The sequence below is a fragment of the Balaenoptera musculus genome, chromosome 4 (assembly GCF_009873245.2).
Source record: "Balaenoptera musculus isolate JJ_BM4_2016_0621 chromosome 4, mBalMus1.pri.v3, whole genome shotgun sequence".
In the NCBI taxonomy this organism is placed as follows: domain Eukaryota; kingdom Metazoa; phylum Chordata; class Mammalia; order Artiodactyla; family Balaenopteridae; genus Balaenoptera; species Balaenoptera musculus.
This window is the reverse complement of record NC_045788.1, coordinates 26,890,690-26,957,179: the sequence shown is the minus strand read 5'-3', so window position 1 is coordinate 26,957,179 and position 66,490 is coordinate 26,890,690. Positions and strand designations below refer to the sequence as shown.

General features: G+C 37.1%; 1 protein-coding gene across 1 annotated transcript; it reads left to right on the top strand.

The window, feature by feature from the left end:
* The first annotated feature begins 34,140 nt into the window (after positions 1–34,140).
* LOC118894548 (phospholipid scramblase 2-like) lies at positions 34,141–63,711 on the top strand. The gene is given in 8 exon segments (XM_036850853.1): positions 34,141–34,183; positions 35,919–36,184; positions 37,087–37,129; positions 54,337–54,557; positions 57,283–57,316; positions 57,319–57,443; positions 61,006–61,167; positions 63,652–63,711. Coding segments are annotated over 8 exon segments (954 nt in total).
* The last annotated feature ends 2,779 nt before the right edge of the window (positions 63,712–66,490 follow it).

The following is a 66,490-nucleotide window of genomic DNA, read 5'->3' as shown; positions in this document are numbered from 1 at the left end:
TGGGATGGCAGGAAGCTGCAGAAAAGGTGATGTCCAGACCACCTTTAATTAGCCTAAATAATTCACCAGATGCCAGATTCCTATGATGAGGTGTAACCGAGGCACTCACATTCCGTTTATAGTTGGTACAGACAGCATGCCAGGTAAAGCGAGGTACTTGCACAGCTGGACCCTAGTGGCATTAGTTATGCCAGTTAGAGAAGGGAGGGTTTTCCAAGCCCACTGTCAGGTACCACAGCCAACCCAAAATGAGGCTAAGAGACTGACATTATCCCTGTGACAGCTACATCTTGCTTTCACTTTCCCCCTCCTCCTCCCAATCTCCCCTACTCCTACTCCTTCTTCGCATAGGACTCAAGATCTCTGGTTAAGCAAAGCAAAACTGCAATTTATCTGAACAGCTCCTTCCTTCTTCAACTGTGCAAAGAAGATTTGAGCAGAAACCCACACACTATCAGCAGAATCCATTTAAGTTCAAATACTAGAAAAATGTGCTCTCATTAAATATTTACAAAGAAAAGACTCATCATACATGGAAAATTAGAAATTTAAGTGAGAAAAATACCAGGACTTGCAACAGATGTCTTCATTTGTAATCTCAATGAGATTTGAGGAAATGTTGCATATTTATTTCTGGAACAGGCAGTAGAGAAAAAGGAACATTCTGATGAGGCAGAATTTTAATAAAGTCGAAAAGTATGATAACCACACTTTAAAGTATGATGGTGGCACTGGTATAGTAGATTGATTTAGGTAGAAAGATAACACAATAAAAGAGATTTTTAAAAATTCTTCCAGAAGTCAGATAAACACAAAGTATAGAGAGGAAAAGGTGATTCCTGAGGAACAGATACATTCACTTCATGTTATGCAGAACAGAAATTCCACAAGCAGAAATTAGATGGGGTCAAGAGAATACTTTATTTCCAAACAGGCTGCCATCGCTAGGTGAATGGATTTATCACATACCAGACAAAATTAATGAAAATGACCCATTTCTTTGTTACTTTTGAAGAATAATTTCACCATATACAGAATTCTGGGTGGTTGGTTTTTTTCTCTCACTCTAAATATTTCACTCCACTCTCCTCTTGCTTGCATGGTTTCCAAACAGAAGTCAGGTATTATCTTTGTTCTTCTATAGGTATGGTGCTTTTTCCTCTGTCTCCTTTCACAATTTTTTTTTTTATCTTTGATTTTATGTAGCTTGAAAATAATATGCTAGTGTAGGGTTTGTTTTTCATTTTTTTCCTGCCTCACGTTTGCTAAGCCTTCTGAACCTGTGGGTAGGTGCCTGACAGTATGAGGAAATTCTCCGTCATTATTGTTTCAAACATTTCTTCTGTTTGTTCCTCTCTTTCTCTTCCTTCTGGTATTCACATTACATTTATGTTACACGTTTGAATTTGCCCCATAGTCCCTGAGTATTCTGTTCTGTTTTCTTTCAGTTTTTGTTCTATTTGCTTTTCAGTTTTGGAGGTTTCTATTGAGACATCCTCCTCAGAGATTCTTTCTTCAGTTGTGTCTAGCCTACTAATCAGCTCATCAAAGGCATTCTCCATTCCTGTCACAGTGTTTTTTATCTATAGCATTTCCTTTTGGTTCTTTCTTAGGATTTCCATCACTTTGTTACATTACCCATCTATTTTTGCATGCTGTCTATTTCATCCCTTAGAGACCTTAGCATATTAATCATGGTTGTTTCAAATTCCCAGTCTGGTAATTCCAACACCCCTTCCATGTCTATTTCTGATGCCTGTCTCTTCAAATTGGGTTTTTTGACTTTTGGTATTCCCTGTAATTTTTTCCTGAGAGCTGGGCATGATATATGGGATAAAAGGAATGCTGTAAATAGGGCTTTTCATAATGTAGCGGTGAGATGTAGGGGAGTGGGAAGTGTTCTATACTCTGCTGATTACATCTCAGTCTATTACTGAGCTTTCCCCTCTGGACTGGGAACCAAACAAGTGTTTTTTCAGTATTTTTTTCTCCCCTCTTTGATGGAACAGGATGGCTAGAGTGGGCTGGAGCTGGGTATTTCCCTTCTATCACATGTAAGGCTAGAGCTGACTGGAGCTGGGTATCTCCTTTCCACCAGGTCATTTAGGCTGTGGTTAAGTACTTTTTCCTGAGGGCAGACCTTGTTAAGAACAGAGTGCTCTGTTGTGTTTCAGAATGATACCTTTTCTCCTCCCCCTGCAGGAAGCACCAGGGGATTTTATCTTTTTAATTTACTGCGAGAACCTGATTGGGCTCCTGAGGGAGAATCTCACAAAATTGTGTCCCCCATCTCCCCACACCCACCAATGACAGGGTCCTTGTAGAGTTTCTGACTCACTGACTTGTGCACACTGAGTGTCAGTACGTCAGTACATTTTCCTTTTCTGGCACTGGTTCCTGTGGTGGTTTCCACCCCTGAGCCTTAGCTCCAGTAAGCCATGACTCCGTGTTCACCTTTCTCTCCAATCTTGGGGGCAGCAGTTGGCCTCGTGTCCTCACTTCTGTTACAGATCCTAGAAGAGCTGTTAACTTTTCAGTCAGTTCAGCTTTTTACTTGTTAGGATGGAGAGGCGACTTCCAAGCTCCTTACCTGTGGAACTAGAGTCAGCAGTTCTCTTCATTTTTAATGTCAAAATTGTTGCTACATCAAAATTCTTCTCTAATTTTCTTTCAGTCTGTATTTCTTCTTTTCATGCCATAAATAAAATGGTAATTTTATTATGAATATGAGCACATTTTACCCTATACTATAGCTATGTATCTTCTGTTTATAATTTATTTTCTTTACTACAGTGTGTACTCCTTCTGGGCAGACTCTGCCTCAAAATCATTTTTGTACCTATCCCCAATGATGCCAAAACACTGTGACTTGCATATAGTTAATTTCAATAAATATTTCTCTTCTTGTGGTGGAACAAATGAAAATTTTAAACAGATACATGTAACATCTCAGACTTGACTGAAAATCATCAAAATTTTGAAATTGAGAGATATCAACATTTCATGTAACAGGAGAACAGGAGTTTATTTAATGACAAACCCAAGAAACCTCCAAAAAAACTACAGTTTTTAAAGATGAACTGACATAAATATAATGTGCACAACAAGATTGGTAGCTATGGCACTGGATGTGTCTATAATCATCATCCTGGGTGTTATAAATACTATAATAATACTATAATAAGAGTATCCAAGCTCTTAGAACACTGGCACCTGAGAAAATACAATTAAAAGGATGAAGAGTGTGGAAACCATGTTCTTTGAAGAATGACTAATGGTATACAGCCTCAAGGAGGGAAAATGTGGGTACTGAACTATGGAAGTGGGATAAGTTTATTCTTTTTTTTTTTTTTGACATCTTTATTGGAGTATAATTGCTTTACAATGGTGTGTTAGTTTCAGCTGTATAACAAAGTGAATCAGCTATACATAGATATATATCCCCATATCTCCTCCCTCTTCCGTCTCCCTCCCACCCTCCCAATCCCACGCCTCTAGGATAAGTTTATTCTTAACTGCTCTGTAATGCCCCAGATTTCTCAGCTATAAAACTGATACAATAATTGTATAATCCTCATAGAGTTGTTGTGAGAGTTAAGTCACTACATTTTAAGCTCTTAAAATAGTTCCTGGCACTTTGTAAACACTATAAAAATGTTAGCTACTATTACCATTATTATTCCTCCAAAGTGTTGAACAAGGACCAATGATATACATAGACAGATTTTTCTTTGTATAAGAAAGTGCTTCATCATAATTAGAATTTTCCAACCTCTCAAAATAGTGAAACAGTTCAACTTTCAACTTAAATGCTTCTAGGTCAGAAACTTAGAGTATTTTAGTCTTGGGAAGAAGTCAGACTGCACAGCCTCCCAGACTCTATGTAGGGATTACAGTGAGCTGAATGCAGCTGTAACCACAAGTGACAAGTGCCTTGGAAAGTCACTAGTGAGCACTCTGCATGTGTTTGCAAGATGGTCTGGAGCATTCCATGTTCCCCTCCCGGCGCTGAGCTGCAATTACTTATGCTTTCAGTCAGCGATGTCTTCATATTGGTAAGTATGTTTTCATGGTGAGATTTATGACCATATGAACAGAACACTAAAGTTAGGATTCTTTAGACATAACAAACAATGAGAGTATGGGTTTAAGAGAAAGCCAGAAGGAAGAAGTCAGGCATTGACAAGGTGTCTACTTCATGTCTCTAAAATACACTCTAAAGTACACCTTTTTTATAGAGGCTAAGCAAAGGCATTAGTTGGAGAATATGCCATTGAAAGCATAATGTCCCTAATCTTCCTGGAGTGTCTGATCATCCAGGAGATAGCCAACTAGAGTACCTAACAGTGTTTTATTTCTACCTAGAAAATCCACAGTCATGTAGAGGACACGCTATGTGCTGTTGTACATCATTTGTGTGTGTGTGTGTGTGTGTGCGTGTGTGTATTGGGGTTACTAAGAAGAACTATGAACAGAATATGTTCTTTTTCCATATTACTTACTCTGTAGTTAAAAAGGATGACATGAGAGACACCAGGATTCAATTCAGCACTAAGAAAATGAGCCCTAATTCTTCATAAAGGAAATAGTTCATGTCATAAGCTCAGTAATTACACTGAAGTCATTAATTCCACTTACGTTACCCTAAAGTCTACTGTCTCAAACCATTCAGTTATTTGCACATGGAAAGATGTCAAATAAGTTCTCTCCCATCCTACACTTGGCAAACACCATAATGAAAATAATAATCAAGTAATATTTAATATGCGCATTACACATATGATAAAAATGCCATCTTAAATCAGTGGTGAGAAGTCAACTACTTTTAAGATGACATTAGGATAATCAGAAAATATTTGAAAAAAGAAAGAAAAAGTTAAAATCCTTGTATGTGTCACATAGAAAAGTAAATATCAGATGAAAAACAAAATGCAAAAAACAAAACTTTATAAAAAGAGTAGAAAAACCAAAAGAGATTACTTTTTTGTAATCACTCTTTTGATGAAGGTGTCCCAACAAAAAACTCACGAAAATTTTTAATTTTATATTTAGAATCTTATATTGTTGACACGAAATGCCCTAAATTAAAAGCAAAAAGTTTAAAGAAAATATTGGTATCAATGAGCTATTTAAATTTCCCAGAAATATATAAAAGTTAAATACAAGTCAAAATAAATAAACAGGAAATATATGATAACAATCATTAAGTATCCAGTGTATTTACAAATAAACATTCAATCTCACTAGCAATCAGAATCATAAAGACTGTGAATTTTGGTTCTTGAAAGAAAATCCTGTACATATTATTTCAAGCAGAAGATGTAAAAGAAGTTGTCTTCTTTTACATGTGTCAGCAATGGTTGTTTTATATACTTTTAAAGTATCTTAACTGTCTGCTTTTCCAAAATTATAATGACTTCTGAAAACTTGAAATTTTCAAACAACATTAAAAGCCTTATTAACTTACAATACATTTACAATTTCAAACCTCTAAAGATGTAGCTATTTTAGAAGGCTAAACTTCTCATATTGAAAAACAAACAAGAAACAAAAATACTACCTTGCACACATTTTTTAAATTACCGAGTTTAAAATGGTAATATACGTTACATATAGTTATTATAGACATACAACTTATGCGTCCCTGCCACTAGACTGCACTATTTTCAGTCAAGAACAGAGTCCCTTTCAATTTTTATTCCCTAGTGCAAAGCACGGTACCTGATATGTTAGAAGAAGCCTGATAAATATCAATATTTGCCAAATGAAAGTCAATCTGACTCAGAATGAAAGCCTCTGACTCAGAATATATGTGCCAAATTTCCATTATACTTACTCCCTATAAATATAAATGGAATAAATAGCACAGATAGATTTGTTTGGATTATGTAATAGTGGATATATATATTTTGTAATCCTCATCTGATTGTGAATACCTATGAATAAATTCTGGTATTATGATAGAGCTACACCTATTAGTAGTTACATATGTATTATCTCAAGTTGTCTTCAGAATTCAATTTAATACAGAAAGGCAATCTGGAAAATTTCTAGACTGTTATCCCAGCTTAACTACAGTTAGTATGTTTGCTATCAACTGATTTCTAAAGCACAATAACAACAAAATATAAATTAATAAGTAAATAAATGTAAGAAATGTGTTCATGTTTGTTTTCTACAATGGCCAGTTTTAATGAACTCAATAAACAAATTAAGAAAACCCAGAGGGTACAGGAAGTAACTAAACAGAAACAGATTACAATTAAAAAGCAAGCTGATTTCACATATAAATTTCCCAAATCTTTTAGGTTTCTAACTGGTGGAAATGAAAAGCATCTCCCAATTGTAAATATGATATTTTCAACCATAAACAAAGATTGCAGACAGTATAATTCAAATTATAGATAAGGAATGTGGCTGCTTAGTGCATTGTGTTCATCTTTCCAAGGTGATAAATTCACCTCCTACTTTGTCTAGTCAGCTGTACTTCTTCTCACTAATATAAACTGTTCGTTTAATTTGGCAAACCTTATTCTACAAACATGGCACTGAGAAATGAAAAAGGGTGAGAAAGAAAGAATCTCTCAGCAATAAATCCAAGCACATTTTCTACCCCTGGTAGATAATAATGATGATAATACTTAACAGATACTGAGCATTTAGTATGTATTAGACATGTACTAAGACTATGTATTAACTTATTTGACTCTAATATTTTTATAATATTATCTCCACTTTAGAGATGAGACAGATGAGGAAAGTGTGCAGAGTGGTAGAGCTAGCACACAGCATCTTTGTAGACTTTACAATTGAGACAGCACTGAGTCAGTTAAGCTCACACCTCATACTACTTGTACATGAACAACCAGTGAATGTTAAGAAGTTTGAAATGTTGTCATGGCCCACTGACCAAGTGGTTCAGTAAATGTAGCTTGCAATACATACATCTATACATATATGTGCATGAGTGTGTACTCATGTATGTATGGGATCTTCAACTTAGAAAGTTTTTTTTTTTTTTGAGAATGAGGGTGGAGAAGCACTGATGATGCCATCTAGTTGCTGGGGCAATTACAGAGATTAAGGCATCCACTGAATGATCTGCTCTTATCCTTTCTTCTCCTTTCTTGTGTGACGTGCCCCATGTGACTAAAGAAAAGGCAAAGCAGCTGTGCTGAGATGGTGGACATTTATCTCATATTGAAATTACTTTCCCTGACTGATTTTATGAAAGGGGGTTTCTTTTATATTTTGTTGCACATGAGCTTATCAAATAAACACATCCTAAAACCCAATTAAATCAAGAATTTTATATGTTGGAATCATGGCTACTTTCCTCAGTAAAACAAGGGAAAAGTTGAACTGGTAAGTCTCATAAATGGATATATTTGATGTCATTTGAGCCAAGAAGGAACATACAATGTTTAAGAATGTTGGCCCTGGAAGGTGTACTGCCTGGCTTCAATTCTATCAGCTGTGGTCACATTCCTTAACTCTCTATAAACATCCATTACCTGTCAAATCATGATAAAATTCAACTAAAACAGGGCTTCCCTGGTGGTGCAGTGGTTAAGAATCTGCCTGCCAATGCAGGGGACATGGGTTCGATCCCTGGTCCGGGAAGATCCCACATGCTGTGGAGCAACTAAGCCCGTGCGCCACAACTACTGAGCCTGCACTCTAGAGCCCGCGAGCCACAACTACTGAAGCCCACGCGCCTAGAGCCCGTGCTCCGCAACAAGAGAAGCCACTGCAATGAGAAGCCTGCACACCGCAATGAAGAGTAGCCACCGTTCACTGCAACTAGAGAAAGCCCGCATGCAGCAACGAAGACCCAACACAGCCAAAAATAAATAAAATTAAATTTAAAAAAAATTAAAAAAACATTTAACTAAAACACAGAGAATTAAATTTTTATAATCAATATAGCACTCAAATCAAGTGATTTGATTTGCAGTAAGTGCTTAACTGCTATTTTATTTATAAAAATATGCAAACTCTTTCCTTTACAGCATTTCTAATCTCTTAACCTTTGTAAGGGCTCTGACTATTCACTAACCGACTACGTCTGGGGACTTATAAGAGTAAGACATAGGTAAAAAACTATGAAGTTCATATTATTTCTATTTGTGTCTGCTATTAGAATTCCACAGTTATCCTGAAATAATTAAAGTCTAAACCCTGAAAGAGAATCTGTGAATTCATTTACTTTGATATCTAGTTGATACCTAAGATTCAATATCATATATTTACAACTCACTTTTTTAATAAAATAATATAATTGCATTGCATTTTTTTCACTTTGGAGCTCACAGATGACATCTTTCATATATGGATTTAAATTAACATTTACATCAAGGAACTCTTTAGAAATACTGCCAATGAAATATGAAGTTTATTGGGAAACCAATTTTAAATACTTTTTCAAAAGTCCACTAGTTTCCCTGTATCTATTCTGTCTTTGTATGTAGTCTGCATACCAAAAAATGATTATCAAAGTACAACTGCCTACAAATTTCAAATATTTAACATATCTGTAATTGTAATTAATCCTGATTACATACATCACATGATGCACATATATTCATACAAATATGAACATATATCCACAATATTCAGTATAATCGAAAAACAATAGGAGAATTCAAAAAAAAAAACCCAGGAGGAGCTTCAAGATGGCAGAAGAGTAAGACGTGGAGATCACCTTACTCCCCACAGATACATCAGAAATACATCTACATGTGGAACAACTCCTACAGAACACCTACTGAATGCTGGCAGAAGACCTCAGACCTCCCAAAAGGCAAGAAACTCCCCACGTACCTGGGTAGGGCAAAAGAAAAAACAGACAAAAGAATAGGGATGGGACCTGCACCAGTGGGAGGGAGCTGTGAAGGAGGAAAGGTTTCCACACACTAGGAAGCCCCTTCGTGGGCAGAGACTGCGGGTGGCGGAGGGGGGAAGCTTCGGAGCCCCGGAGGAGAGTGCAGCCACAGGGGTGCGGAGGGCAAAGCGGAGAGATTCTCGCACAGAGGCTCGGCGCCGAGCAGCACTCACCAGCCCGAGAGGCTTGTCTGCTCACCCGCCAGGGCAGGCGGGGGCTGGGAGCTGAGGCTCGGGCTTCGGTCGGATCGCAGGGAGAGGACTGGGGTTGGCTGCATGAACACAGCCTGAAGGGGCTATTGCCCCACAGTTAGCTGGGAGGGAGTCCGGGAAAATGTGTGAAACTGCCAAAGAGGCAAGAGACTTTTTCTTGCCTCTTTGTTTCCTGGTGCGCGAGGAGAGGGGATTCAGAGCACCACTTAAAGGAGCTCCAGAGACAGGCGCGAGCCGCGGCTATCAGCGCGGACTCCAGAGACGGGCATGAGACACTAAGGCTGCTGCTGCCGCCACCGAGAAGCCTGTGTGCGAGCACAGGTCACTCTCCACACCGCCCCTCCTGGGAGCCGGTGCAGCCCGCCACTGCCAGGCTCCCATGATCCGGGGACAACTTCCCCGGGAGAACGCACGGCGCACCTCAGGCTGCTGCAACGTCACGCTGGCCTCTGCCGCCGCAGGCTCGCCCCACCTCCTCCGTACCCCTCCCGCCCCCGGCCTGAGTGAGCCAGAGCCCCCGAAGCAGCTGCTCCTTTAACCCTGTCCTGTCTGAGCGAAGAACAGACGCCTCAGGTGACCTACACGCAGAGGTGTCGCCAAATTCAAAGCTGAATCCCAGCAGCTGTGCAAACAAAGAAAAGAAAGGAAAATTTCTCCCAGCAGCCTCAGGAGCAGCGGATTAAATCTCCACAGTCAACTGGATGTACCCTGCATCTGTGGAACACCTGAATAGACAACGAATTATCCAAAATTGAGGAGGTGGACTTTGGGAGCAATGATATATATATGTATTTTTTCCCTTTTTCTCTTTTTGTGAGTGTGTATGCTTATGCTTCTGTGTGTGATTTTTGTCTGTATAGCTTTGCTTTTACCATTTCTCCTAGAGTTCTGTCTGTCCGTTTTTTTTTTCTTTTTTTCTTTTTTTAGCAGAGTTTTCAGTGCTTGTTATCATTGGTGGATTTGTTTTTTGTTTTGGTTGTTCTCTTCTTTCTTTCTTTCCTTTTTTTTGAGCACCACCAAACCAACTTTACAACAAATGCTAAAGGAACTTCTCTAGGCAAGAAACACAAGAGAAGGAAAAGACCTACGATAACAAACCGAAAACAATTAAGAAAATGATAATAGGAATATACATATCGATAATTACCTTAAACGTAAATGGATTAAATGCTCCAACCAAAAGACATACACTGGCTGAATGGATACAAAAACAAGACCTGTATATATGCTGTCTACAAGAGACCAACTTCAGACCTAGGGACACATACAGACTGAAAGTGAGGGGATGGAAAAAGATATTCCATGCAAATGGAAATCAAAAGAAAGCTGGAGGAGCAATTCTCGTATCAGATAAAATAGACTTTAAAACAAAGACTATTACAACAGACAAGGAAGGACACTACATAATGATCAAGGGATCAATCCAAGAAGAAGATATAACAATTGTAAATATTTATGCACCCAACAAAAAATATTTATGCACCTCAATACATAAGGCAAATTCTAACAGCCATAAAAGGGGAAACTGACTGTAACACAAACATAGTAGGGGACTTTAACACCCCACTTTCACCAATGGACAGATCATCCAAAATGAAAATAAATAAGGAAACACAGGCTTTAAATGATACATTAAACAACATGGACTTAATTGATATTTATAGGACATTCCATCCAAAAACAACAGAATACACTTTCTTCTCAAGTGCTCATGGAACATTCTCCAGGATAGATCATATCTTGGGTCACAAATCAAGCCTTGGTAAATGTAACGAAATCAAAATCATATCAACTATCTTTTCTGACCACAACACTATGAGACTAGATATCAATTACAGGAAAAAATCTGTAAAAAATACAAACACATGGAGGCTAAACAATACACTACTTAATAACCAAGAGATCACTGAAGAAATCCAAGAGGAAATCAAAAAATACCTAAAAACAAATGACAATGAAAACATGACGACCCAAAACCTATGGGATGCAGCAAAAGCAGTTCTAAGAGGGAAGTTTATAGCAATACAATCCTACCTTAAGAAACAAGAAACATCTCAAATAAACAACCTAACCTTACACCTAAAGCAATTAGAGAAAGAAAAACAAAAAAACCCCAAAGTTAGCAGAAGGAAAGAAATCATAAAGATCAGACCAGAAATAAATGAAAAAGAAATGAAGGAAACGATAGCAAAGATCAATGAACAAAAAGCTGGTTCTTTGAGAAGATAAACAAAATTGATAAACCATTAACCAGACCCATCAAGAAAAAAACGGAGTAGACTCAAATCAATAGAATTAGAAATGAAAAGGGAGAAGTAACAACTGACACTGCAGAAATACAAAGGACCATGAGAGAGTACTACAAGCAACTCTATGCCAATAAAATGGACAACGTGGAACAAATGGACAAATTCTTAGAAAAGCACAACCTTCCAAGACTAAACCAGGAAGAAATAGAAAATATGAACAGACCAATCACAAGCACTGAAATTGAAACTGTGATTAAAAATCTTCCAACAAACAAAAGCCCAGGACCAGATGGCTTCACAGGCGAATTCTATCAAACATTTAGAGAAGAGCTAACACCTATCCTTCTCAAACTCTTCCAAAATATACCAGAGGGAGGAACACTCCCAAACTCATTCTACGAGGCCACCATCACTCTGATACCAAAACCAGACAAAGATGTCACAAAGAAAGAAAACTACAGGCCAATATCACTGATGAACATAGATGCAAAAATCCTCAACAAAATACTAGCAAACAGAATCCAACAGCACATTAAAAGGATCATACACTATGATCAACTGGGGTTTATTCCAGGAAGGCAAGGATTCTTCAATATATGCAAATCAATCAACGTGATACACCATATTAACAAATTGAAGGATAAAAACCATATGATCATCTCATTAGATGCAGAGAAAGCTTTCGACAAAATTCAACACCCATTTATGATAAAAACCCTCCAGAAAGTAGGCATAGAGGGAACTTACCTCAACATAATAAAGGCCATATATGACAAACCCACAGCCAACATCGTCCTCAATGGTGAAAAACTGAAACCATTTCCACTAAGATCAGGAACAAGAAAAGGTTGCCCACTCTCACCAGTATTATTCAATATAGTTTTGGAAGTTTTAGCCACAGCAATCAGAGAAGAAAAAGAAATAAAAGGAATCCAAATTGGAAAAGAAGAAGTAAAGCTGTCACTGTTTGCAGATGACATGATACTATACATAGAGAATCCTAAAGATGCTACCAGAAAACTACTAGAGCTAATCAATGAATTTGGTAAAGTAGCAGGATACAAAATTAATGCACAGAAATCTCTTGCATTCCTATATACTAATGATGAAAAATCTGAAAGTGAAATTAAGAAAACAGTCCCATTTACCACTGCAACAAAAAGAATAAAATATCTAGGAATAAACCTACCTAAGGAGACAAAAGACCTGTATGCAGAAAATTATAAGACATTGATGAAAGAAATTAAATGATACAAACAAATGGAGAGATATACAATGTTCTTGCATTGGAAGAATCAACATTGTGAAAATGACTCTACTACCCAAAGCAATCTACAGATTCAGTGCAATCCCTATCAAACTACCACTGTCATTTTTCACAGAACTAGAACAAAAAATTTCACAATTTGTATGGAAACACAAAAGACCCCGCATAGCCAAAGCAATGTTGAGAACGAAAAACGGAGCTGGAGGAATCAGGCTCCCGGACTTCAGACTGTACTACAAAGATACAGTAATCAAGACACTGTGGTACTGGCACAGAAACAGAAATATAGATCAATGGAACAGGATAGAAAGCCCAAAGATAAACCCACGCACATATGGTCACCTTATCTTTGATAAAGAAGGCAAGAATATACAGTGGAGAAAAGATAGCCTCTTCAATAAGTGGTGCTGGGAAAACTGGACAGCTACATGTAAAAGAATGAAAGTAGAACACTCCCTAACAACATACACAAAAATAAACTCAAAATGGATTCGAGACCTAAATGTAAGGCCAGACACCATCAAACTCTTAGAGGAAAACATAGGCAGAACACTCTATGACATAAATCACAGCAAGATCCTTTTTGACCCACCTCCTAGGGGAATGGAAATAAAAACAAAAATAAACAAATGGAACCGAATGAAACTTAAAAGCTTTTGCACAGCAAAGGAAACCATAAACAAGACAAAAAGACAACCCTTAGAATGGGAGAAAATATTTGCAAATGAAGCAACTGGCAAAGGATTAATCTCCAAATTTACAAGCAGCTCATGCAGCTCAATATCAGAAAAACAAACAACCCAATCCAAAAATGGGCAGAAGACCTAAACAGACACTTCTCCAAAGAAGATATACAGATTGCCAATAAATACATGAAAGAATGCTCAACATCATTAATCATTAGAGAAATGCAAATCAAAACTACAATGCGATATCATCTCACACCGGTCAATATGGCCATCATCAAAAATTCTACAAACAATAAATGCTGGAGAGGGTGTGGAGAAGAGGGAACCCTCTTGCGCTGTTGGTGGGAATGTAAATTGATACAGCCTCTATGGAGAACAGTATGGAGGTTCCTTAAAAAACTAAAAATAGAACTACCATACGACCCAGCAATCCCACTACTGGGCATATACTCTGAGAAAACCATAATTCAAAAAGAGTCATGTACCACAATGTTCATTGCAGCACTATTTACAATAGCCAGGACATGGAAGCAACCTAAGTGTCCATCGACAGATGAATGGATAAAGAAGATGTGGCACATATATACAATGGAACATTACTCAGACATAAAAAGAAATGAAATTGAGTTATTTGTAGTGAGGTGGATGGACCTTGATTCTGTCATACAGAGTGAAGTAAGTCAGAAAGCGAAAAACAAATACCGTATGCTAACACACATATATGGAATCTAAAAAACAAACAAACAAACAAAAAAAGGTCATGAAGAACCCGGGGCAAGACAGGAATAAAGACGCAGACCTACTAGAGAATGGACTTGCTAACATGGGGAGGGGGGAGGGTAAGCTGGGACAAAGTGAGAGAGTGGTAGTGTATATATGGACATATATACACTACCAAATGTAAACTAGATAGCTAGTGGGAAGCAGTCGCATAGCACAGGGATATCAGCTCAGTGCTTTGTGACCAGCTAGAAGGGTGGGATAGGGAGGGAGGGAGGGAGACGAAAGTTGGAGGAGATATGGGGATATATGTAAATGTATAACTGATTCACTTTGTTATAAAGCAGAAACTAACACACCATTGTAAAGCAATTATACTCCAATAAAAATGTTTAAAAAAAAATAAACGCAAAGATTCCAGATCCAGGTGAGATGGAGTAAGTACACTGCTCTCTGTCTCTCCCACTTAATGTAGCTATAAAGCCTGGATTGGACATAGAACTGCTATTAAAGGAATCTGAAAATGTAATAGTAGAAGGCAGATTATGTTAAGACCCCCAAAAAGCTTTTGTTTATATGCATTATATCTAGTGATATTTACCAGAATTAGAAATTAAAACTGAGATATTGTTAAAACACAGACTCACACTCCAATAGCTGTCAGAGCAGTGATATCATCACCACATATCACAAACCTCTGGAAACTTCCACTGTGCACTCATAGGAGAAAGAGTGAAAAAAGCAAATAACATCTTAGTGATATAGTAAATAGTTCTGACCACACTTTGAGAACTCCTGCCCTATGTGCAATGAATGAAGAATATTGTTTTGAAGCACATATGAAACATTCACCAAAATCTACAACAAAGGATCTTTTAACAAATATTTTTAAAACTAATTTCACATAAAAAATAATGAAAAAGAACAAAACAGAACAAAACCAAGAACACACAACAGAATACACTAACAAAGAGCTATAAAAATGTTTGGAAAATAAAAGACGTTTCTAAGAAATAAAGACACATGTCTATTTTGTGTTTTCTTCTGCCTTGGTTCTTAGCACTTTACTTTCTCAAGTCTCTCCATTCACATAGGGTTAAAAGACATGCTTTGTCAATACCTTTTTACACATGTGCTTACATTGCTACTGAGGAAGACCTCACTGTTAAAATTTAGGTACTTATATTTAAGGAATTCTTTATATCAAGCTTACCCATTTTTTTTTTTAACAAATTCAACACTTACAAGGCCATATCTTGGGGAATGAAGGTGACCTGCATAAGCACTCAAATGCCCTTGCACAGTCTCAGCATTCCAGAAAGAAAGCCTATTTGTTCAATTTCTTGTTATCAGAGGAAGACTCTGAAAAAGACAAATGGTTCAACAGTTACCAAGGTATATCTATGAGAAGTTATCAGATATTACACCTATTAAAAATGATCAACTTATGATGACCCATCTAGAGTAATATTTTTGAAACCTGTAAGAAAAATATTATGTAGATTACCTTTGATTTTACATGGCAGCATTAATTTCTAATGTTTAAAAGACTTTTCAGCAAACTCGGCTTAAAATATGTCAAGGGTAGGGCATTTTCAATACTCAAATGACATGTTAGATTTTTTCAAAGAAATTTTTAGTTCAATAGAAAATATATAAACTTTAGTTTTAGAACATATAAACAAGTATAACACATATGGTAGAACATAAAATGGGTTTGAGCAATATTAAAATGTGATGTTAATTTGCAAGTTTAAAATATCTTATGATATTTTAGGTCTGGCTATGGAATCTGAAGCCAGGGGAAAGGACAGTCTCTTCAGTAAATGATGTTAGGAAAACTGGATATCCATATGCAAAAGGATGAAACTGGACTCTATTATACCATACACAAAATTCAACTCAAAACGGATTAAAGACTTAAACACAAAATCTGAAACCATAAAACTCCTAAGGAAAGTATAGGGGAAAAGCTTCTTGAGGTTGGTCCTGGCAAAGACCTGTTGGTTGTGACACCAAAAGAAGAGGCAACAAAAGCAAAAATACACAAATGGGACTACGTCAAACTAAAAAGCTACCGCACAGCAAAGGAAACCATTTAAAAAAATGAAAAAACCTAGAGAATAGGGAAAAAGTATTTGTAAGCTGTGTATCTGAAAGGGTTGATGTCCAAAATATACAAAGTACACCGCAATAGCACCAAAAAAAAAAAAAAAGAATGTGCAAATGAACTGAATAGACACCTTTCTAAAAAAGACATACAAATGGCCAAAAGACACATGAAAAGATGCTCAACATCACTATTATCAGGGAGATGCAAGTCAAAACCGCAATGAGCTATCATCTCACACAAGTTAGGATGGTTATAATCAAAAAAAGCAAAAGATAACAAGTGTTGGTAAGGATGTGGAGAAAAGGGAACATCTGTACACTGTTCATGGAATGTAAGCTGGTGCAGCCACTATAAACAACAGTATGGGGGTTCCTCAAAATACTAAAAATAGAACTACCATATGATCCAGCAATTCCACTCCTGGCTGTATATCCACAGAAAACAAAATCAGAATCTTGAAAAGTATATGCACTCACATGTTTACTGTAACACTATTCACAATAGTCAAGACATGTAAGCACCTAAATGTCCATCAATTGACATATTGATAAAGAAAAACTTACTGAATTGTTACTTTTAAGTGGTATAAGTTGGAATATGAGTAGTCAGATGACAGACTATGTTCATTTAAACTACAGATATATAGATATTAATTATAATAAGTGAGATAACACGAGGAATCCAAATGTAAAATCAAACTCACACAAACAAGAGATTTTATCCAGTATCAAGCTTTACTAGAATTTTTCAAGATATAAATAGTCTATCCGCCACACAGAGGTGAAACTTCAGGAGGAGGCCCAGGAACACTGACAGAACTCCTTGGGTCCTATCTTTCCATTTCAGGACACACTCTGGCCAAAATTAATGTAACAGATTGCTAAATAATTTATGCACCTACATTACTTAACAGAAGGGAGTTATTTTGGTCTGAAACATTTCCATTTTATACCCAGACAGTTAAACAGCTCATTTGACATTTTCCAGGGAGAAGTGCTCCCTAAATCCACAGTCTCTAGAATTGCTCACAGTTTAAATCCTAGACAAGACAGCTCCATCCTATTGTAAGCATAAATGGATAAAATCTTTCCTGCTAGCAAATACTTTTAGTTCCTTAGCCAGGAGATCGGTCATTAGTATTTTTACATGAAGATTTGACCAGGTCACATTTTTTCTTGAGGGCCAAGATGGTAAAGTGAAAGACTAAATCACAGAATTGCTACTTACATTTTTCCATCCCAGACTTATTATGAAGGAGTCAAAGATATTAGCACCTTTGATCTTGCTGAATTATAAAAAACTTTTAGACATACTCCCAAAATAGTGGTTTGGGGATTTTTTTAATTATTGACTTTTATTAAAACATTTTATTTTTTATTACTTTGTCATTAAGTTTATAAAGAACAAAGAGTGATCTATATTTTAATCAAACAATCCTCAAATAATTATTCAAGCACCCCAGCATTTATTTTGTAGAGACTGAAAAAGCTTTTTATATGTTGGAGACCAATTGAAGAGGCTTTGCTCTTACTCACTGAAGTCTGATCTAACTAGTATGTGAACCAAAGCACCTCACAAATTATCCATTTTTCAGTTTCTAATTTTTCAAAAAGGTTCATTTTAATTTCATTAGAGTTCTTCTCTAGATTAAGAATCCAAAATTTTTTTGTCACAATACTGTGAGAAAAATGGTAACATTTCTAATTTCATTATATACAGTTAAGATAGGCCCTCTGAACTTCTACCGAACCGAGTTGTTAGTAGGAGAAGTAGTCATAATAATAATAGTAGTCAAAAGGACACATATACCCCAATGTTCACTGCAGCACTATCTACAATAGCCAGGACATGGAAACAACCTAAATGTCTAATGACAGATGAATGGATAAAGAAGATGTGGTACATACATACAGTGGAATATTACTCAGCCATAAAAAGGAACAAAACTGGGATATTTGTAGAGATGTGGATGGACTCAGAGTCTGTCATACAGAGTGAAGTAAGCCAGAAGGAGAAAAACAAATATCGTGTATTAACGCATATATGTGTAATCTAGAAAAATGGTACAGGCAAACCTACACCTACAGAAATAGAGACATAGACGTAGAGAACAGACATGTGGACACAGTGGGGGAATGGGAGTGTGGAACGAATTGGGAGATTAGGATTAACATATATACACTACCATGAGTAAAATAGCTAGCTAGTGGGAACATGCTATAAAACACAGGAAGTTCAGCTCAGTGCCTAGATGAGTGGGATGGCCAGTGGGGTGGAAGGGAGGTCCAAGAGGGAGGGGATATAGGTATATATATGGCTGATTCACTTCATTGTACAGCGGAAACTAATACAACATTGTAAAACAATTACACTCCAATAAAAAAAATAATAGTAGTCATGGAAACTGTAGCCATAACAGAAGAAGTAATTTAATTGTTGCCATTTCCAAATCTACAAATGTGGATTGTTATCTCTCTTACTCTCCAGTTAGCTGTGTCAAACATTGGGGTCTGAGGTGAGCCTTTGAAAGTGGGTGAGAAGGAATAACTGAAGCATGTCTCCTAAAGCTGTGTGTTCTGTGTTTCAGTTCATGAGAACACTTTTTTAAATGAAATGGTCCATCTCTTCTGTGAAGACTTGTAGACAATTTGTGAGAAAGCACTCAAAATATTATTTTGCAAAGAATGGATCAATTCATTATTATATTAGGACACAATGCTCTTATTTTGAGAGATTGCTCCATATCCCAATTCACTAAGCCAAATTCTACGGTTATCCAAGTTCTCAATTCTTCTCCAAAGAATGGATTCTAAATTTTCACAAACTCTAATTCAAAATAGGACTATCCATAACACACCACACAGAGAACTTCTGGTATCATTTGGAGTTACAGCAGATTTGTATCTATTTATTATCTATGATGCCAAAGTTAAGCCCTGAAAAAAGCAGCAGCACTTTTTCAAATCTGAAAGCTTAAAGTAAATATTTCTTATAGGCACAACAAATGGTAAAGTTTAACTTGAATGACCCTGAGAGGCTGGCCTCCCAGACAGGGAGTGAGCCTTGCAGAACTTCCAGTAGAGGACTGAGAGAGAATCAGGACTGGCCCACATGATAAAACAGGTGTAAATGCAAGGATGTACCCCACCCAGTCATGTCAGGGGAATAACTGGTGCTACCTCAACCAGGAGTAGTGAATAGAGAATCAAGGATATGACACATTTTACTGCTTACCAGCATCAGATTACATTCAAGAATGACAATCAAAAGCACAACTGGTATGTCATGGGGCCAAAGTGATCAGAATAAATGCTGAGGTAGTTAGAATTCTAAAGAGTGAAATCCTACTTTCTTCACACTGATACCATCTCCCTACCATGCTTCAGATTGTAGATAAGACTGTAAGATAATGTCTTCTGACTGGTGATCTCCCTTCCCTTCTGGAACTGGGGAAGAGAAGGGCACAATGAATTAGACATTGTTTTTAACCAGAAGGTATGTGTGAGCACTGTTTCCTTGTCATTAGGTACAAACAAAAGGACATGACCCTGTGACCTGAGTAGCAGGACTAGGCCACCACAGCCACAACTTCTTTTACTTCCTGTATCTTGTGCCTCGTTTGATCGCCTCTCATTCAAAGTCTCTCCCACCTGAGTTTCAGAACAATCACACTTCTGTTTTACAAATTTCTTCTTGCCCTCCCTTTCAATCTTCTTTAGGCAATAGATGAAGAACCAGTGCTCTTTACCTACCAGTTGTCTCTACTTTGATGTCCCATAGGCATCTTAAATTCATTAATTTAACTGGACTTCACCCCAAATCTCATCCTGTGATCCCTCTCTATATGTGTGCACTGCCACCCATTCAACTGCTCAGCTGGAAATCTTCTTAAAATAATCGTCTTCCCTTCCCCTCTCCCAAATCTGTTTACTCACCAAACACCATGTTTCTTCTACTCCAATTTCTTTCCCTCCTCCTCCTCCTCCTCCTCCTTCATCTCTGAACGCCCCCCCCCCCCTTCTAATTTTACTAAACAATACCTATCTTTTTAGGATTACATTATTTTGTGTCTGGAATTGTCACTAAATGATTTCCCAGCTGCCATTTTACAAATCATCCTGCACCCTGTCACTAATTTAGCTTTTCTAAAGCAAGAGTCTAATAGTGTCTTTCTCACACCAGAAAGAATATCATTCTTCAATCCATCCTCCAAAATAAAATTCAATCTCTCCAGCGTAGTGTATGGCCTTTTATAAATGTTGCCTGTCCAACTTTTCCAAGAGTGATTACTTCGGATAGTGGTAGCTACGATTAGAAAATTTCAATGGTTTCTCCCAGTAGCATTTTATTTCTCAACTAAAAACTATCAAAGTGGGTTTCTGATCTGTAGGCAGCTTTTATCTGCATGGTTTCAGGACCACAATAACCTTCTGTTTTGTAGTTCTTTGTTTCTTCACATCTCATCTGCATCAAGCCAACTGCAGCTGGTGGGTGGGGGGAACAGCATGATGAAGGCTCATCTACTTCTAAGAACCTTGGCCTGGAGGTAACATACTTGATTCATCTCATGTCTGTTGCCAGAAATTCAGTCACATGGTCTCATCTAGATGCAAGGAATTGCAGTTCTAATCTAGACATCCAATTCTCAACAACAATTCTATACCACGGAAGAAGGAACACAGCTGATGTTAGTTACCATACAATTTAGATTTGACCAACAGAATATGAAAAGCAGTGATGTGTGTGTTAATTCCAGGCTGGGCCCATAAAAACCTTCCATACGCAACTCTCTTCTCCCTTCTCCTTTCTGCAGACTCAAAGTCCAGAAAACTTTGGAAAACACATATTAAAGAAGCCAGTGCTTCCACTAACCTGGGTCCTGGAATAATTCTGGAAAGCAGAGCCCCAGTGCACCAAAGGGTAACATTTCCATTTGGCTGTTATGTCATGAAAGAACAACAACACTAAAAAGCCTATTTTATGCTATAGAAGCTTTATGTTTGCTTATGCTACCAGTAATACCCCTAGAATTACAGCCCAACCTTGATGATTAAAGAATTAGTGTTAGTAACCTAATTGAAAATTAAAATGCCCTACTAAGTCAATTTTATCAAAATAGAAAACTTTACCCTACACCAGGTGAACCTGAGACACCCAGATGTCAGGACCTACCTTCTCCTGCTGAGTCCCATGAAACCCTATTATGCCAGTTCCACCTTGGGGTTAAGGGACTCTTGGGGCTACTGACTACAGCAGTTGGCCAAGACCAAAAAAAAAAGACGTAAGAGTAATAAAGAGAATTTTAGAAGGAATATATTTAAGATCCTCAGTGATACAATGCTTTTGACTAAAAATAACCTAAATAACAAAGAGCCAAAATCAGGAGAGCTACAACCATAGTACAAAATTAAAAAGATTTAAACCTTACCATTCAGACAGGAGAACAAAGAAATCTGCTTTGAGTATGAAATCACGTGAAGAACAAAAATAAATATCCCCTGAGTGTTCATAACCATAAGCCAGCCTTCACTTAACGAGTCATGGGGAACCACATGTCAGGGTTAGTGCTGCAGCTCATCTGTGTCATCGAGTTCTTGGGCTCTTTCCACAATTCAATCCTACAAACCTCAAGACTTTTCATAATGTCTCAAGATGCTGTCACAACTCTACATATCACTGCATATACAAAGGAGGAGACATATACAAGCATCTATGTATGTATGTGTGTGCGTGTGTGTGTGCACGCATACATACACACATATACGTATGTAAAAGTAGGCAGGAAATGCTTTCCTAAAAGTCCTCAAGAAGATTCTTCCTTAGCCAAATCTGGATAATATGCCCACATGTACACCAATTACAGGAAAAGGAGGCTGTTGTCACTATGGTTGTCTACTAATGAAAATTCATCCTTAGCGTTAGGACCCTCCTTCCATGAACACATTGCTCCCCAATACCTGACCAAAACAAGATTCCTTTACCAAGTGGTTCTCAAAGTGAGGTCCATAGTACACCCTCTTGACATATTTCCAGATAAGGGAATATTTCTATATCTATATCTATATGTGTGTGTATATATATGTAAATATATATATGAATATATTTATGAATTAATTAAACATTAATTTCACACAAAATATGTATAAAGGAAAAGCATATTAAACAGAAAGAGAACCACTACCTAATGATAAATGTTCAACTCATCAGGAATATACAACTTTCAGTTTTTTCCTAATCACATAACCTCAAAATGAATGAAAAAAAATCAAAGCAAGAAGAAACAAATAAATCCATAATTATAGCTGAGATTTTAAAATACCTCTGAATAAATGACAGAACAAGCAAACAAAATAAACTGACCATACAATTAACAAATTGAGTCAATTTAAAAACTGGAACACTGTACCCACAATTGAAGACCACTACTATTTTTCAAGTAATTATAAAATAAGTACAAAACTTGTCTGTGTACCAAAGGACCATAATGCAAGTCTCAAAACATTTCAAATGACTGAAACCATTCATAGCATGTTCTTGGACTACAATTACAAATAATAAAAAATAAAACTAGAAATTCCCACCCCTTGGAAATTAGGAAGTAAACAGCTGTCAAGGAGAAAGCCATAATAAATAGCCTAGGGCACAATAGGCTTTTAAAACTCAGGCACAGAAGTCAAAATAAAAAAAATTAACAATTATTAAAAACAAAAACTTATGAATCATGAAAGCAAGTTTAAATAAGTTAAAAACCAGAGATCCACTGAGCAAAAGAACTGTATCTTATTTAACAGATGAGGGATTCAACTTCGCAATATTAAAAAAGGGCACCAATAAGTCAGCAAGGGGAAAAAAATGCTAACTCCACAGAAAAATTGATATTAATATCAGATATATCAGATAATAAAATGGTAAATGACCAGTAATCGTATTAAAAAGTACTCAGCCGTATTACCAATTAGATATTACAAACAAAAGCAAGAAAAAGATAAAAACTGCCAATCAGAGAAGCAAACATAATTGAAATTACAGCACTGGAGTAATGTGAAAAAACTAGCATTCTCAGACTGGATTGGCAGAAGAATAGAATGTTTTTCTGTAGTTTGTATAGAGAGATATGTACAAAGATGATGACGACAACAAAATTTCTAATTGTGAAAAACTGAAAATAAAGTACGCATACATTATTAGATCAATGATGCAGTTCTGTATTAAAGGCCTGGAGATTTTCAAGATGCATTTCCAAGATGCATCAGGGAATAATTTGTATAAAAATAATTCTACTTATGTAAAAAAATTAATAAAAAGCACTGTGTAGATGCGTATACATATGTATACATATATTTGTATGTATAGCATGTACTGAGTGGCAGGCACCATTCTAAACCCTTTACATATTTATCTTCCTTAATCTTCATAAAAACCCTATGGATAGATAGTATTACTACCTTCATTTTACACATTAAAAATGAGGCACAGAGATGGTCAGGTAACTTTCACAACGTCACAGAGACAGAAAGTGAATGAGAAGGGATTCAAATTAAAGTGCCTTGCTCTCCTCCCTTCTTTATCCATCTTATTTTGTCAATTTCTCTCTCTATTTCCCTCCCTTCCAATCCCCTTCTCTCCTCCCACTTGCTGCTCTTAGTTAAATCTTCAAATGTCTGCTAACCATAGTTAACAGTGGAATAGGAAGAAAAACAGGGAGTGGAGAGGGTAAGGTTTCACTTTTTCCCCCATATTCAGCCTTACTGTTTAGAAGATCATGTGTTACTTTTGTAAATAAAAATTGTTAAAGCAAAAAAAAAAAAAAAATCAATGAACACATTTCAGTCCAATTTAACCAGTATGTATTTATGCATGGTTGTGTGCCAATATGGGGCCAGAAAATTAAACATTCTATACACCTGGTCGCTTTGACTCTTCAACTATTTTAAAACCTCATCTGGTAGACAGAAAGAGGCAGAGAGCATGAGCTAGAGAGAAAAGAGACCGTAAAGAAAATGAGCTTGGCCCGTCCTCATTTTTACCCTTTACCGCCCCCCCGCTTCCTGGCTGAAAAGCAACAGGAACCTAAGAGATGGAGGGCAAGGCCAGAATCAAGGAAGTTCCCTTGAGCCAGCGCTGAGAGCCCACCCCGGAGGCGGTTACTCCCCTTTAACTACTTCCAAGTTCCAGCTGGTGGCCACGTCCTAGTTCCTCGCGACCTGATCCTCAGAACCAACGTTTCTGGAGCCTCTCCAGGGGCAAGAAAGGGAGGCAGCCTCTTCGCTCCTTGAGCCTCACCCAGGTGATGGTCTCACCTCCAAGTCTCAGGCCCTCCAGTAGCGACACGGGGCCGCAGGGGAGGAGAACCACAGCAAGCGCCCAGGACCCCTCACCTCAGTTCACTGTATTCCGACTGCCCAGGACCAACGCAGAAGCAAGGCGCACGCGCAGGATTGGGGGCGCTGGGAGGAAGGGCGGGGAGGGCAGGGGGCAGAGCGTAGTGTTGGCTTCACAGAGTGGGGGCTGGCATCCCAGCAGCCTTGGGAATCGACCCCAGAAGCACAGCGGGGGACTTATAGAGCCGTGCAGCTGGCCCAGTCCTATCCCGGCCAGCCCCAGACCTTTCCAATGCCAAGTGGGTTCCTGCCTGAAGCCTCCTGGTAGGCCGGGCTTAGCTTAGTCCATCTCTTCACAGCGCGGAGCAGCGCTGGATCATGGCCAGAACCTGGGCTCAGGGGTATCTGACAGCATTTGGGGGTCTTAGAAGGGACGATTAATAGAGCCTGCTCGCTGTTGTTGAACAGTAAGTATTAATGAGGATTGTGGCTGCAGCCAAAACTATGCTAGACACACTGAACACCAGAAGAATTGGGAAGACAGGTGGTTTTATCACATAGAGGCTAAAGCCATTAGCTCAAGAGTCCACCTGCCCGACTTGAACCTGCCTCTACTACTTAATATCTGTGGATTCCGAGCCGCTTTCTTCCTACATGTTCCTTCCTTAAGCATCTCTGAAGTTGGGTAATGATCAAAAGTTAACAAGAGTTAGAGTATGACATGTACTAGTGTAACTCTGTTCAACAGTGTCTGGCACTGCAGAATGTACTCAGTAAATGTTAGATTTATTATTTTTAATATTTGACCAAGTCCCTGCTCCTCCAAGCTCACTGTCTGGTTCCCATATGGTGATGCAAGTCCTGGCATGGCCACCTCCCAGCTCCAGGAACAGGCAGTCAATGTTTCTCTTAGTTTAGCAATTTGAGATACATGGTTAGTCCACGTGTGATTTGCTTACTGTCAAGTGTCAGGCAATTCAGGGTCCCCTTGTTCTTCCTGGAACTTTCTTAACAACCGAACTTTCTCTTAATACCACCCGGGCAAGTATGACAATTGTAGGCCCTTGAACACTGAACAAATACAAGGAAATAAAAAGGGAAATGAGTGGGTTTCTGCAGTTAGATAGAAGTGGCACAAAAAACGTCTGAGTCACAGATTAGCCAGCCTTCACATCTATAAGGGAGCTGCTTTTTCTGACTGAAGAGAGTGAAATAATACTGTACACACTACTGAATCAACAAGCACCAATTAAGTGTCTTGTCTTGGACAAGACAGACATGCTCTGGCCTTTGAGAGCTTGAGGAGCAGGTAGAGAGACAGTAAGCCTGTAAGAACTTTCCCTTTCCACCTCTCCATTTTGCTCTGTAACCCACAGATCTTTATTCCCTTGAATGAGCCAAGCTCCCTCCCTGCTCAGCCTGAGGACTGCTACCTATACAGTTTCCCCTGCCTCTAATGCCTCACCCCGTCCCACCCCATTCCCCCCGCCCCCCGAGAACACCTCCATGGCCTGGTTGATTTTAGACTTCCTTTGGCTCTCAGATCTGACTTTCTTGACAACCCTAGCACCACCACCATCTAAAATGGTGCCTCCATCTCTCTTTCTTATAGGACCATCATTTTTAATTACAGCATTTAAAGTACTTATAATATGGTACTTAATTTCATTTAATTGCCCATTTCTCCATTTTTGTTCTACTGCCTAGTATATGACATTGCATGCTTATGATTTTTAAATGAAGAGGAGGGTCTTCTTGGGAACCCTTAAATTTTAGTTAAGGGTATTAGGGATTCGCTGACTTTTTATAATTGAAATATACTTGACAAATAATGTTACTTTCTAGTGTACAGCACAGTGATTTGACAGTCAAAAACATTACAAAATGGTCACCGTAATAAGTCTAGTAACCAATATAACCATACAAAATTATTACAGTGTTATTGACTAAATTCCTTATGTTGTATATTTCATCCACTGCTTTATTTTATGTCCAGAAGTTTATACTTCTTAATCCCCTTCACCCATTTTGCCAAACCCCATATTCCTGTCCCCTCTGGCAACCAGCAGTTTGTTCTCTGTATCTATAAGTCTTTTTCTATTTTGTTTTATTTGTTCATTTGTTTTTTAAAGATTCCACATATAAGTTAGATGACAGGGTATTTGTCTTTTTCTGACTTATTTCACTTAGCATAAAAACCTTTAGGTCCATCCATGTTTTCTTGTCACAAATGGCAAGATTTCATTCTTTTTATGGCCAAGTAATATTCCTGTGTGTGTGTGGGTGGGTGTATAAGTGTGTAAATACATCTTCTTTATCCATTCATCTATTGATGAACATTTAGGTTGCTTCCATATCTTGGTTATTGTAAATAATGCAGTGAACATAGTAGTGCATATATGTTTTTGAATTAGTGTTTTTGTTAACTTTAGGTAAGTATGCTGAAGTAGAATTGCTGGATCCTATGGTAGTTCTATTTTTTAATTTTTTGAGGAACCTCCATGCTGTTTCCCATAGTGACTGCACTAATTTATATTCCCACCAACAGGGTATAAGGGTTCCCTTTTCTTCACATCCTCACTACCACTTGTTATCTCTTGTCTTCTTGATAATAGCCATTCTAACAAAGGTGAGGAAATATCGTGTGGGTTTGATTGGCATTTCCTTGATGATTAATGATATTGAGCACCTTTTCATGTGTCTACTGGCCATTTGTATGTCTTCTTTGGAGAAATGTTTTCCAGGTCCTCTGCTCATTATTTAATCAGATTATTTGTTTTTCTTTGATATTGAGTTGTATGATTTCTTTATATAATTTGGATATCAGACACTTATTGGAGGAATTATTTGTTTTTTATTTACCATTTACGATGACACAGTAGGAAGCTCTAGTAAAGGGCAGGAAAGACTGGAGAGAGTTTGGGAAGGGGGAGGACTGATTCACATTCAGGTATAGTTCAAGATAAACCAATCAGATATCAGAGTTTTTGTCTCATATGTTAATTGTAATTAACAAGCATATAGGGAGTTGGGATTTAAAGTGGAGAGACAGCAAAAATAGTAACTGAATAGTACTGGAGAAAACTAGAATGGGATCAAGGCACTAGAAAAGGGAGGTTCTGAGGACAAAGGGTTTGTTTGTTTCCTGTAGAAATGACCAACACAAAGTTTCAGTTGGATTATCATGGTGTTACAGTTCCTATAAGCCCTGGGCGTACATTTTTGGTAAAAGCATATATTGATATATAAAATGGGGTCAAGGTCTTCTCAAATTTGCTGTTGAAGCTGGGCAGAACATGTCTTCAGGACCTGGAATTTCCAGAGATGTTTGCAATAGTGTGACCTGACAGTTAACCTTTCTCCTTCTCATGCCTGGAGCCCAGCCCTGAGGCTGGATGCTGGATTGCATGCTCCCCGCAGGCTGTGTACATTGTGAAGGCTCTGATCTTTAACTTGGTTACCATGTGGGGGTCTTAGGCTCACAGCTTTTCTTCATGGCTTTCTGCCTCATTGGATCCTCAGGGTTTTAGAAATTGTCCACCATCCTGGGCTGACCAACCATTTCTAAAGTCCTACTCAAAAACATAGCATTGGGGAAGGGGTCAAGCCCAAAGGGTTTAAATGGCCAGATATGGCTAGACTTGATGAATAAAGAGGAATATTCCATGAGTATGACTATATAGCTTCAGAGTGTCTTGCTTCAGCAGTCATATTTGACTTATAAATTTGTAGACAATGTATTAATATGAGGTCTTCTTTTTCAGAACTCTTTAAATCATGGACAACCAAAGTAATTTGTTTTGTTTACTTTCCACCCTATAATGTTAATTCTGTTGTTAACAGGTTATTTGTCATAATGTTTTATTCAGTTTCAGAAAGGACACATTTGTTTTGTGTTATTTATGTTTCAGAATTCAGTGTGTAGTTCAGTATTTGTACTACAGAGAAGATGTAGACAGATATCCAATACTGCCTGTTTTCCCCTTAAAAAATAAAAAGATATTTTAGAGAAACCTAAGAAATTCTAGGCTTATTGAGAAATATATAATTTATACTATATTCCATCCAGATCAGTTTGCCCTTTTCTGTGTATGTTATATATATATATGTTATTCAAATCATACTAATTAATAAATAATAAATTTAATATGTCAGTTCATAGTGTAAAATCCTCAGCTATATCCCTTGACATATATATTTCATAACATACACAAGCACATAGGTTTAAATAAATACCAATATTATGTTTGGGCTCTTTTTCTCTCAAGAAAATTCTTAAAAAGATGGATATTTATCAAGCATGTAATAAAAGACCTTCTCTTTTTAAAATTTTAAGGTTCTAAAGAGAAAAACAATATATATTAGGGGAAAATATCAAGAACAAAATCCTGAGAAGAACAGAGTTAGAGGACTGATGCTACCCAAAATCGAAATGACTTACTATAGCTACAGTATCAAGACAGTGTGGCAGCTGCAAAAGAATAGACGAATATAGGTCACCAGAACAGGATAGAGAACCCATAGTTAGATACCCATAAATATAATCAACTGATCTTTGACAAAGGAACAAGGCAATACAATGGAACAAAGGTAGTCTTTTCAACAGATGAATTATAATGCTATATTTAAAGAGGCATTAGTGTGAGGTTTAGTCTTCTAAGTCTTACTTTTGTTTTAATTGAAGTATAGTTGACTTACAATATTATATTAGTTTCAGATGCACAGCATAGTGATTCAGTATTTTTGCAGATTATACTCCATTATAGGAGTAAAATTCCTTGTGCTATACAGTATATCCTTTAGCTATGTTATATATTGTAGTTTATATTTGTTAATCCCATGACCCTAATTTGTCCCTTCCCCCTTCCCTCTCCCCTTTGTTAACCACAAGTTTGTTTTCTGTATCTGTGAGTTTATGTTTTGCATATACATTAATTTGTATTATTTTTTAGATTCCACATATGAATGATATCATAGAGTATTTGTCTTTCTCTCTCTGACTTATTTCACTAAGCATAATATTCTCTAGGTCCATCCACATTGCTGCAATTGGCATTATTTCATTCTTTTTTATGGCTGAAATATTCGATATTCAATTGCATATATATCATATACATATATGTGTGTATATATATATATATATATATATATATATATATATATATATATATGCACACACCTACCAATTCTCTTAAACCATTTATCTGTTGATGGGCACTTGGGTTGCTTCCATGTCTTGGCTGTTGTAAACAGTGCAGCTGTGAACATTGGGATGTATGTACCTTTTTGAATTAGTTTTCCTTTTTCTCTAGATATATACCTGGGAGTGGAATTGCTGGATCATATGGTAGTTCTATTTTTGGTATTTTGAGAACCTTCATACTGTTTTCCATAGTGGATGCCTGAATTTACATTCCCACCAACACTGTACAAGGGTTCCCTTCTCCCCACATCCTCTCCAACATTTGCTTTTTGTAGACTTTTTGATGATAGCCATTCTGACAGGTGTGAGGTGGTATCTCAGTCTTCTTTTGATTTACACTTTTCTAATAATTAGCAATGTTGAGCACTTTTTCATGTGCCTACTAGCCATCTGTATGTCTTCTTTAGAAAAACAGCAATTCAGATCTTCTGACCACTTTTTGATTGAGTTGTTTGGTTTTTGGCATTGAGTTGTATGAGCTATTTGATATTTTGCATATTAACCCCTTGTCAGTCACTGATCCAAAAAATGTATTTTTACAATTTATGTCAAAGAGTGTTGTGCCAATGTTCTCTTCTAAGAGTTTTATGGATTCCGTTCTTACATTTAGGTCTTAAGCCATTTTGAATTTATTGTTATATTTTGTGTGAGGGAATGTTCTAATCTCGTGTTTTTACACGTGGCTGTCTAGTTTTCCCAGCACCTCTTATTGAAGACACTGTCTTTTCTCCATTGTATATTCTTGACTCCTTTGTTGTAGATTGACCACAGATATGTGGGTATATTTTGGGCTCTCAATTCTGTTCCATCGATCTATGTGACTGTTTTTATGCTATACCACGCTGTTTTGATGACTCTGGCTTTGTAGTATAGTATGAAGTCTGAAATGGTTATATCACAAGCTTTGTTCTTCTTTCTCAAGATTGCCTTGGGAATTTAGGGTCTTTTGTGATTCTATATAAATTTTACAATTATTTGTTCTACTGTGAAAAATGTCATGAGTATTTTGATAGGGATTGCATTAAATCTGTTGATTGCCTTGGGTAGTATGGCCCCTTTATTAATTCTTCAATCGAAGAGCACAGGATAGCTTTCCATTTCTTTGTGTCATCTTCAGTTTCTTTCATCAGCGTTTTATAGTTTTCAGAGAATAGGTCTTTTAGCCCCCTTGTTAAGTTTGTTCCTAGGTATTTTATTCTTTTTGATGTGATTTTAAACAGGATTTTTTTTAACTTTCTCTTTCTGAAATTTCATTGTTAGTGTGTAGAAATGCAACAGATTTGTATATATGAATCCTGTATCCTGCAACCTTGCTGAATTTATTTATTAGTTTCAACAGTTTTTAGGTGAAGACTTCAGAATTTTCTATATAAAGTACTGCATCATCTGCAAATAGTGACAGTTTTACCTCTTCCTTCCAATTTGGATACGTTATATTTCTTTTTCTTGTCTGATTGCTATGGCTAGGACTTCCAATACTATGTTAAATAGAAGCAGGGAGTGTGCACAACCTTGTCTTGTTCATGAACTTAGAAAGAAGGCTTTCAGCTTTTCACTCTTTTGTATAATGTTGTCTGTAGTTTTGTTATAAATGGCTGTTATTATACTGAGATATGTTCCTGCTATGCCCACTTTGATGAGAGTTTTTATCATGAATGGATGTTGAATTTTCTCAAATGCCTTTTCTGTGTCCATTGAGATGATCATGTGATTTTTATTCTTCCTTTTGTTCATGTGGTATATCACATTGACTGATTTGCAAATGTTGAACTATCCTTGGGACCCTGGAATAAATCCAACTTGATCATGGGGTATGATCCTTTTCATATATTGTTGGATTTGGTTTGCTAATATTTTGTTGAGGATTTTTGCATCTGTATTCATCAGAGATATTGGCCTCTAATTTTCTTTTTTTGTAGTGTCTCTAGTGTCTTTCATATCAGGGTAATGGTGGACTTACAGAATGAATTTGGGAGTGTTCTCTCCTCTTCAACTTTTTGGAATAGTTTGAGAAGGACAGGTATTAGTTCTTCTTTATATGTTTGGTAGAATTCCCCCCGTGAAGCTGTCCAGTCCTGGACATTCATTTGCTGGGAGTTTTTTTTAACTACAAATTCAATGTAGTAGTTTTTGTAGTTTTTTTTTTTTTTTAACTACAAATTCAATGACTTCTTGTCATTGGGCTGTTCAAATTGTCTTTTTATTCTTTATTTAGTGTTGGAAGGCTGTATGTTTCAAGAAAGTTGTCAATTTTTTCTAGGTTCCAATTTGTTGTTCATAGTACTCTCTTTTGATTTTTTGTTTCTAGGTGATATTGGTTGTTATTTCTCCTCTTGCATTTCTTAATTAGTTTATTTGGGTCTTCTTTTCTTCTTGGTGAGCCTGGGTAAAGGTTTATCAATTTTATTTACCTTTTCAAAAAACAGCTCTTGGTGTCATTGATCTTTTCTATTTTTTAATCTCTATTTTATTTATTTCCTCTCTGGTCTTTACTACTTCCTTCCTTCTGCTGACTTAGAGCTTTGTTTGTTTTTTCTTCTGTTTCTCAAGTTGTGGTTTGATGATTTTCTTCAGTAGTATGCTTGGGCTACTTTCGTTTTGGTTTTTGCAAATCTATAGTTGGTTTTTGATTTCTGGTTACCATTGGGTTCATACATATTGACATATGATTATATCTACTTGATTTAAACTGGTAGTCATTATAATTCAAACACATTAAAAAAATCTACATTTTTTTACTCCCCTCCATCACATTTTGTGTTTTTGATGTCATATTTTACATTTTCAAGCATATCCCTAAACTGTTTATTGTGGTTCTAGTTACTTTTACAATGTTTTGTCTTTTAAATCTACCTACTGCCTTATTTAAGTTATCCTCAATCCTTACTGTAACACTGCTTTTCTTAGTGGAATTTACCCTTTTCTATAGATTCCTACTTATTTTCCATTCAGAGTAGACCCTTTGAAATTTCTTTTAGGGTAGATTTATTACTGCTGAATTCTTCCAGTTTTTGCTTGTCTGAGAAGTTATCTCTTTCTCTATTCTAAATGATAATCTTGCTGGGTAGAGTATCCCAGCCCAGGTTGCAGGATTTTCCCTTTCAGCACTCTGAATATCATGCCACTCTCTTCTGGCCTGCAAAGTTTCTGCAGAGAAATCAGCTGATAGCCTTATGGGCATTTCCTTGTATATGACTCTTTTGTTTTTTTCTTGCTGCCTTTAGAATTCCCTCTTTATATTTAACTTTTGACATTTTAATTTGATATGTCTTTGTGTGTGGGTCATCTTGTTGGGGACCCTCTTTGCTTCCTATACCTGGATACCTGTTTCCTTCTTTAGGTTTGGGAAGTTGCAGCTATAAATTCTGCAAATACATTTGTGATACCCTTCTTTCTCTCTTCTCCTTCTGCAACCCTTATAATGCAAATGTTGGTACATTTAATGTTATCCCAGACATCTCATATGTTGCTTTCATTTTTTTTCATTCGTCTTTCTGTCTGCTGTGCTGACTGAATGATTTCCATTATTCTATCTTCCAGATCACTTATGCATTCCTCGGTTTCATTTAGTTTGCTACTCATTGCTTCTAGAGGGTTTTTTTCATTTCATATATTGTATTATTTAGTTTTGATTGGGGCTTTTTATATTTTCTAATTCATAGTTAAGATGATCTGTGTTTAGATCAATTATCTCCCCTAAATCAGTTAGCATATTTGTTACCAATGTTCGAATTTTTATTTGGTAAATTATTTATTTCTGTTTTATTATTTAATTTTCGGGTGTTTTCTCTTGCTCTTTCAATTGAGAGTAGTTCCTCTGCCTTTTCATTTTTCTTAACTTTCTCTGCCTCTATTAATTTAGGTGAAACAGTTACCTATTGTGGTCTTAAAGGGGTGTTCTTGTATGAGAGCATCCCTCTGCAGGTGGGAGGGCTGGATATGATGGACACCAGTCACATGTTTCCTCAGTGTGTGCTGGCAGCTATCACCTTGGTAGGAGGTGTGGTTGTTGATGGAGGAGCTAGAGCCTGAGCAAGCTATGAGGAAGAACTTCCTCTATGCTCAGTGGTCATCACCACCCTGTCAATGGTGGGGTCTGCTCCCACCTTGCTGGAGCAATAGCCCTGAAGGTCAGGCTCGAGCTGGCTCTGTTCTCTTTAGGTGTGTGTTTTTCCTTCTCCTCACACCAGGTTCTTTGCTCCAAAGGTGGGGACTGGTGAAGCAAGTGGGACTCATGTGCTTACTGAGGTCCAATGCTCTGCCTGTTTAGGCACCTGTGGCTCTGCTCAGATACAGCCCATAGTGGCTTTTTCCCTGGTTGTGCCCGCCCCCACCCAGATCTAGAGCTGCACTGTTGCATAGAGTGGGCTTGGCTGCAGTGTTTGCTCAGCTGAGGCTGAGGCACACAACATGAAGGTCACAGGAATTGCAGCTGCTGTCAGAAGTCTGGGCTGCTTCTGGGGTGCCACTTGAGTAAACACAATGGCTGCCACCATCCCACCTGAGCTATCCTCTGGGCAGCCAGGTAGTCTCTGTCCCTAGGTCAAGTATTTTCCCTGGTCCTGGCCACCCTAGATCTAGTTCCAAACTGTGGTGTGGAGTGAGTGGGGCTGGGGTGTTCACCTGCCTCAGACTGGAGAGTGTGGTGAGGTGGCGGCCACTAGGGCAGACCACTGTTCACCCTTCCTGGGGGCAAGCCAGCACTACACACTCCTCTTGAGTGGAATCTAAGCTTCTCCACCCTTTCTATCTGCCCCAGCATTTCTCCAAGTAGCCAAGGAGGCTTGCCTCACGTACATAAGACCCTCAGAACTAAGACACCCAGTCTATGGCTCAACCAGCTCACTCCCCAGGGCAAGTGTCCACCCATGTGATCTCCCTACCCTCCCAGGGGCACAGGTCCTGACCCAATCGCTCTTCTTCACATTCTACCCGATTACACGTGTATCTTTGTTACAGCCTTGGTTGTACAAGAGTCTTTCTGCCAGTTTCCAGTTAGTTTTCCATGAGAATTGTTCCACATGTAGATGTATTTTTGATGTGTTTGTGGTGGGAGGTGAGCTCCATGTCCTCTTACTCCACCATTGATCTCCCTCTGAAAAAGTCTTTTAAGCCTTACTCTTTAAAGAGGTATGTGTTTTGTCATCTGTGTTCCATTTAAATGTGTTTATAAATGGCCTATTCTTAGTATTAAATTTTGCATAGCCTTTGCAGTTAAAATATTTTGGGACACAGTCCTTTCAAATTATATTACATTTTTATGGAATTGCTATTCTGTGTACTGTACATATAAGCTTATGAAGCTGCACTGTTTACAAATTTTCATGGAACACAGAATACACACTTACTAAATTTTTCTCATACTATGCTTAATACTTAAGACAATTTTGCCTCTTATACTTTTTACCTTCTTTTGTTCTCAAATTGTATTTTCCAGAGAGCTGAGGGTACAAAATTGTGAAATTTAATTTGTAACTTAAGTATCATAGTCAACTTTTTTTTCTGATGACAGGGTCTTAGGAAAGGGATAAACCATGGATTAAGACCCCAGGCAAACTGTTAACCCAGAGGAGTGTCTGGACAGTACTAGATGGAATGACAAGCCTTTACCTCTATACCAGGGTTCTCAATAGCAACACTATAATATTTGGGAATGGATAATTCTTTATTTCAGGGTGCTGTTCTGAGCACTTTAGGATATTTAACAGCATTCCTGGCCTCTATCAACTATATGCCAGTAACACTCTCATCTGCAGTAGGAACAACAAAAATATCTCTAGACCTTGACAAATATTCCTTAAGCGGGCAAAACCACTGCCAATTCTATACATACAGGAAGTTCCATTTGTCAGATTTCCATAATTATCATTTTTTTGCAGGGTGATTTGAATCTGGAAATGCTGGCTTAACACCTCTATTGTGGGCCCTCTATCCAATGCCATATCTCATTTCCATGAAGGCATTCCAGAATATATATGTGATGCTGTTAATTTTTTTTTTCACTTTCTTAGGTTTCAAGCATATTTTCATCTGAATTTTGAAGAGTAAGTGTAAGGATGTGCACCAACTCTATATACAGCCCAAAACCCTCAAAATAGAAGTGGATATGAAACAATAGATATTTGATTGAAAAATTGTTAAATGGTAAAAACACAGGATCAGGATTTCTGAGCAGAAATTTTTAGTTTGTAGATAACTAAAAGAACTGATATTTTCACTTTCTGTGCAGTTACAAATAATTTCACTTGTTCATATTTTAGCATCTCCAGGACATACTGGCTGTCCTGAGCCCCAGGCTAGCAAACCTGAAATCCAGGCTGAATATCCTGGTCCCCAGCCTGGTTACACTGGAACCCAGACTGACTATCTAGTCCTACCAGTTGGTGATATAGGGGCTGGCGTAGTTGGCATTCCTATCCAATACCAGCCAGTGTCTCTTCAGACAAGTGTGCCTGCAAGGCTACTATGGATTCCAGAGCTAACACCTTCATCAGACAGTCCACCAGGGTTGGAATATTTAAATCAGGTAATTTCAAATACATAAAAGACTCAAGTAAAAACGTGCTTCCAGTTTACTTAATGACATTAACAAATGACTAATTCACAAAAGTCTGAAATGGTAAAACAACACTTTTTGCTAACAAATTACTCTAATTCTTCTAGGCAAGGTTTACTAGTAAAGCAAAATATAAATGTCTTAGGAAATTGTGTGTTCTATGATCTTGAATATAATCTGCAATAATAATCAATAGGAAACCTTTACTAAGCACTATTTTCCAGGCTTTGTTCCTAAGTATAATGCAAGTATTAACGGAGTTAATCCTTTAGAAACTCTATGATATATACATGCTATACTTATCACCATTTTATCAAAAAGGAAACTGAGGCCTATAGAAAGTTACATAATTTGCTCAGCATCAAAATGCACAGGAAGTTAGGAATGGCTTTTTACTTCTGGAACCTTGGTTCTGGATCCTGTGCCCTTTAATCCCAAGACTGAATAATTTCCTAGGAGTTAGAAACAAACATCAAATAAAACTTAGTGTTCCGTTTCAACAAGTGGTACCAAAATGGAATAATGTTTTGTGTATAATATTATGCAACTTTTTATCACAATTAATAAAATTACATTTCATGTTGCTTTTATTCTTTTGAAGACCCAATTTTATAAATGCACTGTAAAGGGAAAAAAAGCCCTACATTTTAATGTACTACATGATAGCTTATCTCAGTAACATGAGGTTTTACATTTGTTTGATGTTAGAAATCTCATAGGTAAAGTAGAATAGGAAGTTCTATGTGTCCAAACTATACAAAAATAAATATTCCTGTGACATCACAACCATTTTTCAAAAAATTAGTTGTGTCTCTTGCACTCTCTACACTGATATATGCTTACAGCTTAATTTTTTTTGTTTACTATAATAGCTAGATCAAATCCAGATTCATCAGCAAGTTGAACTTACGGAAGGTATGTATTCATTGTACTGATTATATTTCTTTTAGAAAGAGGGTACGTTTATGCAGATAGAGGCATGTCACCAACCACAAATATAACACTTTCAGTGATGTTGGACAATTAAGCCTGGTTATTTACAAATGTCTCTCTTTGTAATGAATTGATGAGGATTATCAGCAGCTCATTTCTTGAAATTAGGCATCAAGTGGTAAAATACTATTCCTCTAGGTATCTGTCCTCATGATAAGGACTCTAACTTAGAAGGAAAACAATCAAAATTTACTTTTGTTCCCTCTTCTCTCTAGACATCTCTTCAGGGAATCTGTCTCTTTACCTGACTTCTATGACTTTCAGCTGTTTTCTCCCCAGTTTCTGACAACCTTGACATTGGCACAGAGCCACCGGCAATGGTTCATGTTAACTTATTACCATGTACTAACAGTTACCTTAATACATTTCCAAAGAGAGTGAACTTTTTGACTTTGGATGGGGATGTTTTGGAAAATCATATTCCTGCTCACAGTTTCTCTTGGGAGCTCAGGTGAACCCTATAAAACCTGTGTTCCATGGGCTCTGTTCCATAGACTGTGAATTACCAGCTCGGATGAAGGGACACTGCAATGTTGGAGAGTGCTGACCAGCAGTCCCAGTAGCCTGGCTTCCTAGAAGAGCACCTCCACTTGTGCTAAATGACTCCTTTGACTCTACCAGATGTTTTCAGTGCTCTCCATGTGCAAGAATAAACTTAGGAAGCCACTAGATCAGGACTGCTGCCAGGGGAAAGAGAACCTGGGTAGATTCATGAACCAGAGTGTCTTCCTTCCAGATATAAGGAGTTTAGTGAAAACTGCTAGTTGTAGAATGTATCGTAAATCCACCTTTATATCTCTGGACAGTTCCTTTCCAGTAGTAGATTTAGAACCTGAATTGTACTAGCAGAGTAATAGATTTGGTTAAAATATACAATTATCACCTATTACATTTAAATTACTTATAGTGGACCAGTTAAAGATAGTGTCAGAGCAGGCTCCTGAACTCACCTCCTCCCATGAATGCAATGAATCTACAGCTACACACAGGACAATTCCCTCTGAAAGAAATCCAGAAACTAGCTGAATGACTCTACATATTGAACAAATGGAAAAAAAGTAAACTAAAACACTGAAATGGGTAGGAGACACTATGACACAGTCTTGCCATAAACCCCACTCCTGGCATAAGAACACAGACCAGGAGGGAACTCACATCTCCCAGCTTCTCCCTGAGGAATGGAGGGTTTGACCTCACACCTGGTGCTCCAACTTTTAAGATTTCTACCAGAGAGATAGGGCCACCAAAACCTCTAACTTTGAAAACCAATGGGACCTACATCCATGAGACCCACAAGGCTACAGAGAGCTCAGAGACAGTTTTTAGGGGCTCACTTGACTCACTATAGCTAATCCCTCTAGGCCCAATACACAGGCAACAGACTGAAACAAGCCCCATCTTTCTGTGAAAGTACCCTATTTCCTTAAATTAAAAAAAAACACCTTTTAAGAATTTTATTTTTGGGTGCAGGTTAAAATTTAACACACATGTAGGGACCTACTACAATACTCTCCAGAGACCATGGAGGCCAGTGGAAACCTAGTTACCTACTTTACACTCTGAGGTCACTGATGTCGTCAAAACGGAGCTTATACACATGTGTGGCATCCCCAGCTTTCATGGCTGCCATCCACAGGACAAATCCCTTGATAGACTGGCCTTGGGGGGCCAGCAGGGCTTGTGTCCATAGGTTCAGCAGGTTGGTAACAAACAAAGAAACAGTCTTAACTGGCTACCTACCCCCCATCCCATGGCTCAGTGCATAGGAAAAGAGAGAAATATCCATCTCCCAGTCTTCTCCTGAAGGAAATATATTTATATACTTTACAAAAGCTATAGCCTGAAAGTCCAGCTTCCAATCAGCCTTCATCTAGGTGTTGACTGAAATCATCTTCTTTAGGACACTGACAGATCTTAGCACACCCTCAACCACTGTTAACCACTAAGAATAAAGAAATCACAAAAGTCTGAGAGACAACCAAGAGTAGGGCAGCGTTGAATGAGAAGTTTCACCTCCTACAAAAGGCCACTCAAGACTGAAAGAGGTGAGTGTTTTATCTAATGCACAGAAACCAACACAGGGAGTCAAGAAAATAAAGAAAATGAGGAATATATTAAAAACAAAAGAACAAGATAAAAATTCAGAAAATACATTAACTAAATGAAGGTAAGTGATTTACCTGATAATGAATTCAATATAATGGTTATAAAGATGCTCACCATGGTTAGGAGAAGAATGCTTAAACAAAGTGAGAATTTCAACAAGGGAGATAAATATAAGAAAGTACCAAACATAGATAAAGAATAAAGGAAATGAAGCGGAAATTTCAAAAGGGGTTCAACAGCAGAATAGATGAAGCAGGAAAGTGGATCAGCAAATCTGAAGACAGGCAGTGGAATTCATTCAAATAGAGGATCAAAAAAGAAGAATGAAGAAGACTGAAGATAGCTTAAGGCATTTAAGGGATAACATCGAGTGGACTAATATTCACATTATAGGGATCCAAGAAAGAGGAAAGAAAGCGAAAAGATGTAAATTGTGGTATCAGATACATAAAACATGGTCAACAGGGAGAGTAAAAACGTGGATCTCTAGAATATGTTTAAACTCAAGTTCTTTTCAACTCAGGTGAACTGCTGTAAGGTGTTTTATGTAAGCCTAATGGTGACCACAAAACAAACACATATAATAGATGCACAAAAGATAAAGAGAAAGGAATATAAGAATATTACTACAAAAATTATAAAAGCATAAATGAAGATAAAAATAGAAGAGAGGAACAATGAAATTGTTCAATGAAAACAGCCAGAAAACAATTAACAAAATGACAATATTAAATCCATAACTATCAGTAATTAAGTGTAAATGATCTAAATTCTCCAAAAAAAAAAAGAGTGGCTGAATGGATTTAAAAAACAAAAAACATGATCCAACTATATGTTGGCACAAGAAACTCACTTCAGCTTTAAGAACACACACAAGTGAAAGTCAAGGGATGGAGAAAATATTCCAAGAAAATTTTAACCAAAGAAAGTTGGAATAGCTATACTCATTTAAGACAAAATAGACTTTAAGACAAGGACTGTAATAAGAGGCAAAAAAAGATTATTAAATAGTGACAATCCACCAAGAGGATATAAAATTGTAAATATTTGTGCACCCAACATTGGAGGACCTGTATATATAAAGCAAATATTAACAGAACTAAAGAGAGAAATAGACAACAATAAAATAATAGTAGGGGACTTCAATACCTCACTTTCATCAACAGATAGATCATCCAGACAGAAAATCAATAAGGAAACAGTGGACTTATACAACACCTTAGACCAGGTGGACTTAAAAGACATTTATAGAACATTCCATCCAAAAGAAGCAATATACACATTTTTCTTAAGTGCAAAAGGAATATTTTCAGGATACATCATATATTATGTCACAAAACAAGCCTTAATAAATCTAAGAAAATTGAAATCACATGAAGCATTTTTTTCAAACATAATAGTCTGAAACTAGAAATCAAGTACAAGAAGAAAACTAGAAACTTCACAAACTTGTGGAAAACTGAACAACCAAAGGGTCAAAGAAGAAATCAGAAGAGAACTCAGAAAATATCTTGAGACAAATGAAAATGGAAATACAACATACCAAAATTATGGGATGCAGGAAAAGCCGTTATAAGAGGGCAGTTCATAGCAATAAATGCAACACTAAAAGATAAGAAAGATCTCAAATAAACAACCTGACTTTACATATCAAAGAATTAGAAAATGAACAAACTAAGACAAAAACTAGTAGAAGGAAAAAAATAAGAAACCTTAGAGCAAAAATAAATGAAATAGAGACTAAAAAGGCAATAGAAAAGATCAATAGAACTAAGAGCTGGTTTTTGAAAACATAAACAAAATAGGCAAATATTTAGCTACACTTACAAAAACAAAGGTGACTCAAACAAATAAAAACTGAAAGAAAATATGTTACAGCTGACACCACAGAAATACAAAGGATCATAAAAGACAACTATGAACAATTACATGCCAACAAATTGGACTATCTAAATAGATAAATTCCTAGAAACATCCAACAAACCAAGAATAAATCATGAAGAAGTAGCAAATTTGAGCAGACCAGTTATTAGTAAGGATATTGAATCTGTAATTGAAAACCTCTCGACAAACAAAAGCCAGGACCACATGGTGATTATATACCAGATGGTATAGTGATTAATACCAAACATTTAAAGATGAATTAACATTCATCCTTCTCAGAAGGACATCATCAACCAGCTTGTGGGTTTAAGGTGTGGGCTTGGTCCCCCACATGACAGTGTTTGTACTTATTTTCTCTGTAGCAATTTAGTTTATCAAGAGAATGAGCCTCTAATATGCTGCCTGGGAATGATAAGCTTGGCTGTTGGCACTGTAGCACAGAGTGAGGGAGCCACTCGGCCCAAGGACCAACCAGCCCCAGCTCCCTCTCTCAGGAGAGGCTCTGCAGGCTGGCATTCAGGTCCACAAGGTCACCCACACATCTCAGCCCATACCGTGGACCTTGGGCTTGCTAAGATGTCAGCCAAGCCCGCTTTCGGCTTCATGAACGAGCCTTCTCGGCAGATCCTGGCCGGTGGTTCTCTTGGTAATTAAAATATGGTCCTATCTCTCAGAAGTTCACAGACTATGCTGGCAGGGAGGAAGCAAACTTATATTACCACTCTAATACAATGTGATAACATTAGATTTCAGCATGTTTGGGCATAGTCAAAGGTTGTTACCTGCCACCACAGAACTAAGTAAAGGGCAAATTACTCTGCTCCTGTTCTTACAAACTAGCTACATTGACTGACTTTTATCCAGCACAGTGTTGGCACTAGTTACTTTAGAAAATTAGCTGACACTCCCAAAAACACATTATTTTTTTAAAAGTTAACTTTTTAAAACATATTTGAGTTTATACCAAAAATTTATATGTATTTTTTCTTACATATTCAGTGTTAATTAAAAACTATACTTATTTCGTTTCTCATTTTTAGACTTGTCTTACATATCTTAATTTTGTCTATTGAGAAGAGTTGGGGCTACAGATTTGTTTTTTAGAAGACAGTCTCTAGGAGAAGACAAGATGGCAGAGTAGGAGGATCACCTTTCATGAGTACACCAATCACAACAAACAGCCGAAAAACCATTGATAAAAAATACTGGAATCTGGGGAGTCGAGATCAAGATGGTGGAGGAGTAGGAAGCAGACTTCACCTCTCTCCACAGAAACATTGAAAATACATCTACAAGTGGAGCAATTCACACAGGACAGCTACTGAGTGCCAACGGAAGACCTCAAATGCCCGAAAAGACAAGAGAAACCTCCAAGTAACCCAGTACGACAAAAAGAAAAAGAAAAAGAAGGAATGAGGACAGGGCCTGCACCCCAGGGAGGGAGTTGTGAAGGAGGAAAGGTTCCCGCACCTTGGGAGGGCTTCTCACCAGCAGAGAAATTAGACTGTATGGAGGGGAAGATTCAGAGCCTAAGAGGGGAGAGCAGCAATCAATCTGTGCAAGGCAAAATGGAGACGAACTTGCACAGAGGGTTGGCACCGCCGCCCTGCACTCCCCAACCTGAGATACTCCTTTGTTGGTGGTGGGGCGGGGGTGGGGGGGGGTCAGTCACTCAGACTCCAAAGCTCAGTCCCAGGGAGAGGACCAGGGTTAGGTGCAGAAACACCCTGAAGAGGTCGGGCCGTGGCAACTGAGGGTGTACTAGGAAGAAGCCTGGGCCTGCCAGAGAGGCAAGGCACCATTATTGGGTGCATGAGGACAGGGGAGGACCACCATAAGAACTTCTGTCCCTGTGAATGTTCCCAGGCAACAGGAAACTGCCTACAGGAACTCAGGGGGTGGGCACAAGTCACCGCCACCATCTTGGGCTTCAGAGGCCGGCACTGGCTGCCTCTTCCAGACCCACAGGTAGACACCAGACCCCACCCCTGCTGACCCAGAAGGGTGCGGACAGCTCCAGCCACTAACAATTCTGCCAGCCTGCCTCAGGACATGCCCCCGCTGACTCAGAAGGGCACAGACAGCTTCCTCCACTAGAAAATCCACCAGCGGGCCACATGACCCACCCCTGCTGACCCAGAAGGGCATGGACAGCTCCATCCACTAGGAATCATGGCAGCAGGCCCCAGAACCCACCCCTGCTGACCTGGAAGGGTGTGGATAGATCCATCCACTAGGAATTCCACCAGTGGGCCTCAGGACCTGCCCACGCTGTCCCACGAGGGCACAGATAGCTCTCACTACTAGGAAATCCATCAGTGGGTCCTGGGACCTGACTCAATGTCCCAGGAGGGTGCAGATAACTCCTACCACTAGGAAATATGCCCAGAGAAGTGGCTGAAACCCCAGGTGAGACCCAGGGGCTGTGTGACTAAGGAAGAAGAGCTGAAATCTCTCCTCACAGCTGCACCAACTAAGGAGTTATAGCTCTGTTGACGGCCTCCTAAATTGTGTGCCTGCGAAACATCTGAAAGTACAACAAGTGTTCTTGCAGCTGAAATGGCCGCTGAGACGGGTCTGGCTTTAGCAGCTGTGGGCTCTGTGGGCACATACATGCAGGGGTTGGGCCAGACCAGAGTTTGAGCTGCCTCCTTAGCTCCCACAGGACCACAACTACTGCAGTCCTGGGACCTGACCTCAGTGGACCTGCACCAGTAGCTGCATGAAGACAATGCATGAGAGTCACCAGGGCCAACTGCAGGCATACACACAGTTAAGGTTAGACCGAGAGCAGTGCCAACAACAGTATACTTTGTGAGCCCGCACAATGGGCGAAAGGGGACGCAACAGAGCATAGTTAAAGATGAACACCTCCGGAAAAGGAATACTCAGTGGATTCTCTCCCAGTGGGAATGCTCCAAACCCACCTACCTCACACCACAGATCAGAATCACAGCTAAGAAACAGATCTGGGGGCCTCTACTCCAACAAGTAGGGAGCAGACCCCACCCCTGACAGAGCAGTGAAAACCACAGAGCAAAGGGGAGGCCCCACTCAATATCTAGGGCAGGCTCTGATCACCACAACACGAATCAAACCCACTAGCAAGAGGATAATGGCACAAGCCTTTGGACCAACCTCACCCACTGGGGGACAGACACCAGAAGCAAGAGGAACTACGATCCTGCAGCCTGCGGAAAAGAGACCACAAACACAGTAAGTTAGACAAAACGAGACAACAAAGAAATATGTTGCAGATGAAGGAGCAAGATAAAAACCTACAAGAACTAAATGAGGAGGAGATAAGCAATCTATCTGAAAAAGAATTCAGAGTAATGATAGTAAAGATGATCCATGATCTCGGAAAAAGAATAAAGGCACAGATCGAGAAGATACAAGAAAAGTTTAACAGAGACTTAGAAGAACTAAAGAACAAAGAAATAGAGATGAATAAAATGATAACTGAAATGAAAAATACACTAGAAGGAAACAACAGCAGAATAACTGAGGCAGAAGAATGGATAAGTGACCTGGAGGACAGAATGGTGGAAATCCGTGCTGTGGAATAAAATAAAGAAAAAAGAATGAAAAGAAATGAGGAGAGTCTCAGAGAGCTCTGGGACAACATTAAACACAACAACATTAGAATTATAAGGGTCCCAGAAGAAGAAGAAAAATAGAAAGGGCCTGAGAAAACATCTGAAGAGATTAGAGTAGAAAACTTCCCTAACATGGGAAAGGAAATAGTCACCCAGGTCTAGGAAGTGGCAGGAGTCCCATACAGGATAAACCCAAGGAGGAACAGGCCGAGACAAATATTAATCAAACTAACAAAAATTAAATACAAAGAAAAAATATTAAAAGCAACAAGGGAAAAGCAACTAATAACATACAAGGGAATCCCCATAAGGTTATCAGCAGATTTTTCACCAGAAACTCTGCAGGCCAGAAGAGGGTGGCAGGATATATTTAAAGTGATGAAAGGGGAAAACCTACAACCAAGAATATTCTACCCAGCAAGGCTCTCATTCAGATTTGATGGAGAAAGCAAAAGCTTTACAGACAAGCAAAAGCTAAGAGAATTCAGCATGACCAAATCAGTTTTACAAAAAATGCTAAAGGAATTTCTGTAGGCAGAAACACAAGAGAAGAGAACAAAAGATAAAAGGAAGAAAAAAACACCTACAAAAACAAATCCAGAACAATTAACAAAATGGCAAAAAGAATATCCATATTTATACTTACCTTAAATGTAAATGGATTAAATGCTCCAACCAAAAGACATACATTGGTTGAATGGATACAAAAACAAGACCCATATATCTGCTGCCTACAAGAAACCCACTTCAGATCTAGAGAGACGTACAAACTGAAAGTGAGGGGATAGAAAAAGATATTCCATGCAAATGTAAATCAAAAGAAAGTCAGAGTAGCAAAGCTCATATCTGACAAAATAGACTTTGAAATAAAGATTGTTACAAGACACAAAGAAAGACACTACATAATGATCAAGGGATCAACCCAAGAAGAAGATATAACAATTGTAAATATAGATTCACGCAACACAGGAGCACCACAATATATAAGGCAAATGCTAACAGCCATAAAAGGACAAACTGACAATAACACGATAATGGGGGGGACTTTAACATCCCACTTACATCAATGGACAGATCATCCAGACAGAAAAGCAATAAGGAAACACAGGCCTTAAATGACACACTGGACCAGATGGACTTATTTGAAATTTATAGAACACTCCACGTGAAAGCAACAGAATACACATTCTTTTCAACTGCACATGGAAAATGCTCCAGGATAGATTACATGCTGGTCCACAATGCAAGCCTTGGTAAATTTAATAAAATTGAAATCATAACAAGTATCTTTTCCGACCACAATGCTATGAGATTAGAAATCAATTACAGGAAAAAACTGAAAAACAAACAAACACGTGGAGGCTAAACAAAATGTTACTAAATAACGAATGGATCACTGAAGAAATCAAAGAGGAAATGAAAAAATACCTAGAGACAAATGAAAACAAAAACGTGATGACTCAAAACCTATGGGATGCAACAAAAGCAGTTCTAAGAGCAAAGTTTATACTGATACAACCTTGCCTCAGGAAACATGAATAATCTCAAATAAACAACCTATCCTTACACCTAAAGCAACTAGAGAAAGAAGAACAAACAAAACCAAAAATTAGTAGAAGGAAAGAAATCATAAAGATCAGAGGAGAAATAAGTGAAATAGAAATGCAAAAAACAATAGCAAAGATCAATAAAACTAAAACTGGTTCTTTGAGAAGATAAACAAAATTGATAAACCTTTACCCAGACTCATCAAGAAAAAAAGGGAGAAGACTCAAATCAATAAAATTATAAATGAAAAAGGAGAAGTTACAACAGACAACACAGAAATACAAAGAATCATGAGACTACCAGCAACTATATGCCAATAAAATGGACAACCTAGAAGAAATGGACAAATTCACAGAAAGGTACAACCTTCCAAGTCTGAACAAGGAAGAAATAGAAAATATGAACAGACCAATCATGAGTAATAAAATTGAAACTGTGATTAAAAATCTTCCAACAGACAGAAGTCCAGGACCATATGGCTTCACAGGCGAATTCTATCAAACATTTACAGAAGAGCTAACACCTATCCTTCTCAAACTCCTCCAGAAAATTGCAGATGAAGGAATACTCCAAAGCTCACTCAACAAGGCCAACATCACCCTGATACCAAAACCAGAAAAAGATACCACAAAAAAAGAAAATTACAGGACAGTATCACTGATGAATATAAATGCAAAAATCCTCAACAAATTACTAGCAAACAGAATCCAACAACACATTAAAAGGATCATACACCATGATCAAGTAGGATTTATCCCAGGGATGAAAGGATACTTCAATATACACAAATCAATCAATGTTATACACCATATTAACAAACTGAAAAATAAAAACCATACGATCATCTCAACAGATGTAGAAAAAGCTTTTGACAAAATTCAACACTCATTTATGATAAAAAAACTCTCCAGAAAGTGGGCACAGAAGGAACCTAGCTCAACATAATAAAGGCAATACACGACAAACCCACAGCAAACATCATTCTCAATGGTGAAAAAATGAAAGCATTTCCTCTAAGATCAGGAACAAGACAAGGATGTCCACTCTCGCAACTTTTATTCAACACAGTTTTGGAAGTCCTAGCCACAGCAATCAGAGGAATAAAAGGAATCCAAATTGGAAAAGAAGAACTAAAACTGTCACTGATTGCAAATGACATGATACTATACATAGAAAATCCTAAAGATTCTACCAGAAAACTACTAGAGCTCATCAATGAATCTGGTCAAGTTGCAGGGTACAAAATTAATACACAAAAGTCTGTTGCATTCCTATATGGTAACAATGAAAGATCAGAAAGAGAAATTAAGAAGCAATCCCATTTACCATCACATCACAAAGAATAAAATACCTGGGAATAAACCTACCTAAGGAAGCAAAAGACCTGTACTCAGAAAACTATAAGATACTGATGAAAGATATCAAGGATGAAACAAACAGATGGAGAGATATACCATATTCTTAGATTAGAAGACTCAATATTGTGAAGATGACTATACTACCCAAAGCAATCTACAGATTCAATGCAATCCCTGTGAAATTACCAATGGCATTTTTCACAGAATTAGAATGAAAAATATTACAATTTGTGTGGAAACACAGAAACCTGGAATAGCCAAAGCAATCCTGAGAAAGAAAAACAGAATTGGAGGAATCAGGCTCCCTGACTTCAGACTATACTACAAAGCTACAGTAATCAAACAGTGTGGTACTGGCACAAAAACAGAAATATACATCAATGGAACAGGATAGAAGGCCCAGAGGTAAACCCACACACCTATGGTCACCTAATCTATGACAAAGGAGGCAAGAACATACAATGGAGAAAAGACAGTCTCTTCAATAAGTGGTGCTGGAGAAACTGCACAGCTACATGTAAAAGAATGAAATTAGAACACTCCCTAACACCATACACAAAAATAAACTCAAAATGGATTAAGTACCTAAATGTAAAGCCAGACACTATAAAACTCTCAGAGAAAAACATAGGCAGATCATTCTTTGACATAAATCACAGCAAGATCTTGTTTGATCCACCTCCTAGAGTAATAAAAATAAAAAAAAAAATAAACAAATGGGACCAAATTAAACTCAAAAGCTTTTGCATAGCAAAGGAAATCATAAAAAAAAACCAAAAAGACAACACTCAGGATGGGAGAAAATATTTGCAAATGAAGCAACCAACAAGGGATTATTCTCCAAAATATATAAACAGCTCCTGAAGCTCAATATCAAAAAGCAAATAACCCAATTAAAAAGTGGGCAGATCTAAATAGACATTTCTCCAAAGAAGACATACAGATGGCCAAAAAGCACAGGAAAACATGCTCAACATCACTAATTATTAGAGAAACGCAAATCAGAACTACAGTGAGGTATCATCTCACACCAGTCAGAATGGCCATCATCAAAACTTCTACAAACAGTAAATGGTGGAGAGGGTGTGGAGAAAAGAGAACCCTCCTACACTGTTGGTGGGAATGTAAATTAGCACAGCCACTATGGGGAACCGTATGAAGTTCCTTAAAAACTAAAAATGGAGCTACCACATGACCCAGCAATCCCACTCCTGGGCATATACCCAGAGAAAACCATAATTCAAAAAGATACATGCACTCCAATGTTCAATGTAGCACTATTTACACTAGGCGGGACATGGAAGCAACCTACATGTCCATCAACAGAGAAATGGATAAAGAAGATGTGGTATGTATATACAATGGAATATTACTCAGCCATAAATAGAACAAAATAATGCCATTTATAGCAACATGGATGACCCTAGAGATTGTCATAGTGAGTGAAGTAAGTCAGAGAAAGAGAAATAGCATATGATATCACTTATATGTGGAATCTAAAAAGATGGTACAAATGAATTTATTTACAAAACAGAAATAGAATCCCAGATGTAGAAAACAAACTTATGGTTACCAACAGGGAAGGGGGGGAGGGATAAATTGTGAGATTGGGATTGACAAGTATACACTACTGTATATAAAATAGATAACTAATAAGAACCTACTGTATAGCACAGCAAACTCTACTCAATACTCTCTAATGACCTCTATAGGAAAAGAACCTAAAAAAAGAGTGGATATATGTATATGTGTAACTGATTCACTTTGCTGTACAGCAGAAACTAACACAACACTGTAAATCAACTATACTCCAATAAAAATTAATTTAAAAATAGTCATCCTTCTCAAACTCTTCCAAACAACAGAAGAGGAGATAACACTTCCAATCTCTTTTTACAAAGACAGCATTACCATAATACCAAAACCAGATAAGGACAGTACAAGAAGAGAAAATTATGGTCCAATATCCCTGAAAAACATCGATGCAAAAATTCTCAACATAAGCAAATGGAATTCAACAATACATTCAAAGAATCATACACATGGTCTAGTAGGATTTATTCCAATGAGGCAAGGATGTTCAGCATCTGCAAATCAAGCCATGTGATACAACACTTAATAAAATGAGGGATTAAAATCATATGATCTTCTGAATAGGTGCCAAAAAAGAAGCATTTGACAAAATTTAACATACATTCATGATAAAAAAACTCTCAAAAGACTGGCTATAGATGGAATGTACCTCAACATAGTAAAGACCACATATAACAAGCCCAGAGTTAACATCATATTCAACACTGAAAATTTGAAAGGTTTTCATCTAAGATCAAGAAGAATAAAAGAATGCCCACTCTATCCACTTTTATTCAGTTGAAGTCCATGAGAGAGCAATTAGACAATAAAAGGAAATAAAAGGCATCCAAATCATGAAGAAGTAAAACTCTATTTGTAGGTGACATGATATTACATGGAAAACCTTAAAGACTGCTCCAATAACTGTTAGAACTAATAAACAAATTCAGTATAGTTGCAGGATACATAATCAATATACAAAATCAGTTGCATTTCTATACACTAACAATGAAGTATCTTAAAAAATAAATTAAGTAAACAATCCCATTTACAATTGCATCAAAAAGAATCAAATATCTAGGAATAAATTTAACCAAGGAGGTGAAAGATCTGTACAATGAAAACTGAAAGATATTGGTGAAAGAAACTGAAGAAGACACAAATAAATGGAAAGATATTCTCACGGATTGGAAGAAATTAATATTGTTCAAAGGTCCTTACTAACCAAAACAATCTACAGATTCAATGAAAACCCTATCAAAATTCCAATGGCAATTTTCACCAAAAGTGAAAAAACAAGCCTAGAATTTGTACAAAACCACAAAAGACATGAATAACCAAAGCAATGTCAAGAAAGAAAAACAAGCTGGAGGCATTATATCATATGTAATATGGTTTCTGATTTCAAACCATATTACAAAGCTATAATAATCAACACAGTGTGGTATTGGCATTAAAGCAGACATATAGATCAACGGAACAGAATAGAGAGCCCAGAAATAAACCTGCACACACGTGGTTATTTAATTTATGATAAAGGAACAGCAATATACAACGGGAAACAACAGTCTCTTCAATACATGGTGTTGGGAAAACGGGATTGCCGCATGCAAAAGAATGAAACTGGACTACTATCTTATACCATACACAAAAATCAACTCAAAATAAATGAAAGTCTTGCAAGTAAGACATAAAACTCCTAGAAGAAAACATAGGAAATAAGCTCCTTGACATTTGTTTAGGCAATGTTTTCTTGGATAAATTACAAAAGCACATAACAAAAACTAAGATAAACAAGAAGGACTACATTAAAGAGATTATTTACAGCACAGGAAACCATGAACAAAATGAAAAGGCAACACATGGAATGGGAAAAAATATTGCAAATCATCTCTGATAAGGGACTAATAACTGAAATATATAAAGATCTCATACAACTTAGTAGAAAGGAAAATTGATTAAAAATGATTTAAAAATGAGGATCTGATAAGATATCTTCCAAAGAAGACATACAAATGGCCAATAATTACATGAAAAAGCACTCAACAGCACTAATCATCAGGGAAATGCAAATCAAAACTTCAGTGAGATATCACCTCACACCTGTTAGAATGATTATTATCAAAAAGAGAGGAGACAACAAGTGTTCATGAGGATGTGGAGAAAAGGGAACCCTTGCATACTGTTGTGATGGGAATGTAAAGTGGAGGGGCTGCTGTGGGGAACAGTATGGAGATTTCTCAAAAAATTAAACAGAACTACCATATGATCAGTTCCCTTTTTTCCATTCTTGGTATTTAACCAAAGGAAACAAAATCACTATCTCCAAGAGACAACTGCACCCCCATGTTCACTGCAGCATATTTACAATAGCCAAGACTTGGTAACAACCTATGTTTCCATTGACAGATAGACGGATAAAGAAAATATGATATAGTTATACACACACATACACACACACAATGGAATGTTATTCAGTCAGAAAAATAAGGAAATTCTACCATTTGCAACAACATGATGGACCTTCAGGGCATTATGCTAAATGACATAAGTTAGAAAAAGAAGGCAAATAATGTCTTATCTCAATATATGTGGAATTAAAAAAAAAAACTGAACTCATAGATACAGAAAACAGATTGGTGGTTGCCAGAGGTTTGGGTGTAGTGGGTTGGTGAAATGAGGGAAGGGGGTGAACAGGTACAAATTCCAGTTTTAAGTAAACTAAGTCCTGGGGATGTGATTTACAGTATGGTGAATATAATTAACAACAATGTATTATATATTTGAAAGTTGCTAATCTTAAATAATCAGTTCACAAGGAAAAGAAATTTTTATCTAGGTGTGGTGATGGATGTTAACTTATTGTGCTAATCATTACACTATAAGTAGATATATCAATCATTATGAGGTACACCAAAAACTAATAAATACAATGTTATATGTCAATAGCATCTCAACAAAAAATTAAAAGTATCATTTTCAATAAACATTATTTATAATGCATAGTATTAGATATTTATAATGTTCTTAGTTTTGTTTAGTTTCTTGAAACAAAGTTTTCTCTCAAAAGGAGCTGTTTGATAATTTGTATTCTGATTTTTTTTTAAATGTATTATTCTAAAGCACACATTATTGAGATTATAAAACCCCAAAATACAGATACTTACATTATACAGCACTCCATTTATAGTTTAGGTTTTAAAACTTTATATGTATTTGTGAAATATACATATGTCTTTATCATTAAATATAAATTAACAAATTTACTTCTTGATAACTTCAGTTTTTTAAAAGGAATGTCTTTAATTTTCTTCTTTTCTTTTTGTTTCTAAATGGAAGTCTACATTATAACCTTAAAAGTAGTATAAAGTGATGATGATTACTCAGTTTATTTTTAGCATCTGAGGCTATGACCAGCAATTATTCCTTTCCCAAGTTAAAAATTTAATACATCATAAAGACATAACCATAGATTCTTTGTTTTCTTTTCATTTTTTAAGTAACTAGAAGGAAACTTAGAGATTATGTAAGCCCATTGATCTCATTTTACAAAAAAACTGAAGATTTTTGAGATTAAGCTACTTAATGAAACACTTAGGTAATAGATCTCATCTCATGAATCAGTTTAATTTTTTTCTCATTAGACTTTGACTGGGAGATGGCAATGTCAAGAATGGTTCTTTTAAAGGCAGAGTCAAGCCCTGTCTAAATCAGAGTAAAGACACTTAAAGAGAGGTCATTGTGATAAAATTCGTGAACATCTCCATCTGACTAAAAGTCTATCCACACCGATATTAGAGAGTGGTTTTCGTCTCCATACATATCTTTTAATCACTTTTAGCCACTTTTGGTGGCTTCTGACATCCTATGACCCATGTTAATGAGGGCTGTGGACAAGTGGGACCATGAACTGCTCCCTCCTGGCTTTAAGCAAGGAGGGGTTTCCAAAGTGTGGTTCCATGTGGGAAGCCCTTTGGTAAGATACCACGTGGGTGTCAGATGTCAGCACATCTCTGTTTCCGCTGTGAAGAGATTAGCCCCTGCTAAGGTACAGAGTTCACTTAGGATGCCAGTGGTCTAGATATCCTCCTACTTACAGCCTTGGTTGCCAAGAGCCTTTCCCCTTGTCTAATACCCATTTCCCACTTCTGAACAACCACTGCTGAGCTAAACAAGGGTGCCCTGGGCCCAGGGTGACGTCCTACCTCACCTTCCATTTTCACTCTCTCCCTCTTCACATGTGTGCATTGAGAGAAAGCCCTCTCACACCTTCTTCACACAGCGCAGAAAGAGAAGCCATGACTGTGGTTTATAAAACTGTATCTCAAGCCAATTTACTTAATATAATACTATATGGTGCATAAACATAGCAATCATCCTATATTCCCCTCCATAGCTGAATACATGACAAGTAGACATTTTCTGCATTCACTTAGCACGACTGTGACCATCGACAGCACGGCACCATCCCTCACAGCAAAGTCTCCCTTTCTGACACGGGTCCACGGAATTAGGAAGATATGAGTTGTTTTCTCTTCCATATCTTACATAGATGCTCTTAATTTCTCAGTACCTTAATGCCATTTCCTCCTTTTTTTCTTTGCCTTTTTTTCTCTGTCTAGATCATCTTTAAACACCTTTCCTTTTCTACCTATTTGATAAATGTAATCTAAAGTAATGTCTAAAAATATGTCTAAGTATTTAGATTCTAGATAGTTTTAACATACTGGTGATTATGGTTTCCTCTTCTATGTTTTTAGCCAAGTAAGTTATGAAACCAATAACAAATATGAAATTAAGAACAGCCTTGGACAGAGGATATACTTTGCAGCAGAGGATACTGTTTTCTCTTCCATGTCTCACATAGATCTTCTTAATTTCTCAGTACCTTAATACCCTCTCCTCCTTCTCTCTCTTTCCCTTTTTTCTAACTCTAGTTCATCTCTGAACACCTTGCCCTATGTAATATGAAGTATCACCTAAAGTAATATCTAAAAATATTTCAATCTAATCTACATTTTTAACATAATGATGATTATGATTTTATCTTCTATGTTTCCAGTCATAATACACATTGAAACAAATAACAAATATGAAATTAAGAACAGACTTGGACAGAAGATTTACTTTGCAGCAGAGGATACTGACTGCTGTACCCGATATTGCTTTGGGGGTTTTAGGCCTTTTACCATGAGGATTCTTGATCTTATAGGCCGAGAAGTCATAACCCTGGAGAGACCACTAAGGTTTAACTGGTGTTGTATCCCCTGCTGCCTTCAGGAGGTCAGTAAGCAATTCCGTGGGTACTTTGTGAAGTAGTTCAGCAAGAATTTTCACCCTTTCAGTGAATCTATAGAATCAAATGAGATTTAAAGGAAAAGTGGTCCGCCAGCTATTGGTTTATGCTTGAGGGTAAATTGTAGGCAGGAAGGCAGGTGGAAAAGAGTGAGCAGTTAGCCCCACGTCCCTGAACAGTGTGCCCCCCGGGGGTGAGATCAGAGATCTCAGAGACCAGACTTCTTGATCTTCAGGGAGAGCTGAGAATGTAAGTCACCTCGGTCAAGTCCCTCACCTGAAATGACCATGAGGGCCCCATAGAGAATCTCCTCGAATGCCACCCCAGAGGCAAGTGGACAGAAGAGTGAGGAAAAGAACACATATGTTCATCTCATTATTTTAGCCAACCTACAAGGAGCAAACCTAGGAGAGGCCCCCTCTGAGAAATCTCAATTCCTGTGTTTTCAGTTCTCCATTTGAAAAAAAAAAGTTAATATATTTGAGTCCCTGTAATAGGGGTATGCAAATTGTGAGCACCATCAGCTCCATAAAGACCAGGTGTCTCTTTCATAGTACTTGACAGCCCTCTGATAGAGAACTTGGATCTCAGGGGAGACGCCAGGGCACAGAGTGTTTATAGGAAGTCGGCCTTTGCCTATATCTCCATTGGCCTGAGACCAGCGCTGCCTGGGTCACTCAGTCATCCATATGGGTAGCTGTGAGAGCAGGGCACACAGAGATACAAGCACATAGAGATTTGATGTCTAATGCTGCGCTTATTTTGAAAGGATAACTGAAGTTGTTCATACCGAGTTATTTTGTTTTCCATGTATATCTATCATAAGAGTATCTGAGGAAAACCAGAATTTGATGGTATATGCTCTACAATTTACAGAGCACATTAACATATGTTATATTATTGATCTTAAACAGCCCTAGGAAGTCCTCAGTTATGATGAGCATACTGGGATGCTCTCAGAGTCGCCCAACTGTATAGCAGAACAAAGCTTCTAGGCCCCATTTTCTTTCTATCTTAGCACTATTGCCACTCATATTTGAAAATTGCCCCAGTGATCAGGGCTCTGTCCATACATCTAAACAACTGAGTTTTAAGGAGTTTAAGTAAAGAGCTCTTAATAATTTAGACATTTTTCTTAAGTATGGAAATTTTAAAATATACGAGACCAGTAGAGCAGTGTTTCAGAGTGGAGACTGTGCATGCAGCCTCCCCAAGTTTGTGTCTCATCTCTTCCACTTTGCAGCTGGGGAATCTGATACAAGTTAATTACCCTCTCTGTTCCTTAGTTACTTCCTCTATAAATTGGAATAGAACCAACCTTCTAAGAATGTAGTGTGAATTAAGTGGTGCATAAAACAATATCTTGCCCTTAAAGAGTGAGCAAAGGACCTGAATAGATGTCTTCCCACAGAATACATACAGATGGCCAACACATATATGAAAAGGTGCTCAATATCACTAATCATCAGAAATGCAAATCAAAACCACAATGACACATCATATCACACCTGTTAGAATGGCTCTTTTTAAAAGACAAGAAATATATGTTGGCAAGGATGTGAAGAAAAGGGAACCTTTGTACACTCTTGTTAGGAATGTAAATTGGTACAGCCATTATAGAAAACAGTATGGAGTTTCCTCAGATAATTGAAAAGAGGACAACTATATGATCTAGTAATACTACTTTTGTGTATATATCCAACAGATATCAAATCAGGCTTTCAAAGATATTTACATTTCATGTTAATTACAGCATTATTCACAAAAGTCAAGATATGGAGACAACCTAAGTGTGTGTTGACAGATGAATGGATAAATAATATATATATAAGATTGATCTAGACAGACAGCATTTATATACATATCTAAAAATACACACACAATCGAATATTATTCAGCCAAAAAAAGGGGAAAAAATCCTGCCATTGTGATAATATGCATGTACCTAGAGGGTGTTAGGCTATGTGAAATAGGTCAGGCAGAGAAATACAAATACAGTATGGTATCACTTAAATGTGAAAATTAAAAAAAAAATCTAACTCCTAGAAACAGAGATTAGAATGGTGGTTGCAAGAGACTAGGGGTGGGGGAAATGGGGAGATTCTGGTCATCAGTACAAATTTTCAGTTATAAAATAAGTTCTAGGGATCTGATGTATATCATGATGACTGTAGTTAATAATATTACAGTTGACCCTTGAACAACATGGGTTTGAACTTCACAGGTCCACTTACACATGGATCTCTTCCAATAAATACATGCTACAGTACTACAGTACTACCCAATCTGTGGTTGGTTGAATCCGCAGATGCAGAACTTTGGATATGGAGGGCCAGCTGTAAAGGCAGATTTTTGACTGTGCTGGGGGAGGGTGGGGGAGGGTCAGGGGAGTCAGTGCCCCTAACCCCTGCATTGTTCAAGGGTCACTGTGTACTGTATACTTGAAATTTGCTAAGAGTAGACTCCAATTATTCACACCGGAAAAAAGTGACTATATGAGGTGATGGATGTGTTAACTTGATTGTGGTAATCATTTCACAATGTACATGTACATCAAATCATCACATGGTACACCTTAAATATATTACAATTTATTTGTTAATTATACCTCAGTAGGCTTGGTAAAAAATAATATACTGATGAGAGCTCTTATTAGATATATGGTGACAATGATGATGATGATATATTGTATTTATTCTTTTGCTTTTTTAGATAGAAATCCATGCTCCTCCTGGAATACCAATAGGTTAGTTACTCAGATCAGGCACCCATTTCTGCCAAAGTTTAGAATTCAAAATGAGAATAGAAAGGATATACTAAGAATTATTGGTCCATGTTGTATGTGCAGCTATTGTGGAGATGTTGATTTTGAGGTAAGAGATGTGATAATATTTATAAGATTGGCTCTTCTAATATAAGGATATTATAATTTTGTAAGATGTTACAAATATATTAATAAATATTTGTATACTGGTCTCAAGAGGAAGGTAATGTGCTTATATATTTAACTTGGGTTAGAGAGGCGGTTTTTGCTCTTATTAAACATAAGTGTTAATTATTCTAAATGTGAAAAAAGAGAAAAAAACTTATAGTCAAATAAATATAAGCGAAACATCTAACATTTAAACGTGGTGTTTTCTGTATGGAGGTACTGTGTATTATCCATTGAAATTAGAATGCTAACATTGTCATCAAAGTGCTACTGCCAAAGCATATGTTCCTTCCTTAGTCTGAAACACAGGCTGCCAGTGCTCTAAGCCCTCTTCAGAAGCTCTGACATCTTTGGGTTCCTATAAAAAGCCCGATTATGCAAAGAGAATTTTAAGAAAGATAATGTAAGATGTACTACCCAATTATGCTTCTTTATAGTCTCTCCTTTGTCCTTGTATTAAATTGATCTCTATACACCATAATATATCAGTGTATTTACTACACAGAAGAATTTCATCACAGCAATTTTCCAAACAGATGAGGCCTAGCCCCACAGTCCAAAGTATTTAGTTGCAAATGTTTACAGGTTGAGACATTTTACAACTTATCTTGATATCATGATTCTCTTGGAAACTCATAAAATCTGCTAAACTGGACTCCCTCATTTCCATAAAAGGGGCAAAATTCTCCTAACACTGAGCAAGGTTGCCCCCTTATGATAAGATGTGGGAACTCTGCCACTGTCCCCTGACTTCCTAAGGTTTGCCACTATCCAGCATCTTTCTTTTACATTATCTGCCTGGCTTCCCTAATCATATAGTTTTTAATTCCTCTCTTAGACTCTGGTTATATGATGATGAATCACTCCCCTCATAGACTTCAGAGTCTAACAAAAGAGATGAGTAATTCTAAGAAAACACAGGTAAAGAGATTTTATAAAGCTCTTTTATAGGGATATATATATAAAATGTGTGTGTGTAATATGTATGTATAATAAATTTATATAAAGGTATATAAATAATAATACTTCTCCATGTAGAGGACGGCATATCAAAGATTCAGAGGAATGGAAAGACAATTATTCATTTATGGAATAATATTAACAAAAGTTTAGGCAGCATATATTCTGTTTGGGGGAAGCTGGTTAAAACACTTTAAAGCACCCATTATATGTAATGAGTAAACTTCTCTCCTGTACTTCTGGAATGATGCTAACTAGGTACCATCTTTCAGAGAATGAGAAATACTCACTTGGATCAATTTCAGATGGAGAGTTTGACACCTTAAAGCAGGATTTAACAGTATGAGGGACCACTATGGAACATGGACTCCATCATGGCTTCAATGGTCATGGGAACTTGGAGTAGAAAAGAAATACACCCTGAACCTGAAGGGGCAGATGTCATTCTAAAGGAGAAAATAATTCAGATTTGTTATAAGTGCACTGAGTGGAACTGATTCATGGATTTGATTTGTGTTAAAGATGAAAGAAAATTTGGAGATGATTCTGATGTCTGATGTTTGAGAAGCCTGGGACAAAGACCACATATTATGACAAAAGACTCTCCTATAATCCCTATCAATCAGAAAGTTACAAGAGTTTTAGAGCTCTATGTCAGGAATGAGGGATAAAAAAACTAAATATGTATTTCTTCTTGTGTCACAAATACTAATTAATTATTTCAGGGTTGAAATAACTTTATTATAAAAATTTTCTCCTTTTAAAAATTTACCTAGAATTTAGCTAAAAATTACCTGGTCCTAATAACTTTTCAATTGGAAGTCATTATTCCTATTTCTGATGCTTTTCATTAAAAAATATTATAATTTTTATTTCTTACATGAATTTTGGTACAGTTTAAAATTTCCTGCTATAGGAATCAAGAAGGGGAAATGTTAATATCTAATAGTAAGATTATGGTGGCAGGTAAGTTATCTACTGTATTTTTTAAGTTTTTAAATATCTCAAAAATTAAAAATAAATTTAAAAAAAGATTTCTTTACTAGCTACATAAGCTTAAATGACAGCTATTAGCAGATAAAAAATGAAGGTGTGCAAGAGATTTGTATTAATCTGTTTTGCCACAATAGTGTTACATAACATGTAACCCCTAAAGCTCAGTGGCTTAAAAAAATAGGCATTTATTCTCATGCTTATGGATCTGCAGGTCAGCGGCATCTGGGGGATATACCTAGGCTCAACCACATGGCTCTGATTTAGGCTGCCAGTTGGTCTCAGGTCTGCTCCAGGTATGTTCATCCTGGAGCTGTAGCAACAGTAGCTGCCCAGATCATGCTTTCTAGTGGCTGATCACTGGAGAGCAAGACCAAGGCAAAACCACTCGGCCATGTTTAAGGTCTCTGCTGGTGTCACATCCACTAACACTCCATTGGCAAACAAGGAACATGGCCAAGCCTAATTTCAATGTACAAGGAAGTATACTAGGCGTACAGAGGGAGGGGATTGAAATGACTATTTGATGAACAGTAATCCATGATATCACAGTGTTCACATTAGAAGTTTATTTCAGGTTTTTAAAGACCTTAACCACCCAAATCCAAATAAAATGAGTCAACTGTTTCTAGTGTGCCCACATTTATGTAGCTAGTCCCAACCTGAGCTAGGGCTCCAAAGGTTGTTGCCAGCATGTGTGGTACCTTGCGCACATCTGAAAAGGACACTTCTCTTCCTGGTTTGACATAACTCTGCCTGTACATACCCTGGCAAGTGTGGACTACGTTCAGCCTCCACATGCCCACTTGGTGAGGAGCGTTTCTCTGGCTATAAGCTGTTCATCTCTTTATCATGGCCCTTGGCCTTCCTCAGGCAGAACTGTAAAACTAGAAAAATTTTATTGGAGCTTTTTTGTTTCATATACTTCCTCTTTTGCTGTCCCCCATCCCCTCCTGTTGTCAAGTCTTACCCCAAGCTTTAACCTGCAGCATCCCATCAAGTTATTTATTGGTTACTTTACTTCACTCAAAACTGCCAGTCCTCTCTTCCAGGCTCTTGGCATTTCACATTTTCCTACTGACAGTGGGTGATAATGGGGTTTCCATCACCTTTAAACACTCAGCCTATGCCAACTCTTTGTGCTGGTATTAAAGCACAATTCAGATGGGAGTTTAAACTACCTTCCTGATGGCTTCTAGAAATTTCATCAAAGAAACATTTCATTCATTTCATGGTTGTATCTTTTCCTGATTAACTTTTATTTGGGATCAATTCAACTCACTTATTATTGTCTGTCTTAAAGTAAAATAAAAAATATTAAATATTTTACCAAAGCTACTTTCTTATAAGTTCTCTATAGCAAAGAAACAGTTTTTTCACATATCTATAAACACATATGGGAATCTATATGCATCTAATGAGTGATATAATTTTCAAAGTTCGTTATGGCACATAATTTAATAGAGTGTTCATTTTATTCCAATTTTGGAGGTAGTTTTATTATTGGTTTTCTAGAATTCTTTAAGATTGCCTCCTTTTTTTCAATTTAGATTAAATCTCTTGATGGAAAAAATGTGGTTGGCAAGATTTCCAAGCAGTTTACTGGAATTGTGAGAGAGATATGTACAAATTACAGTAACTTTGGCATCCAGTTCCCTGCAGATGTTGATGTGAAAATGAAAGCTGTGATGCTTGGCGCATGTTTCCTCATTGTAAGTTTCTTCTTGCTAATCTTGGGCATAGATGGTTTTTCTGGTATCATTCTGAAATGATTTATTAAATTTCACATTTTAAAAGTGACCTTCTTAAATTCATAGGTTTTATTCAAAGGCATGCCATTTAATCCTCGCTCTGAAATTCCATTTTCGCCTGATACTGTGAATTTTCTCCTGATACTGTGGAGAAAATTCCATTTTCTCCTGATACTGTGACTAGTTTTTTTCTGGAAAGTCAACTCAATTTCACACGTCAGTATAAGGACCTTATGTGTTAAGGAGAGGCCCTGGTCTTTGGGGCTTGTATTAAAAAATCAAAATTGGCGCTTTGGGGAATACTTTAACTACGGGCTTAACATGTCATAAAACTCAGTGAAACATGGAAATTTCCTCTTGATTCACTATTAAATTAAATCATCTAATACAAGAGTGTATTAGGTGATTAATTACAAGAGTAATTAATTTACAAGATGATTAATTACAAGAGTAATCTGCAAGAAGAGTATATAGCCAATCAAGCCATTAGATGAACTGCTAATTTAGAGGAAATACATGGGATAGAGCAATGATCCTAAACCTGCCTTCACATTAAATCACCTAGGGAGAGTCCAAAAACCCCAAGTGCCAAATCATACTCCAGTTCAATTAAGTCAGAAGCTCAGCATCAGAGCTTTGTAAAACTCCCCAGATGATTCCATATGCAGCCAAAGTCAAAGACATCTGGGACAGAGCAATGATTTTCAACCCTACCTGCACAGTAGAAACACCTGGGTAGCTTTCACACTCCCTATGTCAAGACTGCACCCAGATCTAGTAAACTAAAATCTCTGGAACTGGGACCAAGTCTTTAAGCTGATTAGGGCTCCCAGGTGATTCCAATTTGCAAACAAGATGTGGAATCATTAGATACCTACCTTAAACTTTCACCTGGGGATGCAATCAGAAAAAACTAAAAGGTGAGAGGATATATAGCAAAGAGGACCTAGTTCCTTCAACAAATAAATGTCAAGGAAGATAAAAAGATAAAAAATAATATGAAAAAAGGAGAGACACATCAACCTTACCCAGTTTGTAGACCATGTTTGGCTATCGATTTGAACAAATCAAAGTAAAAACACATTTACAAGGCATTCAGGGAAATGATGATATTAATGAATTATTAAGGCTTTTTTAAATCTCTGATGATGATATAGTGGTTATATCAAAGAAAACACCATCCATATCTTTTAAAGGCAAATCCTGAAGTACTTCAGTATAAAATGGTATTATATCAGGGTTTGCTTAGAAACAATAAAGGTGAGGGTAGGGAGATCTAAGAGATGGAATAATTGCTGAACCAAGATTGGTCACGTTAATAATTACTGAAGCTGGGTGAGGGGTCTTTAGGACTTTGTTATGCAATTTTGTCTAATTTGGGATATGCTTATTTTATTTTCTAGAATAACTTTTAATATAACCAGAGTAGTTCTATGTAAAAATTGTGTTTTCAATAAGTGTTCATTTTACATGGAAAGCAAAATCTAACCTTCACCTTGAGGGAATAGTTCAACCAAAGGCAGGATAATTGAAAGATACTGTGTGTTTAGGGAAGAGAGGCAATCTGCAGTGTTTGGCTAGATAGTTAATGGGACTGAGGGTGGTGATGGGATTATTATGAAACGATTTTAGCCTTCCTCTAAAGGACTAAGCAACATTTTGTAGAGATTGGCAATTCATTGAAAATTGTTTTGTTAATTGGTTGGTTTTAAACTAGGTATAAATAAAATAGTTATAAATCCAAATTTTAGAAAGATAAATCCTGGTGTCTATGTGAAAAATGAATTTGAGAGGTAAAATTGCAATAGTGTAATTACAAGTGACTTGCGATAAGGATTAAATTATTTCTATTGAAGGGATAAAGGAAAATATATAGACATGAGAGAAGTAAATTCCATAGGACTTGGCTAAGGTCATAGGGGAGGGGGTCTGAATAGACACTGATGGACTGGAATAAACTGGAAAACACAGTAAGCAAATTTGGAAGACAAATCATGAAACTGACACAAACATTGCTAAGGTGCATTCTGACTCTTGAGATGTCTGTCATTCTTAGGGGAAAAAATGTCTAAAAATTGTACATGCAATTCTAGTCACAAGCTATATTGCTAGAGAAGGACTACAAAAAGTTGAGGAAGAAAAACTCAAAGAAGATTCCAAGGGAGACTAGAAAAAGTGAAATATAGAGAAATTACCAAAGAGTAATTAAATTCATGCAGGTATCAACAAATGAATGAGTAATAGGATTTAACTGCTATTAAAATGAAAAGCTGAAGGTAGAACTTATGTAGCTATAGACTTGACCCACATTTATTTTTTACAGTTAATCTTTCTGGTTTAACAGATCTATTACTATGTTTTATCAGATCCCTTAGCATTTCTGCATCAGAGAATTATCTCTGCTTTGCTGCTGAAAATTCATATCTGTATTTTTTTTTAATTTAGGATTTCATGTTTTATGAAAACACTGGATGCACTAAGTTTCTGACAGTAGGATTGTGGTAACAATCTCCTAAATGTCTCAGAAAATTTGGTGTCTATATTGATTGGGACTATAAAACGGAAACCTCAGTGTGTTTTCCTTGAAAGTCATTATACCCTATGTGAAATACTCTGTGATGCCTGTAGTGCAGGTATGTGATTTCCCTTCAAAACTATACAGTTTGTTTTCTGTTCACTGGCTTATAAATGTTTTTACGCATTTTCTTTGAATGTTCATTGTGTATTTGAAAGAAATTTTTTGGACTTTTTACCTTTAGACATGAATCTTCTTATGAAAAACTGCTTTGAATTATAGTCTGTTTTTTTCCATTTTATAGCAAAAATTAATTAAAGACTATTAAAGAAATTAAAATATACTTAATTAAATCTAATTTTTTCATTTGTAACAACTAATGTTATTCTGCAAATACTGTATATTCAAAAGTTAACACTAATATATATTAAATTTCTTTTATAATTATGTTTAAATAATACTTAATATGCGTATTATTGAGGAAAAGTAATATCTGTATTTGTTTTATATGCAGGAATTCACTCTATATAAACTTCACCTATAATCTAAACTGCTACTATAAATAAAACTTATTAACAGGAATATAAATTACCAATATTTGATGCTCTTCAGTAAACAAAGAGAGATATGACTCTATCGCAAAAGAAGGATACATTTTAAAGTCTCACTCACTCTAAAACTAGGGTATTGTTACAATTTTTGTAGTAATTTTTAATATGGAATTATTACCTCATATAGTCTATCATTCATAGAACATAGTAGTTATGAGATCACTCTAGGTGTTCACAGACAGACATATTCCTTCACAGAGCATAAACTTCAATAATGGTCTATTATCATTTATATTAATACCAATAATCAAATAACTGATAAAAAATACTTGATATATTTCTTTGCATATTTGATATTTTTAAACAAACTATGAATAATTAATTCAGGTGGTACTCTGAACCCTGTACATTTACCTCTCATTCCCTTTTAAATCACCTTTAAAAGGAGCAAAAGCATATGATACCATTAGTAAAACTGATACCAGTACTACAAACTAGGATTTCTATCTGTTGGCAAGTTAGAGGAATTTTTATACCCTGTTTCGTACAGAAAATTGAATCGAGTGAGAGGAGATGTCCAACCCACAGTTTATCTCATGGAAAGGAAAAGTGGGCTTAGGAAATAAGAACTTAGGGGAGAGACTTTTCATCCTCAGCAGAACTCCAACACCACTAGTTGAGAACATTGGGAGGGTAGAGGAGCTTCAGGAAAAGCAATGTCTAGACAACCTTTCATTAGCCTAAGTAATTCACCAGACGCCAGACTACAATGATAAGATGTAACAGAGGTATTCACGTTCAGTTTAGAGTTGGTACAGACAGCATGCCAGGTAAAGTGAGGTACTTGCACAGCTGGATCCTAGTGGCATTAGTTATGCCAGTTAGAGAAGGGGAGGGCTTTCCAAGCCAGCTGTCAAGTACAACAACCAACCCAAAATGAGGCTAAAAGACTGACATTACCTCTGTGACAGCTACATCTTGCTTTCATTTTCCTCCTCAGCTTCCCTGACTCCATTCTCCCACTTATTTGCATAAGACTCAGGATCTCTGGTTAAGCAAAGTAAAACAGCAACCGATCTGAACAGTTCCTTCCTTCTTCAACTGTACAGGGAAGATATGAGCAGAAACCCACGCACTATCTGCAGAACTCATTTAAGTTCAAATATTAGACAAATAACTTCTCTTTAAGTATTTACAAAGAGAAAAATGATCAAACATAAAAAATTAGAAATTTAAATAAGAAAAATACCAGGAATTGCAACAAATGTCTTAATTTGTAATCTCAGTGAGATTTGAGGGAATGTTGCATATTCATTTCTGGACAGGCAGGAATATTCTGATGCAGCAAAATTTTACTAAAGTTGTAAACTATGCTGACTATATTTTAAAGTATGACGGAGACAGTGGAACAGTAGACTGCATAACATAGAAAGATGACACAATAAGGTAAAAGATTTTTACAGGGCTTCCCTGGTGGCGCAGCGGTTGAGAGTCTGCCTGCCAGTGCGGGGGACATGGGTTCGAGCCCTGGTCTGGGAGGATCCCACGTGCTGCGGAGTGACTGGGCCCATGAGCCACAATTGCTGAGCCTGCGCGTCTGGAGCCTGTGCTCCGCAACAAGAGAGGCCGCGATAGTGAGAGGCCCGCGCACCGCGATGAAGAGTGGCCCCCACTCGCCGCAACTAGAGAAAGCCCTCGCACAGAAACGAAGACCCAACACAGCCATAAGATAAAAAATAATAATAATAACAATAATTAAAAAGATGGAAAGCTGTCTTTAAAAAATATATATATATATTTTTTTACAAATTCTTCTGGAAGTCAGATAAACACATAGTATAGAGAGAAAAGGTGATTCCTGAGGAACAGATATATCAACTTACATTTGTGCACAACAGAAAATCCAAAGGGAAAATTCAGATGGAGCCATGAGAATAATAAAAAAAGTAAGAAAACTTATTTGCAATCAGGACAGACTGCATTCTTTCAGATGAATGAATTTATCATGTAACAGAAAAATTCATGAAAATACCTATTTATGTTGTTAAATAATACCTAATATGATTATTTATTAACAAAACAGTATTACAGACATTGTTAGGTTTTAGTAAAATGATTTCTGTGGCATAGATTCTATGATATTTCCACAGTCCAGTTCATTTTATTTTTATCAAAAAGGTTCAATCAATTCAGCACCATTTAATCACAGACATTTAAA